Consider the following 72089-nt stretch of genomic DNA (forward strand, 5'->3'; position numbering starts at 1 on the left):
CTCATAGTTGTGCCTTAAGCCCGTTGAGCGAAGCGGAGCTGGAAGTTTTCATAACAACCTGGCTATATTAGGCAACATTTTTAAATTTATTTATAACACATAAAGTAATGCGATCTGTTGTTTCGGAAATATTGTACATCGTAAGTAAATTTTATGATTCAACATAGAAGTTTTAATAAAACTGGCATCGATTTATTTATACTGTTTCTTAAGGCTAGTTTATAAGTGGTTGGATAAGTGTTGTTTATCGGTTCTATAAAGGCTTGTTGTATAATTTAGTCAAATTGAGAATGCAACGTACCAGCATACTGTAAGTGTTGCGGTTTTGACATATGTAACTAGACTAATTCCTTAATTTTTGTCAAGAGGTTTCTAGCTGCTACCATATACGAAGATATTTCATGATCCGAGTACTTGCTCTCATGCTTGAGGAAGTAATATTGTAAACTCTCAAATGTCTCTTCTGCGGTTACCTCGATTGCTCTTCATGTGGGTTTTCTATGCCTTTTCCTGTAATCTTTTATCCTAGCTAAGACTATTTGTAATTTTTTAATTGCATCCGCTGGTTTAATATTGTTTGTGATCGTTCATCATGCAAACAATTTGCTGGCTAAATTGTAAGCTTTGTAATAGAGATTTTCAATATAACGCATACTACCCACAATCGTTGTTACTTATGCATTCAGAGATGAATTATATCATGTTTTTTTCTTCTTTGTTTTATAACTTTGATATTTTCTTCACTTCTTTACGTTCTTCTTTTGTTTCATTCTCATATTATATTCTTTTATCCATGGAGCATCTTTCTTAATTTTAATTATTATTCCTACTCTAATGTATTTATGATAAGAATGTAATGAACTTAACTTCCATTCTTCTCACTACCATCGTGTATCGTTGGCCTGAAGGGGTTGCAGGGATATTCGTCATCATCATCGCCATCCTTCCTTCCTTCCTTCCATTTTTCAGTAGAGACGTTTTCACTGGTGTAGTCGCTGGGTGTGCACCTTTTACCTCAATGCGAGTGCCGTTGCGGTTACGGTTATAACGTTAGGTGTTGTACACTTGACACTGTGTTGTCTACTGCGTTGTCCAAACACTGCTTTTTCGCGCACCATCATTTGAATTGTTTTTATCTTGGCACTTTGTGTCTGTTACACTATTTTTTTATCAATAGCGGATCAGGTAGCGTTATCACCCACACAACACGAAGTCGTATTAAGTTGAATAAATTGAATCACATATTAGTATTTTTCGAATCGGAATCGCAGTAAGCATAGACAATGTACGAGCAATGTATATTCTTTGTTCCATATGATGCCGATTAAGAATGTAATACGATTTTCTTTATGCATACGTATAGATAAACGAGCAATGTCTGGCTGATGTATATCGTAAATCGTATATGATGCCGACTTAGAAAATATACGACTAAACATATACATTTTGAACAATGTACGGTTAGCGCCTCCACTTTTGTACGTATAGGTATTATTTTTGCATCATCTACGATTCAATCATATTGCATAGAAGTACGATTATTTCAAGTTGATATTCGATTTACATGCATACGTGTTGTGTGGGCAATCGCACTGCGTTTTGCTTGGGCGACCAAGAGCTTATAAATGCATTTCACTACCCTTTCTAAAAGCAAGATTGACGTCCACCGTATGCACCTCCTGGTTTTGGATGATGGTGAGGTCGTGATCACCGTTCACCTTGGCGTCAGGTTTAGATCCCGATGAACCCATTCTGTCCAACAATAATTTGATTTAATGTTTGTCTCCAAAATTTTTGTTTTGTTTTCACTCCACTATGTATTCCGTACATTTTGCATTGTTCCTCATGTGTTTTTCACTTCCTATTCGTACTAGTTCACTTTTAACATTGTTCACTTCACTCCGAAAATTGCTGATTTAAACTGTCGCCATGGGTCATGCTTACTTGGCTCGAATGCCCAAGCTCGCTGGTTCCCTGTTTTTCATACGGCGCCATATGGAATGGGTCATATTACGAGGCGTAATGCTCGCGCTTTAATGTCTCGTACTTAGGCGCAATGCTCGCGCTTGTTTACGGGTTGCGCTGCATCGCTCGATGCGTCGGTCTATCAATTTGCCTAGATTGCAATTTTTGGTGTTTTGCGGTTGATTATGAGGTGAGGTTTTTTCTAAATGGTTTTTATTTGTTTTTGTGACAGTTTCACCTGACCTTGATGTTTTTGAGACTTGGTGCATAACATGCGATTATGAAACGGAGAGTTCATTGTGCTTCCCAGACTGAGCAAAAACACGGTAACTCTGTGGTGGTGAATTTTGAGCTGTTTCGCATAGGCATGCTACAACTGTGAGGCAAATTAAGACTGAAACCGAGAAATTAATTCACAAACTTATTTTTCGCAATTATTCCATTCGTTATTCACCAAACTTAATCATGATACATTTTCGACATCTTATGTGACGAAACGTCATGTGGTGCTTGCTATGTCGTGTTTTATCTTTTTTTTCTACTCTCTAGGCTCTAACTTATTCTTTACAAAAATGTACAAAAATGTAAATGTACATTATATAACGTTAAAGTAGACAAGTAATTCGTAAACGTAAACAAACTTCGAAGCTTTACTCATACTGAAAATTTTTAATAGTGATGAGAAAATCTATATGCGCGCAACTTTACTTCAAAACGAATCAATAATAGGCCCGATTGGGAAGCAAAGGTTGTCTGGAATCACTTTAGATGACAAGTGGGATAAACAAATTAAAAAGAAACGGTTATGAGTAGCACCAGTAGGAAGAAGATTTCAACCACAGAAAAATCACCCTCCTCGTAGCTTCTTTTCGGGTCCGGACCGGACGCGGCAAAAGACAAATCACCCTCGGACCGGATGCGCAAGCAGCGATCGTGTTAAGCAGCTCATTTTTCATCCACGGAAGCGCTGAAAACACGAGAGCAGATGGTGAAGGATGGGAAAAGATGGAGCGGGATCGATTTTAAAATAAAATCAGAGGCCGGACCGGGAGGCCCCGACGGGCGTTTCGTGCGCCGGCACTCTGTGTGGCAGATAGGTTTAAACGTGAATATATAAATAATTTAATGTTTCCGAGCATGCGGAGGTCGGGAGGAGGTCGGCGGAGTGTGCCGAGTTTGCCCCAGGGTCGGAGTGAAGATGAACCCGCTGGCAACCAGCGAACCTGCTTCGCAGCGGATGACAGATGGTTTGCTGAAAAGCGACGAACGCCCGCCGAATGGAGAAAGTGTTTGGAAGGGTCGGTGGAAAGGTCGCATCACAACAGGATAGAGGTTGGGCAAATGTCAGAAGCAGTCAAAGTTTTTGCCGTACGCTTCGGTATCTCTTACTTGTATGCATAATACAAACCTCGCAGGTCCGAGGCTGGGCGTGCTGTTGTCGTGCTCTGTATTGTGAGCTCATCGTCACCAACATTCGATGTGTCGGTTATCGCTGGAGGAGGAGAACAGCAGTTTGAGGACCGATTTGCCCGACTTCCCGGGGCAATGGAACGTTATCGAAGCTCACTAGCTCTAAATCTCTGCCCTCTGTCCTACCAGGTTCTTCGGTTTCGAACACCGATGCCCTTCGTTGGTGGGTTGGCCGTTTTTGTTTGTGCAAAACTTTTGCTGGAGTGTACGTTTTGCGGGGGAAAAGAAAACACCTAAACCAGAGATTAATCCAGCGTAAAATAATCTGGCGATATGTAACCATACACGCTTGTCAACTGTTGTCAAACCATCAATCATTTTAAGCAACTTGTCATTTTTCTGTATTCATTTTCTTCTAGTTGTAATTTGCTATCTTACTTTTGACATTTATTTATCATACATTTATTCTATTTTTAAACTTTCTATCTTTCCTATAACTTTTCATTTTTTAGAAATCATCAAACATGTGTAGACTTATTTCAAGTCACTTGTCGTTATTATGTATTATTTTTTTGTAGTTTAAATTGTACTTGTTTAACCTTTAGCTTTCATCTCGCCATTACTCCTTACTAAACTAAACTAAAAAATGTTATGACTCATTTTAAGCCACTTATCGTATTTCTGTAATCATTTTCTTGTTTTAAAAGCTTCTATCTTACCTTAACCTTTTATCTTACCTATCTTACTTTTAAATTTTATATTTTACCTTTCTTCTTTATTGAACTTTCTGAAAAAGCAACAAACATGTGAAGGGTTTCAGCACGCCCTTTATGATGTAAAAATGCTTTACAAATTTGATTGGACTCGTTTCCTGTCAAAGACGTGTCTGTAGTAGTAATAGTACATAAAATACACAAATGGAGCGCCTCATTTTCGGCAAACTTTCAACGAAACTTCTCCGTGAATCAAAACCGCCGTCTTGAGAGTTCTTTGCGATGCGCTCGAGATCCTTTTTCGATTGGGTTTTTTTTTCCTTTGCTATTTCATTCTCATCATGACAGCCGGTGATGGCTGCCAGTTCGGGCTCCCATCCATGAGGCGTCACAGTTGTCGAGGTTGCGCTTTTTGACAGCTCGAAGCCGGCTCGAAGTTGGCACGGTGGAAGGTCGAACATCGAGCCATCTCATGCATTTCACAGGAAACTTCAGACGCGAAGAACAGACGCAAAGTGTGATGTACTTACCAACGGGACAAACAGAAACAAGACGAGCCGAAAAGTAAAAAGATCTTTTTTGCGAATCGTCGAAACTTTGCCATGTAGTTCCTACTCACCCGGTGGCAGTATTGATTTTTTATATAATTTTTTCATCTTTCTTTCGGCCACTACTTTAACCAATGTGCATGTGACTGCAATCAAAACGAAGAAAAACGAACGTTTTGGGTTGTATTTTGTATCATCTCATTTTATTTCCACTTTTGTATGACTTTTTTCTCATATTTTTTCCTTTTGAAGAGTAGATGCTTTCCCATGTATTTCGTGTGTGTGTGTGTTTGGTTTCGTTTGTTTGTTTGTTTGTTTGTTTGTTTGTTTGCTTGTTTGCATTTATGCTTTTTTAAATTATTGTTATGCTATCCGGAGCCCGCCTCCAAACATTCGTCAAACGTGGTTCAACTGATAAACGTCAGACGTCTTATTTGGGGTTCGGTTCAACTCCTTGGTTTTCTCCGATACCAAGATACTGTTTTTGTGTTGTTTGTTTCTTCCTTCCACATTTCAGGCTAGCGTATTAGGATGCGTTTGTTTGCTTTGTGCCGTCTTCTTTTTTTTAAGTGTTTTTCTTTCCCTCGTTTAAATTGTTTTGTTTACACATACGGTTTCATCATCATCTCTGTGCTAGAGACCGCCTCGGTTGCTGTTCCGTAAATGTTATGTTTGCAATTCATTTTTACAGTGCTGAGAACTTAGTCGCCTTATTTAGTCACACAATTAAAAACAGCCGCTCGGGTTTATGATCCTTTTCTACACATTTCTTCCTTCATTTCTGTTTCACTTTGCCTTACCCCCTTCCTCATCTTACAATAAGCTGCCCCTACGTGACGTGATATATGTCCGTGCTTCAGTTTTCCCTTCGCATTGCTGGACTTGAGTCCATTTTTCCCCATTTTGGAGGAGAAAACTCTCAGTACGAACCTATGTTTCTTAAACGGTTTGAGATGAGAAAAAATGGAAAGGAAGGAAAAACAAACCTGGTTCGTCTTGTTCCAGCTTTCGAGACCACGCGATAACTTGATATAATTTATGATCAACATGCACGTTCCTTATGCATTTTCATTGACTAATATATGTATGTGTAGATCAACAGAATCGATCGATTGCCAGTGCCGGTGATTTTAGTGTGTTTTTTAATGAATTTCACTAGCTTACCATAAAGTGGATTGGGTTTTTTTGTGGGAATGTTCATGTGTCTTTCTGTGTGTGTGTGTGATTTTGATTTGCATTTGTTTCGGTAGACGAATGATAACGACAACGATGGGGATGGTTATGACGGTTGGTGATGATAGTGAAGATGATGATGATAAGGATGCCAAACGTATCGCCATCATATAGCTATCCCCGTTTATTCATACCATTATCAATTTTATATCCTTTACTTTTATCTTGATTATTATAGTCACTATTATTTGATATCATAATAAGATTATTGTAATCATCAGCGTTACTGCCATTATTATTCATGTCGATTATTGTTATCGAGACACAATGTTGTTGATTACCCTTTTGCGTTTGTCTCGTTCAATGCTTGCACGTTGCTTTGACTCTGTTTCGTTTTTCTTGTGCTTTGTTTCGGTTTTTGTATGCTGCCCACGACTTGTTATGCAGCATTTCCCTAACGCTGCAAATGATGTGCTTTGTGTCCTTTCATTTGCCAATGATTTTGCAACCCACTTTTACCAGGCGACGCCGGCACAAACTTGTCCGTTTGTCAGCTCAGCGACATTGGTGTGGTGTTGCAGTTTGTTGCTCGCTTTGTTTTACTGTTTGTTTCACTCGCACCACTTTTCCTGCCGGCTTCGGTGTGCGAGTGTCGGATTTGTTTTGTTATTGTGTTTTGCTATGTTTGCTTAGTAACTCTTTTACGCATTGCCTTTGTGTTTTTGTTTTGTGTCTTTTGTTTTTTTTTTTGCTGAAGTATTCGCTGATTTGCATTCTGCTGAAAGGCGATGCAAACGGCAATTCGTTTCGCGGGCGAGATGAGATTTGTATCGTATAGGAGTATATGCGTCTGTGCGACTAGTTTGTTAAATGTTTTAGTTTTCTTTTTCTTTTTATGGTGAGCATTTTGGCACTTTCACTCCACGTATGCTTGTGTGCTTCTCCGCTTCCGGTTTCCTTTTTCGGAGGAATATTATCGAGCTGTATAATTTTTGTTACATTAACATTAGCAACAAAATAAAAAAAAAAACAAACTAACCGAGCAGGGTAGCTGCGCTCCAACGGTTAAATTAAATGATAGATACGTGGGAGTGCTTCTGGAAAATGGGTGCTCTGGAGAAGGGAAGGGGTGGGAATCTCCCGATGCATATCGCGAATAGCCGCGGTGCTTTCCATTAGGCTAATGGATGAGTACGCGCGTGCAAAGTAAAACTGCAGCCTTCTCTCTAATCGACGGGATTGGTTCGGGAGTTCTGTTTCCAAAGCTCAAGCAACTCATTAGGCTGGCTCGTACCAAACCCCTTCCCTCCCCCACCCACATTCGCTTTCATCTCCACTCCAGAGGAAGGGGTTGTGGAGCAAAAACAATGCAGTGCAATGCTGGATGGAAATTCCACATCCGGAGCTCAGCTGCCGCCTGTTGCGGACCCGGATGCGGACGTTTAAAACCGAAACCGAACAAGATGAATGATGGCGCGCAATGTGAATGGCGGGGCAAACAGTGTGTCATATGCGCACCACGGCATGCAAAAAAACCGCAGATGCGCTCATCTTCGTAATTGGTTTCAGTGCTACCGCAAAACAGAGAGAGAAGGAGAGGGGTAGAAAAAAAAACCCAGGACAATCACTAATGTTCGAGTTTCCCCCCCCCCCCCCCCCCCCCCCCCAACAGGACGAGTTCGGGGTGGGTTGGTTTTTAATTGTAGACAACAATTTTACTAATTTGTCTCTGCGAGTTTTCACGCTTGTTAGGCTTGCGTCCGGCTCATCAGGATAATGTTTGCGTTAGTTTGTGTTTTCCCCCTTGTTTGCTATTATAGCAAAACAAAAACAAAAAAAGGATCAGGAATTACGATTTGCGGAAAAACCAAACGCGAGCACGCGAGAATGCACACAAACCCAAAACCGATCTTCCGATGAAAGATCCCGGGGAAAAGCCGTAACATAAACAATGACAGATGGAACGACGGAAAAACGAGGAACGCAATTCGTTTTCCTCGTTTGAGTTTTTCACCCGTTTAGGACCAAGCCCGTCTTGAAGTTTTTCCTGCAGATGTTTGCTTAAACAGACGTACACAAACACAACGCTACCAATGATATAACAGCCTATACACTATGCGGAAATAAAACCAAAAAAAGACATACACACACACACACCGCTTGCTTCCGTCCCCTTGCCCATTCACACTGAAACAGACCATACATTCGCGCATACATACCAAGAAAGGGAGCTCCAGCAAAAAAACGAATCCTCTTAGCGAATCCATTTCCCAAACCAACCTGCAGCTGCAGTGCAATTTAACTGTCCGGCAGGAAGCCGGAAGTAACCACCGGGTCGGGTGTTTTCGAAGACGAATGGAAAGTGTGAATTTTCTTTGCCCGATTCCTAGAAATTAAGCCGCTTCGGTAAGTGAATGACAGCAACCTGGCTGTCGTTCTTTGGTTTTTGTTGTTGTTGGGAAGCGATCGAGGAAACTTTTTCCTACCCTCGGGCTCGGACTCTTCACCTCCTATCGGTAAGCCCCCCCTCCCTAGCGGGTTAAGCTCAGGTAGCCTAAAGGTCCTGTGTTTTCCTGTGCTGGTGTTGACCACCGGTTCCACTTCAGCTGTTCCTCGGGTTGGTGCTGCCGATGGCGACCCGGAGCTAGGAACGCGCCCGCCATCGGAGACCCGGGACGGCGACCAGGGTGAGCAGCGCCAGGAGCAGGTTCCCCGTCCGCAGGACGCTACTGGCGACGCCGCCGCTGCTCGAGCTAATTAGGTCGTGCTCGCCGGCCTGCAGGCCCTTGTACAGCCGGCCGTTTTTGTGGATCTTGTTGTTCTCCTCCGACTGGTCAATGTTGGGCGTCGAGTTGATTTCCTACCGGGTTTTATTTTGGAGGGTGAAAAAAAAAGTTAGAACAAACCATGAAAACTTGAGCATAGCCTCGAACCTCGATCGATCTGCAAAAAAAAAAAACGTAGGCGTAGGCGTTTTTCCTTCGGTTTTTCACTTGGTTTCGCTTTGTTTCGTTCCGTTTCTGGTTCATTAGTATGGGGATCGTGGCGTGCCACTCGTCGAAAGGATAACCAACGGGAAGGGGGCCTCTTAATATGGGGGGATGGGGGGTAAGGCGTGGTATTAATTAAACTTTTCCGTGCAACACTACCCAACCCCCCGCTTCGAAAGGCCTACACCGTCTCGCGAAAGGGTCGCAAGAAGTCAATCGACTAATTACCCCCTCTAGCGGGAGGGGTGTAGGACGGGGGTTGGTGGTTGTTGATGTTTAGGGGAGCTATGTAGACGACTCCCATGGTCGCTGAAAAATGAGTCTAAATAAAACTAAATAAAGCAACATTATGCTTCCCTTCCGAGAAGCGTTCGGAAAAGTAATCAAAGGAAGCCACGACCCGTTCGCTTCCACACGACAACTTGGTTTCGAAGGACTTTTTGCCACGACCCTGCCCGGTATCTCCGCTCCAAACAACTCCTCTGCGTTGTGTACGCAGGGTGGGGGATGGAATAAATATTTAGATTGGCGTTGCGATCCTCACAAGTGTAAACGAAACGATCCTTCGATGCTCTCCAATGTTTCTACTTTTTTGCTGCTTGGTAAACAAATGAACTAAACTATTGATGGGCAATGATCTTTGATGACTACCATGAGGATCTTATTGGTAGACGAAATCGAAGTAGAGTTGTGTGAAACAAGAACAGGAATTGGTTATCTAAATGATTTAATGAAAGATTCATGAATTTTTGAGATACGTAACGATTCATGAATCATCAATAATACACTAGTGATGTGCGTAACGAGTATGAATCTGAGAGTGAGTAGAATCCTGAATCCTTTACAAGGATCGAAACCCGAATCGCAAGAGTTAGTAAATGAGTTACTAGTAGCCACAAATATTTGAATCCGTACAACGATGCTTCTCCCAACCAGGGATTTGAATACCAATCAGAGAGTTGAATCTCAAACAGGGATATGGATCCCATAGGAGTAATCTGGTCAGGATTCTGAACCCTGTTTAGGATTCGATCTCTTCTTACGGATTCAAATCTCGGTGGCAATTAGTAACTCTTTGGCTAACTAATGGGATTTGAATCTCTACTTGGGCTTAGAGTCCTTGATTATCTGCTTGAGATTTAACCGTCAATGGTGATTTGCAACTCTTTTACTCAATCATTCAAAGATTTACTCATTTTAACAGAATGTCTGTTAAAGATTCAAATATCCATGAGGACTACCAACAAATTCGCGGTTTAAAGTGGAAAATAGTAGCTCGACGATTAGAATCATCATCCTGATGATTGTTCAATCTGGTTCAAATCTTTAAAAAGAGTCGTTGATCTCTTCGCGAATCATGAATAATCGAAGATTCATATACCTCAAATATTCTCAGTACACTCAGAGCTTACATTTGTTGCATTGTTTGTTGTGTAGCTCGTAATTCCAGTGTTTGTCAATGTGTTACGTTAATAAATGTACTTCAAACGATGAGATGAATCAATCTTGAATCATAAAAGTATCGTTGGTTTCTCTTAAATCGATTGAGATTCACAAATGCTTGATGGTACATGAACCTTGGAAGACACTTGTCTGGCAGAAGATTCTTCAATCTTGAAAGATTGGTTACATCTTCCATATCTGATTCACATGAATCACTCGCGACGAACGATTCACAAGACACCGCTCTAATCTGAAGCCTACTTACGTCATTGTTAGAGGTATCCTCTACGCTGTTGAGGCGATGGGCCGATTTGGTTTTCTTCTGGAGTTCCATTTCTGTAAAAAAAATCAACAAGTTGAAGTTACTCTAAAGATTTTTTACATTGTTACTTTTAGTGTTATGTGAATTTCCTCATCGGGCTTTCGTAAATAACCTCAAAATGGCTACAAGTCATATACAAACAAAACTGATTCCCATTATTTGGGATCCCTCGATGTTCAAGGAATTGAGGTTATGTTTAATTTATCTTTATTCAACGGATTATGGAGCATCCTCGGAGAGCGTTGGTCAGACCGGCCCTGTCGCCATGGTGGTTGTGCGAATTGTTTTACCCTCGACGCGACAGTTGTTGAGGTCGTGCGTGCATGTTGGTATGCATAAGTCCGCCAAATATGTTCGGTTTCAGTTCAAAACATTCTTTGCTGTTTTGAAAGTCGACAAAACGAATACCGACTACGTGGAATGCCCGTAATCCTTCCACTCCGAAAGCTTTCCGGGGCGGCAATTCGTGGAAGAATTAGTCCAGGATTGTTTTCGGACTAGCAAGCACACAGAAACGTACACACAAACGCACGGTCATTGATCGCATGGTGGTGGAAAAGGAGAAAAAGCGTGATCCTGTGCCGACGGTTGATCCTACTCGACGATCCACGCCGTGTTACGGGCTCAACCTTCCATTTCGCAAGAGACGATGGCGAAGTGCAAGTGGAAGTAAAAAAAGGCGAAATCTATGTGATTATGTTTCCATGACGGTTTGCCACCATTTTGATGGTATGTTTTTTTTTTCGTTCATTTCAAAAACACATTCTCCTGTTTGCTCCGTTTCCGGCCACCATTGTGTGCCATTGTGGAAAACTCACCTCAACAAGTGTGGAGCGCGCGCCCAAAGACGACTCCCTTCAGCGCTAAACAATAGGCTTAAGGTAACAATAGTGAGGAGGCGGAGGGGGTTAATGGAGGAAAGGGGAAATAAACGCACGTTCACGACGTGCACATCACCCCGCGCGCTCTCGTATGCATTATCGCGATGAAAGCAGGGTGATTTTTAATATTTTAAGCGTTTACCATAAGCTCAACCATTTCCTACTGTCCTTCTCGGGTGTCCCAAGGATGATGACGGTGATGATGATGATGGTGATGATGGAAATGTTGTGCTGGCAGGCGAGCGCTTTGCCGTGAGTGGTTTTTTTTTTTGTTGTCGTTCGTCGTTTGGTTCTCTTCGAACCGGATCGGTCGGTCTTAAGCGTGGCGATTGTCGCAATCGGATGTTAACCCTTAACCCTTCGAGTTGGTTTAGATTTACGTATTGGAGGACTTACGAGCAGCAGTACAACATGTTACGATCTTTCAAACCCGTTTTTCATTCGATGTTTTCAGTAAAATGAAAATAAAAAAAGTAAACTTCACATTGCAAACATGTTAACAACACTTGGATAATGAAGAGCGCACAACCAATTGATCTTGAAGAACATTTAACAAAAAGATTTAAATTTACATGAAAAGAACTGAAAGACTATTTTAACATATGTACTAAAAGACTGGAAGAAATGAATTTCAATGTGAGGAAGTACGTGCAAATCCTTCAACATCTTTTATCAGCAAACGGCAATAATTTTCGTCTTCAACTCAATACTGATTGAAGAAACGGAATCAATTTTCGTTCCGAGGCAATTTGTTTTGACATAACGCATCCATTTTTGTCGCTTAGGCAGACACGTTTGTCTTTATCTGCATGCGTGCTGTTGCGTTGTGCAGATTTCGAAATATGTAAAAACAAAATGCACGATGAATATCTGTCAATAGCCCAAGTTAGTTTTTACACGATGACTTGATGATTTTGTGGGTGACAGTAGTGGACTGATGCAGTAATAGGATACAATAATTTTGACGATCCCTAAACATAAACATAAACATAAACAAATTTATTAAAATTGATTGTACTAAAAAAGTGTGCTAAAAACGCTTGGTCAACGTGAGAAAGTCAACGTGTTACAACTTTCATGCATACACAACTGTAAAAAAACAGCATGACAGTCGACATGTTGACTCAAAACACGTTGACTACCAAGCACACTTTTTTTTACAATTTTTTAAAAAGGAAATTTGTTTATTCACCCATTTGTAATCGTGTTAGAGTGAACTATTGCGGTTATAAAATCTTGATGTGTTAGTAAGTTTTCATCGTTTGTTTATATTTTCTTATAAAACTTTTGATAAATCTTGAATATAGTTTTTACTAATCTACAATGTTTGGTTCCAGAAAAAATACTTGTGTTCTCCTTCAAGGGTTAGACCTCCGTCAGGCAAGAGTAGAACTAAGATTCTTTTACTCGGTTTTCATGATGGTACTACTACTCTCTGTTTCTCTCTCTCTCTCCTTCTCTCTGCCTTTGTCCCTTTTCACCTATGAGGTTTGGGGTTTTTTTGTTCGTTCGCACCGTACCGTAAAGTGGCGAACGTATTGTTAGCACAAATTCCTCCCCCGTGGGTTAACGCGTGGAAGGAGGAAAAGCGTTTCTTTTTTTTTGTTTTTGTTCGCCACTCGTAAGAGATCCTCGTAAGGGACGGTGGAAAAGGGATTGGTTTTTATTTATTCCTCGATTTTCCGCCACAAAAGCAGTGCCAGCGCGCTGTCTCGGGATGGCTTGTGGGAGTTCGCTCGCAGACACAGCGCTGTTGTGTGGTTTTTATTCTCCCCCTCCTCCCTCAGTGTGTGTTTTTTTTTTATTTATGCACTTTGTGTGGAGCCGAGGAACCCCTCCTCCTCGTTCCACTTGCCGCAAACACATCCCAAGCGATAGGGTTTACATTTTGTGATTTGTTAAGGGATGAACGATCCCTACCGTGGTTCGACTACTCCGGTTTTTTCCCTCACACACTCACACAAACACGTATGCTAGTCGCAAACTTCGGCGAATCATTTCTGAAATTCCCCTGGATAATAAACGGTACGTTTTCCATTTTTCATCGTACCACATGTGGACACAGACCGGGTCGCACGAAGCAGAAGCCGTCTGCACTTTCGCTGCACGGGGTTTTGGGTATGGCTTTCGGTTTCTTCGCTCTTCCACTCGCTTTCGCCAAGGGACCAGTTTTCTAGCCTTGCCTTCGCTCCCACGCTTTACGACCTTTCCGACGGGTTGGAACAGGCCATCATCGCACCGGCGTATCGTCATCCGATCGTCATTATTATTACCATCCGGCTCTCGGTGTCGGATCGCTTCCTTCAGCTCCGGCAGGAGGTTTTGAAGGAGGATTCGGATTTTACACCCAGGATTTTCGGCTGGTTTCAATCTCTTGTTGACGCTTCTTAGGGAAGCTGTATGGATTGTGACCCTTTTTTTACGACGATTGCCAATTAATCGAAGGAGGAGGAAAATATTGGGTACATAATACTCACAGACCACTGTTGAAATCGCTTTAACACGTTGACTGCCAAGCGTTTTTAGCACACTTTTTTAGTACCATCTTTTTTAATAAAATTTGTTTATAACATTCAATAAACCGAAAGTTTTTGATGGCTAAACAAAACCTTAGCTTCACAAAGAATTGATATTAAATATTCCTATAATTTTTAAGTTACATTTTCATTTATTAGTGGGACAAAAACTTTTTAGAACTAATGACAGCTGGCTATCAAAAATGATAGCCATGGCAGTCAACGTGTTAACACGTTGACTGCCAAGCGTTTTTAGCACACTTTTTTAGTACAATATTTTTTAATTAAATTTGCTTAAAACATTTATTAAACCAACGATTTTTGAAGGCTGAGCAAAAACTTAGATTCCCAAAGAATTGATATTAAATATTACAAGAATTTTTATGTTGCATTATCATTTATTTCTAGGGCAAAAACTTTTTAGAACAAATGACAGCTGGCTATCAAAAATGATAGTCATGCCAGTCAACGAGTTAAAGACTGCTGCTCGACACCCGATTAGAGTAGATTCTCAGAAATAAACTCTTACCGTACAGCCGTATCGTGCCCTCCGCGTCGCCGATGCTGTTCTTCGAGATGCACTTGTAGCCGCCCATGTCCGCCTTGTGCAGCTTCCGGATGACCAGCGTCATTTGGACCGCGTACATGGAGCTTTCGTTTTCGTTCATCAAATACCGCTCGTTCGAGATGATCATTTCACCTGTTGTGAGAAAGAGAACGTGAGAGGGGGTGAAAGTGGGAGGGCAAACGAAAACCAGATGATTAGTTATGATGGCGTTCCACTGACACCCGCTGACTTCGGCGAAGTTATCCATTGCGGGACCATTTCGCCATTGATTAGGGGCTGCCAATAGCTAGAGAGGATGGTGGGAAGTTGGGGAGGAGTATGGGGAAGCTGTAGTGCGTTACGTTCACTTTAGCTGCGACCGGATGCGGTTCAAATATGTTGCGCCTTTTGCACGGTGCGCTACACTGCACACTGGGCTTCTCGAGAAGAAGATCGTGGTCGAAAATAAAATACCTTCATTTTTAACATTCACGTTAAATAAATGGCTTAAAATTTCAGTTTTACCCTGAATTTTTCCTGGTTGTTTTGCTAAACTGTATGTTATGTACTTAATTTGTTCATGCTAAAGTGTGTTGTGACCTTAATTAAGCAATCTGCATTTAAAATTCAAACATAGAAACTGTTAAAAACGCCCTCTTGACGATAAAGAATAAAATCAATCCTTTAGGAATGCTTCGGGAGCAAAACAAACTCTTCGCTGCTTATATTCGTTGTCAGGTTCAAAAGGCAATATTTTCACCGAACGCGCCATCTTCAATATAGTAATGAATGCCTTTGAATAAACGTTCCTCTGGTTTATCTTTCTCTTTTGCTAATCACTTGCCGAAGGGATCCGATTGCCATTTTCCGAATTGACAGCTTGCTAGCTAAAAACGAGAAACATTTCTAAACCCAAAAAATAAATGATAGACATTGTTGTTTCTTGATAGGAAATGAGCGATAGTCATCTTAGTTGCACTGGACTAAAAGTTCCTTAAACATTTTTGCTTCATGCTTTCTGAAGCAAGATAACAGCTTACATTGCGTATTTTACCTCAAATGAGCTTAAAATCTTTAGAAAAGAGTAAAACTTATTGGGATGTGTTACTATTTATTGGGATGTGTAGACTTTTGACAAAACTAACGCAAAACAATATCAAATCTACTGATTCTTATGACAATCAGACATGATTTTGAAGCGCTTTTTTAGGCATTAAGGCAAGGTGCGCTCATGAAATAATTCACGTTGCCATGGAAATATCGTTTACAAGTGCTGACTGTGACGGTGACTAAATTGACTGTATCATATACGATGCGAACTGTCGAAATCTCATGGAAAAGGAAACCAACATACTCAAAAAGAGTGGGAAAAAACGAACGATATCAGAATAACCTTGTTTAAAAGAACCAAAACAATCGGTATAATATTGTCAAGTATTTTAAAACGGTTATTCTATTGGCTCGTTGATGTAAGCTTTAGGCTCTCCGGTGCTGTTTGACCAATCGAATCGGCTGATGATCCCACTGGCTCGTTCATCCCGGCCGGCGCCCATTGTGCAGCTGGTGCGTTGCGTCTCGTAGCGATCGGCGACGATAAACACTTCATCGCCGACAGTCGCAAATCAAATGTGCAGCCAGAAAATTGGCAAACGGAAGGCCAATGGCGGGCGAAGGCTTTGCAGGCGCGCTGTTCCACCTCATATGCAGCCTGTCGCAAGGTCTGAAGGGGGTAGAAGATTTTGGGTAAATATGTTTTGAGGGCGCGTGCCTTCCGTGCGCCGGGTTTCGCTCGGGACGGAAGGGGGATTTTGCGGATGGACAAACCACTGTATTTGCCGGATTTCTGTGGACGTGCGTTGTGTGCTCCCCTCCCTGGGAGTGGGTGGAGGAGGAGAGGGAACATGTACACATAATGAGGCTCGACGCATAATCGCGCCGCCAGATACTTGAATCTCAAGCATGCATGGGAAAAGCACGAAGCGCGCGTGTGGCTGGTAAATGGTCGTGCGGTTTTGCTGGCACTATTCACCACACACAAAGAGGGATGAAAGGAAGGGGGGGGGGGGGGGATGGTGGAAAGTGGTTGTAAAATGGGGAAGGAATGGAAGGCCCACCGTGCGCCGGCTGGAAGGTGGAATATTTATTTCATCAAACAAAATAAATAATCATCCCACCCAGCAGGGCACAACCGTCCGTCGGCACCGGGTGGTAACGAAAGGGGGAACTTCCGCCACAAACGCGAGCGGCATCTGGCGGGTCGTACGACAACCGACACAAAGTGCGCGTTTATCACCGCTTGGCGTAGAACGTTTTCCACGTTTCGAGGACATTTCGGGAGGTGGAAGGGCCGCTGCGGCGTGCTGGCATTAAAACCTGGCAACAAATTTGCACACAACACCCCCTCCCTCCATTCACTCCCTTCCAGCGGCCAGGGTCCGTTTGGTAAACACGGGCCACAACTTACCCCAAGCCGGATTGGCAACCAACAGCTGGAGTTGCAGCAACGCATCATCTGGCTAACGAGGAAGGCAGGGGGTAGGAGAGAGATAGAGAGGGGACAGGACAGGAAGGATCGTGTGGCGCAGGCACGTGCGTGTATTTTATGATTAACAAGTAATTTAACTTATTTACATTCATAACATTGAATAAATAATTACAATTTGAACAGATAATGCAAAATACATGCACCATCCGACCACCTACACACACCAACACACACACAGACTCACTAGAAGGAAGGATGGGACGCTCTGCTTTCAAAATAGCAATAAACATGTGCGTGTGTGTGTGTGTGTGTGTGTGTGGGTGCAGTGCGTCGTGGCGTGGAGTGCGTGTACCATTTTCCGTGCCAAACTTTGCGGCAAAAGCGCGAGAAAAGTGGGCCGCTCCATCATCACGTTCGCTATTATCCTGCCCAGTTCTGCGCACACACGCTCACACACACGCACGCACACATAGTGGAAAAAGGCTGGGAAACGATCGTAAAAAAGTAAAACGAGCAACCATTTGATATAGCGGCGAAAATTCGCTAGCGAACGCCAGCGCCAACGGCTGTAATTTGTGCGCCATTTTTTTTTTCTTCTTCTGTATTGAAAGTTCGTGAGGGAAACTAGCTGTGGGAAGAAGGGAGGGGAGGGAGGATAAACGGGACCGTTTATATGCAATCGCAACACAATGTCGCTGTGCGCGACGCGTGCAAAATTCCGCCAGCTTTCTCTGAAGGCGTTTGAGGGCGGGATGGGGTGGGGGGATGGTTCCCGATGGTCAAAATTGCGTTTTAAATGACCATCAGCCGAGGAGGAAACCCGGGGCCGGTGCCCACCCCGTCAAAAAAAGTGCCGGAAAATGCAACGTGGCGCATCCTGTTTTTCCATCTGCGCGTTGCATTGCGATGCTCGGGAAAACCGGGAAAAGTCGGCGTGTCAAATAGGGGGAAGCCAACGGTTGTTGGCCACAGGCCGGGGTCAGCGAGTGTAGCTTCCAACTGGACGTTGGATCGACGCGTCAGTGGTCGTCAACTTGCAGCGTCAATGACAGTTTGTGCCACTCATTTTTTAGAAATACTTTCGTCTAAACAAGTAGAAAACATGTTCTTCTTTTTTGTTCTTACAATTTTTCTTACAAACGAGTGTCTTCTTTTTAATTTCTGTTGATGTTTCAACACGGTGACTGCCAAGCACATTTGGCACACTTTTTAGTACAATCGTTTTTGACAAAATTGCTTTATAACATTCACTAAACCGACGGTTTTCGAAGACTTCGCAAAGAATTCGTTTTTAATGTGACTATAGTTTTTACTTTACATTTTCTTTTATTTATAGGGCAAACCGTTTTTAGAACTAAACTAACTAATCATACTCGAATGAAACAGAGTGTTCAATTTTACCACTTTTCTTTTTGTGCATTCATTTGTTTATTTCAACTTTTACATTTCTTAACTTATTTCTTTTTTTACTTCTAAAAACTTGTTATCCTATAAGCAAATGAAATTGCAACATAAAGATTATAGTAATATTAAAAACTAATTCTTTGGGGAGCTAAGTATTTGCTTAGCCTTAGAATACCGTTGGTTTTGTACATTATGTATGCAAATTTAATAAAAAACGAGAGTACTAAAACATTGTGCTAAAAACGTTCATGATATGTTTGCGATAACATTGTTTTACACAAACTTTACTAATCACCCATACTTCTATGCTCTTTGGAGTTTGGCCAATTCGAGAACAACATGTTATTTTTTCTGTAACGTTGAGAAACCCTGGCCAATTCGTCCAGTTGACAGGAGGACTGGAATGACTCGAGTCTACGAATCATGAATGCGGTGCTCTCCTTTTCCAGTAGCGCACGAGCTCAGCCTCCATCTTGAGTGCGGATGGCTTTCCGTCCTAAGTAATCAACAAGTTTGCCACAAAAAGGCGATGCTCCCGATTTTCCGACCGGTGGGTGTTCGACGCGGAAACGTGGAAAATTAATTTTCAATAAATTAAACGCCACCCATTGCGCTGAACGCAACAGCACTCCCTCCTTACCCCTCGCTTTTCACGCAAAGGAAAAGTATCTGGAGGGTAAAAAACGTAACTCACAGCATCCACGTTTTCCGCGACACATTTTCCCGATATCTCGAAGGTGAAAAAAAAGCCCGAAAATAGTGCAGCACAGTATTCACCATCGGCCCGACGTTTTATGCACCACAGTAGCAGCAAAGGTTTTTTACACTCGTCGTTGTTGATGTGTATGTGTGTTTTTGCATTTTCATCCCACTGGTTGATGCGAATTTTTTACTTCGATTTTCTTTCACCAAATGCTTCACGATTCACTACCGGTGCGACATGCCGGGCAGCACGACGGTGGACGGTGCTTAATTTTCCGAACGGTGGATGGAGGGGACTGGGGTTGTCGCCGGTGGCTTCGGCATTAGTGAAGATTAATTACGCACCGGGCCCCCGGACGGTTATGGATCATTGGGTGAGCAATGGGGAGGTGGGAACACTTACCCCGGGTGGTGCAGGTGGGGGGGATTGGCTTACCATTTTCACGCTGCCAGTAGTTGATGGCCTTCGGCGAGGCTTCGACGTTGCAGATGAGCGTCACGTCCGTACCGAGCGGAGCGCCGACGAGCTGATTTGGCACCTGGATCAGTGGATGAACTGCGATTGGGTGCGCGACGAGCCATGGTGGAGAAGAGGGGGGAAAAGGAAACGATTAGCTGGTGAAAGACTCGCTTGATCCTTCAACCCAATTTGCGGAGCGACTACGAAGTTTCCAACACCGTTCCAGGTTCGCGCGAGATAAACAGGAACGTTTATTGTTGCAAAACAGAGAAGCGAACACGCTACAAAGTTTTCCACATTTGCCAAGCATCATGCAGCTTCCGCAAATCAAACCCAACCAAGTGGCGCTACTTCTATTGCAAATCCCTTGGATGATTGCGGTTTCTAACTTTTGCATTCTTCCTTTGCGAGCGCAAACTTCTTTCCTACTTCTTTGTGCTCGTTTGTTAGTTTAGTTATAAGTTGCTTACAAAGTTACCTAGTGTTTGCAGGGGAAAGTGGGGAATAATGAAATATAAGGATAAAATTTAACGAGTTTTTCTTTTTATTTCTAGTTTTACGGTACGTGTCGTATTGTATAATATCTAACGAGTTTTGAGCGGAATTTTTACTTTTACTAGTTTGCACAGTATTTCTTAACTTGTTTCTTACATTCTGTTGGGATTTCTCTGCTTCATGTCAAAATGTTACCTTTAAAACGAGCTTTAAAAATGGAGAGTAGTTTTCTTCCTAAACTTTTGTAAACTCTTTTTATTCTCTTTTAAGAAGCACTACAGCATTTTTATTCGGGGATAATATGCACCAACTAATTTGATTCTCCATACGTTACTCTCAAATCATTTGTTGTCCTGTTGTTTCGTAAGCATGTTTTGAAGGAAACGATACATTACAACAAACGAAATGATCGGAATTTGGAAACGCATTTTCATTATTGAAATTTCCTAGTGTAACTGTCTTATGGAATCAAAGTCACTCGTCAACTCTCTCAACATTAATTGAATATTTTTATTTTTATTAACCCTTTTAATTTACGCTTTTTATGTTTTTTTAGCCATGGGTAATTTTGTTCTAGAGTGAACCGCAATAGTAATCCAGAATAAAGTTTATTTATGTTGTTTCTCCCTTTATATAAGTTTTAAATGTATAAAACATGTTAAACAACTTGTTTTCATAACTGTTTGATTGATTTAAATTTTAATTGTGGTAAGCAGTGCCATTTATTTAAAACAACAATACGAAACTTTATTCAAAATATGTATAAAAAGATCCTTGTAGGGCTAGACATTATCTTTACAATCTGTTCTTCCTTCACTTCCTTGTGTTGTTGTCGTTTATCATATTTTGTTTTCCGCTAACCTTTATTGATGTCGCCAGGACCGCAAGCTTTTCCGAGCGTGATTGTCGATTTTTCCCGGCAGCAAACCTCTGCTAATGGCAGCAAATCATAAACACGGTGTGCGGGAACGGGCTTAATTTACACCTGTTTAGGGTTGTTTTATTGGCGTGCTGCTAACCTTTTCCGCTTTCCTCTTCTCGTTCCCCGAACGGGGGCCCCCGAGGGGGTTTACAAATCAGCCTTTTCCCAACCCCATTTCCTGGCAAAGGGGGCGTTTCCCACCCGACACGGATGGCGTGACCGATTAACCAGCGACACTTTCCATATCATTACAACGGCGGAAGGACCTAAACCCTTCTCCAACCCTCCTTCCTCGGGCTCGGGTGGTGAGAGAATATTAAAATTAATAATAATTATCAAACAATATTCCATGGCACATCCCGTCCCCCCCTTTCCACTGGGACGGGAAAAGGCCACCTGCCTAAGGCGAACCGGCCCGACATTTTCCCGGCCCCCTTTTTCATGGGAAAAGTTTCACCGGCCGGTCGAGCCGAACCTACGTTCGGGGAGGGTGAGGAACATCTAGGGGTAGGTTTCACCATCCCAAGAATCACCTCCAACACCCGATGAGCGTGTGGGAATGTTTTGAGCGATTAGCTTAAACGTCGCCCTCTTCCTTTTCATCCCTTCACTCCTTCCCTTTTTCTTCCTAAGCTTCGTGCTAATTTAGGTTTTGCTAGTAGTCGGCTTTCAGAACGCTCCCCCGGGGGGTAAGGGTTCGGAGTGGTTCCTGGGGTGGGACTGCATCGGCTTTTATAGAGGAGCTAGTTCGGGGTGGGTTCGCTTCCGTGTGTTGGTACCGTGACCCTTGTTCCTGCTTGAGTGAAAGTGTTGACAGCTCGAGTGGTATTTAAGCTGGCAAAAAACAGTGAACAAAAGACGAGTTAAAGAAAAGGTGTGCACAAAATGATGGTTTTAACACTTATTCATGGTCGTGATGTTAATGCGCATCTAGCGTAAATAAAATAACAAAAACGTACTAAGGGTCCGTTTTGTTTGACAGATGAGCGTCAACGTTTGATGAATCAATGCACAAAGTAAGAGATCCTAAATTTATTAAAAAAGGGTAAAAGGTAGTGATGGCACAAGTATTCCGATTTTACCTCTTTAAGACCATTTCCGAGTCAGAGTAAATACTGTATTAAATTCCGAATGCTCCGTCAAATATGGATTGTTTCGATGAAAACAAATTACTGGGATTGAGTCCGGATTGCTCCGGTTGAATCCGGATTGATGATTTCCGGTTGCTTTGGCTTTGCTTCTTTCTATAAAGCCAAGGCGATGTGGATTTGTGTCATGTGAGCTAATTCGATTCAAAAGTTGCGAAATGGAAAGAGCATGTGGGTGAATGGAGAGTCTATACCAAAATTCACTCAGCACGGTTTAACACACTGAGTGTGATTTGGCTCACAGGGGTTGAATTGGCTCAAGCCCAGAGATTTAGATGGAATGCGAAGGGAAGGACTCATTCTGATTGTGCCAAAATTTTGCGAAGCGAGTAAAATCTCAAATGAGACGAAATAGATCTCAGAGAGTTGAGTTCACTCATTACGTACATTTAACTCACTCACGCGCTCTGATTCAGTTTGCACTTCACTTGTTCAATTTAATGTTGCTAATGTAAAACATGAATCGGATAACAAGCCATAAGTTACAAATCAAGCTCCTTCTGCGCGCCGCGAGTTGATTCGGATTCGGATTCACATACGCAAAGAGTTCGGAAGTGATAAGTTCATGTAGGCAAAGTTTGCAAGTCCTTGGTGTCCGATTGCACCTCCGCTAGAAGGCGGAAAGAAACGGTTGCGTATGAAATAAACCTGCAAATATGTAACGGTTACGGCATGGTAAAGGTTATGGCCATAAGCGTACGCCGATGGCTGCAACAATTCGTAGCGGTCCGGGTGCACCGAGTTTAAATTGTTTCCCTTCATTTTACTACCGCTTGAAGCACTTGGATGTTTTTGTTACGAGTGCGTTTATTCTCGGTGCTTTTCGAACCCAAAACACCAATCGATCTTTGCCGAGTCTCGGGAAACAGGAGACATAGTGTACCGATGGCGATGGCAGTGGGTGTGACCTTTCGGACAGAAGGGATTGCGTTAGGTCCTCGCCAGATATATCTCTCCCCCGGGTGTGGCGCTTGGGTTTGCCTTAATGAACCATAAAGCTCTACGGTTACCGTCCGGAAGTCGAGGCAAAACGACGGCTGCAGATGGTGCCCCAGAGCTCGCTCCCTTCCTTGGTAGAAGGTTTCGAAATCGGAGAGTGCACTGCCGGCAGCGCTGATGTGAGTTGTCGCACCTTCCACCATAACCCCCCCACGCCGATGTGGTGAAAGGTTACGGTATTTTTAATAACAGTGACTAACATTCGTATGGTAATTGTCGGGGCCAGGATCCTCGGTGCGGCTTGGAACAATCAGGCATCGGTCGGGGGTTGGGGGATCCTTTAATTCCTCTTGCTAACAGCAGGATCTTACCGTCCCTAGGAGCGGCGATGGAACTTAGCTTGGCCCCCTTTTCGGGTTTTGGGTAACTGAGTAAGGGGCAAAGGTGACATAATGGCCTTGGAAATGAGGGGCAAATACACTCTGTCGATATTCGTCGGCGTGGAGCTGGAACTCGCATGGTTCGGTAGACTATGCCCCCATCCACCTTTTAACCTCACCAAAGGGACCGAGAGGTCGGGGATCAAATGTAAGAATTGAATTAAATTGAAATTTTGTCCATGCTCCACGACAAGGAAGTGGGACATCCACACTGCAGTGCGACTATCCGTTTGTGTGTGTGTGTGCTGTGACAGACCGACATCAGTATGCGCCATGGGGCGCATCCACCGCTTCTCCGGCGGCGTGTTCGTGGTCTCTGGCATCCGGTATCATGCCAGGGTACACGTTCGTCGACATCGTTCCACCGGACGGTGAGCAGGGTACACTTTCAACACTTGACGCCGTCATCGTCGCGTCATCGTCACCGTGCGGTTCCACCCCACTCCAGCGAGGTGCTCCGGTGAAACGCTGATGTTCTCGGGAGATTTTAATGGTCGCTGAACGAAACTGATAGCCCGGACGAGACCGGAATGTGTGATTCGAAACCGGAAAACTCGACTCGTCCGTAGACTCCACCGGAATCTTCCAACCTTTTTGGCCTCAGACCACAGGCGCAAGGTACCCTTTGATTACCTTGCAAGTTTCGGTGGCAACTACGGAACTCCTAAAAGCGGACAGACCGTTCGTACCCAACATTTGGAAAAAGTAGAGTTGTTTGATAGAGAGAGGGAGAGTAGAAAGAGTGATAAAGGGATAGAAACCGAAATGATAGTAGAAAAAGGTAGACATCTCATGGTGGAAAGTTAACCGTCACACACCGGCAGTTCAATGCATGCTTTAGGCAATTCAGAAACGTTGAGCAAATGTATCTTAAATACTGTACTGTACCCTCTGTCTATCTTTGTTAGTCCAATAGAGTGTTGTATCAAGAACTTGTTAAACTGTCAAACATTTGGATTTATACTATATTTTAAAGGAAGTTCTCAGAAATTGGAGTAGAATATTTGAAATATACAGGTTCTGTTTATCTCTTGCAAAATAGGAAAACTAAACGTCGCTCGAATATGCTAATGGGTTTGCTGTCTTTCGCCTTCAGCTAGCCTTGTAACTTACAGTGTACTTGCAGCTTGAGCCGCTTGCTCACCGACGGCGGGACGCCATTCGAGGCGATGCACATGTAGGCACCCATCTCTGAGCGCGTCACCTTCGTCAGGGAAAGCATCTCACCTTCCACTATCGTTGCTGCATGGAAACCATTGTAAACATTATACGATTGAACGAAAAACAAACTCGAATTCGACGATGGGAGAACCTTCCCGTATGGCGGCTTACCTTTCATCTTGCCATGAGTGCCGTTGCGGGCGATTATTTCGCGTCCATCTTCGCGCCGCCACACAATCTTCGGCTTCGGGTAGCCCCGGGCCTTGCAGATGAGCTTGGCGGAGCCACCCTCCGGCACCATCATGTCGCCGGACGTCTCCTCGTAGATGATATCCGGCGGTATCACCACCTCGAGGAAGGCGGTCTGCGGAGAGGTGGTTTAGGTTCAGTCTCCTTTAGAACACGCAGATTTCCTCACGTCGCTCCGACAATTACCTGCATCTTCATCGGGTCCGTGTTGACCTGACACATGTAGACGCCCCGGTCCTCCATCTTCACGTTCCGGATGACCAGCGTCCAGGTGTTGTAGTCGTTGTGCGTCACCGACAGCCGCCCGTTGTTGGTGATGACGTGCTCGTGTATCGCCAGTATTGCCTTCGCGTCTGCCTTGATCCAGGCAACCTGCATGCATTCCCGCGTGCCGACGGCAGCAACACAATTGAAAACGGATACTTTAGATCATTTCTTTCGCAGAAACACAGGATGATAACACATTCACGCACGCAACGTTCCCGTGAGACATTCCACAGGACAGCGCGTTGGGTGACATTGGACAAACAGAAATGGAAACTAAAGTTAAAAGTTCAGGACCTAAGCAAAACAATTCGCAACCGTACAGTGTGCATTGCGCCTGTCAAGATGTCGCCATCCCTGTACCTGCGAATGGGGTTCTTCTACATACTTTCAAACGTGACAGAAAGTATCGAAGTGTTCAACAGTTCACGGTTGACGACATCTATGCTTAGAAGCTACGAGAATCGAGTTCTCCACTGGTGCAAAAGGTAAACAATCTTACTAAGCATGCAAGGGTTTCTAATGACTATACATATCATGCGTGCAGTCGTAAAAGGAGATCTTCGGTACGTTTGAGTCTTTGAAGTTAAAACAAATGTCGAAAAGGACTGACATCATAAAGCAACTTAAAACAGCCTTGCGGAAAGTTGACGTATAATTAGGTTATAGCCATTATCGTATGTTTAGTACATTCCTGTACTGTTTTCCTGTCCTGTAAAACCTGAGTGTCACAAATATTCGGAAGCAATTGTTACTTATTTGATTGGTGTGAATTGTTTTAGCTGTCAATGACTTTTAACACTATGACGTCTGACCGATTCACGATATTTACATCGCTCTAGTGCCGCAAAACGCTATACAATAGAATCGCGTTACTACCGAAACAGACTTTTGTTTGTTTACATTACCGATAGAGCTGTCATCACTACAACACAGTGCGATCAGTGGGACGCCAGAGTGTTAAGGGGAAAGTTGATGGCACTATAAGAACTTAAAGCTGAAAGTTCCTTCTCGCAAGGTGCTTAATGCTTGTCGAAAAATTATTGGAATAGGAATCGATGCATGCTCGCATGCCGGTGGGAGTGAAAGCGTTAACAAAGTTCTAATTCTACAGTGAGTGCTTTACTACTGACTAGAGCCGCTGCCACCCGGAGTATCCGTTTGGCTGGATCCAGCGGGGCGAGGCAGCGGCGTTGCATGCTACGGAACCATGAAATATAGCATTTATCCTTCGGATTTGTGGAACAAATAGATTTAACTTTCTTTTACGTGTGCGCACTGTTTACGTGGTGCTGGTGCTAGTACTTTAACGAGAGGCCGGTGCGGGGCTTATTTTGTGTGGGTGCAGGCGTTTTTGTTACATCGCGTTTGGAGTGCGCAGGTTGGAGGTGCGAGTGAGTAGTGTCGGTGCAAATGCTAGCAAATACTGGTGCAGAGATGCAGAAAGAGGGTGCTGGTATTGCTGGAGGAAGGTTGAAGGCGAGGATGTGCGAAGATAGTGTACCGGTACGGCTACCAGGTACTCGTTCGGACAGCTGTAAGAAACGTACGTTTGCGTTTTGGGAAGTGTGGAGTGGCGAGGTTTTGGGCTGTGTAGGTGTTGGCCGATCTGCTGCTAAGCGGCACGATTGGTCCTCACGGACTGGTGAGGAGCTGGTTCCATTTGTGACTGAACCCATCCAGTAAACATCGCCAAGCAGCAACAGATCTTGACAAGGAGGTACTAGTATTTAGTGGTGGTGGTGATGGTGCATAACTGGTAGTTACACTACGGTGCAATTGCAGTGGGGGAGAAGAACAAAACTGGTCTGGTGGTGGTGGTGGTGCTGGTGCTGGTGGTGGTGCGCTGCTACGCCACTAAGATGCGGTGCACTGGGAGGTGTATGATATATACGGTTGCTGTGCGGATAATCGCTCGCGAACAACTTGCATCATATGAAGTGCACTTGTGATGGAATGGATAGGGGCTCGACTTAGGACTGCTGGGAGCGAACAGGGATGGAACGTTCTGATTGGGTTCTTTTCAGCTGGAGTTCGAATTCTGCGGTATGAGCTTGTTTCCGCCAAATACATTAAGCAACGCCCTTGTTTTTTGGTTTTCGTTCCGTTCAGAATAACTCCGGAATCGGAAGGAAAAGGCAATACACCCATCAAATCGATATATGAAGTCTTGGGCGGGCTGAAAACGAACCGGGGAAGGGTAGTCAGGTAGTCTGGGACTGGGTGGTGCGTTTTTATTTCTCGATTAGCGGTGAGCGAAAGTAAAACCACAAATTCTGGGAAGAATCGATACCATATTTCACGCCGGAATTGGATACATACCCTGGCCGGAGTTGCCTCCCCACTCACCCGATAACCACCGAGATTGTTCACCACGCAGGTGAAGGTGGCGTCGCGCCCTACGGTAAGGAGAGGAAGCGATGAAAGGCGTTCAAAATGGGGAAGGAAGGAGTATTTGGAGCACTGTATAGCGCTTACCTTTCGCCACGGTTACGTTCTCCAGAGGGTACACAAAGTCTGGCTCAAACGCTGACACTGCAGGTTTGGTTCGTGGGGAGGTTTGTTTTTGTGAGGTGGTTAAGCGGGCAGTGGCGTTGGCGGACATTTTGGGAGTTGACAGCGAGTACACGCAGAGTGTGCCAGATGATCGATAGAAAATAAGAAACAGTTTAGTACAAGACATCTTCGCTCCCCTTTAGTTTGGTATGTACGTCAGTGAGTATGTGATCTTCAGTCGCCTAAGCTAGTCTATTCTCGGAAAGAGGAGTCTATATGATAGAGGAGTGACCGTTAAGATGGCGGATAGAGGCTGAGCTGATGCCTGCCCGTAAGTCTGAGGTGGACAGTGGGGATTTGATGGTAGTTCAGAATGGCCTATAGCGGGAATTTGGAAGAATTTTGGAAGACTAAGAGAGCCTAGGACGACAGGAGTCCCTAGCTTCTGCTGAAGCCGGGGAACGTGTTGGGCCTATGGATGCACACAGTGGGTTGTTCTCGTGGTCTTGTGGTTGTGGTTCGTGGTCCTACGGAAAAGAAGGCTAAGAAATGGCTAAGGGCACCTACATTGATTGGGGCGCCTGTCTCGCACCATGGATCCCGCCGCCCGGTTCTTACCGTGTGCTAGAATTATCGCTAGCGCTATGTACAGAATAGCTACAGGTCGAAGGTATTGGTAACGGTAAAATTTATAATTAAAACTACTACGGCTACAGGTGTAGCCGGGCCGGGTCGGGGTGTGCGTCCGTCGCCCCGGTTCGCCGCGCCCCGTGCGTTGCGGGCTTTGGTCGGTCGAGCTGGTGGTGGTGGTGGCGCATGGCGAGCGGAAGTTGGGACACGGTGCACCACCGGTGAGCCGCCCTAGGCTCGCGGCCTCGCTGTCGTTTTGATTGCTTCGTGTTGAGGCAGTAGCTGGATGATCGCGCGGAACAGCGCTGGATGAGGTGGTGACGCTAGTGGCTGTTGTCATCTTGCAGTCATCGGGCTCAACGTGTGCATCCTCTTCCCGCTTCACCCACCGCCGTCTTGCGTAATCCAGCGTACCTGTGAGGTCTGCCTCTGTGTTAGCTTTGGAGTTGCGCGTCTGCACGTATGTTTCCCGGGTTTGATTCAGCGTCACTACTCGTACGATGTCCTGCCGGGTGACTGAAGAGTTTCTGTACTATCGAAGACCATCCTAGAGCGTTAGTCTTCAGCTGAGTGGTATCTAACAACGGGCAGGAAGAAACCAATAAGACATAACAGATTATTACAAGAATTAAGGCGTCCCACTTTGCCCGTCTTCATCAGGTTCGACAAACCGACCCACATCCCGGCAAAAACTTTCCAGTGTGAACTTCTTAACGCCTTATGTGCTTGCTTATCTGCACACTTGCCAACTCACGCACGATGACGAGGGGCGAACGAGTGCAAAAGAAAAAAAACCATATCGTTTGTGGGAAGCGGCAGCATATGTCTCTGTTTCTTCACATCGTTGATCGCTGGTGCCTCGACCAAACTATCGATGCGATGGTGGCGCTAGTTGCCTTTTACATCGTGCACTACTCCCCGCGCCCCTTTCCCCTCCCGAAGGAAAGGAAATGTGTAAATAAATAAAAGTCATCGTACCGCACTCCGTGACCCTGGGTGAGTGGGTGAGTGGGTGATGGGTGGAGGAAAATTTATCAAAAAAGTTTCTCCATTCGGAGCGCAACCCGATTTTCCCATCCAGCCCCGGGCACAGCTGTTGGAAATTGGCCGAGCGCTTCGGGTTGCCGCTCGGACTGACAGCGACCTCCCCGCACTTTGGAAGGAGGAGGAGCGAGAGGATCGCAAAAGGTGGCAGCGGTGGGTCAACGAGCGAAAAAGTGGAATGTAATATGCAACATGTTGTCCGGGAAAATTTTATTTTCCGTTTTCTTGAGACACCAGTTTGGTGCGCCAGTGATGTGTGTGTGTGTGTGAGTTGGGTTTTTCCATTCCCCGTTTTGTTTTGTGTTGGAACTTCTTTTCCGATCCGATGGGTGAAGCTTTTGCCCAGCTGTTGTTCCATCCCGGCAGATGACCGCGGGGCATGGGAACAGCGATCCGGGGGACGATCCCGACAACGACGATGTCGTCGGCGTGAACGACGTCGATGATTACGGTGGTAGTTTTGCGACAGTTGAAACTGTCATGATTTTGTTGTTTGCTGATGCGTCTCCTCCCTCCAACACTACCAAAACTCAGTCACTTCTTCTGAGAAGTTTGCTTCAGCCGTTGCGACTTTTAAACATTCGGCTTCATGTTTTGCTTTTTTACTTCTAAGCCCCTTTTGTTCTAAACTGTTTGATTTTATTTATTCATTTATTTAAGATTTAATTTTTATTTAAACGTTGACTACCACGTCACCTATTTCGCAGGTGACGATAGCAATCCTCACTAGCCTTTAACAATTCATATATCAGTACGGTATATTCACCACAAAAATGTTTCTTTTCGGAAGATTTTTCTTTGCTTGGTTTAATTTGTTTTCTGATCAAATTTTATAACAAAATACTGTACTAAAAAACAAAAACGCTTGGCAATCAACGTGTTAACACCGCGTAGTGGGTGACAATTAACAATTCGGAACATGCCACGAAATACATATAGTATTGCACCGATGTTGTAGTTGGATGTAGCAAAAACAGTACAAGTACAAGTATGCTCAGGGAAGCATCGTATATTTGTTATTAGTTTAAAAATAAGCCCAAGCATTTGATTAAAATCAAATTTAATAAAAAAAGCTTGTACTAAAATATGTACAAAAAACGCTTGGTAGTCAACGTGTTAAAGACACTCATTAAGCTTTTTAAGATGTTTCACAATGTTTTGGAACGCTATCGAAACATAGAACATAGATATTAATATTGAGATCAAAACAGAATAAACATAAAAATTCAACTAAAACATAAAAATGAAACTAAAAGATGTAATAGAAATCATTTTAAAGATGTCTACAAAGAATTTTTGGAAGGTGTCTCAAAATGCTAAAGTGAAATGGAAAAATAAAACAAAACACGAAATATCAGCATCAAGGTCAAAGTATCAAAATGGAGGCGATGCAGCTGTCGGACGAATTATAACTGCATTGCACGTAACAATTGGTGTTGTTGCGTTCGGCCACAGCCGTGAGGGGAAGGAAAAAGAACGTAAACCTCTACACCTCGCCCTCTTCCACCCCGTATCACCTTCCCCTTTCCTTTCTTCCACTTTCCCGCTCTTGTGCATTGGACGGGTTTGATTGGGCAATTAATTACTCCTTTTTGGAATGCGGCGGCATCCAAGCTGTTGTGTGTGTATGTGTGTGTGAGTGGTGTGCTATTGACAGTTTACTGTAGCCCGTATCGGTGTCGGGTGGTTTCGGAGGTGGGTGGTGATAATTGCCTACCACCCTGGCACGCCGGGCCAACGGTGTTTGGCGTGAAAATGAGTTGTCGTTTCCGCACCCCAAACACGAAATCACCAAAACTGGAAAAGGCAGTGGGGGTGGGTTGTAATAAAACTGCAAACTTAAAAAAAAAAAACGACACACATACAAACACACATACGCTAATGGAAGCACGTGCGCAACGAACAAATTCGAGCCGCGGTGAAAAACTAAAGGCTAGAAAACAGGCGAACATCCGGCCAGTTTTCGGGGTTTGCCCTTTATCGGTACGGTTGTTTGTGGCAAACCTGCCCTCATGCCTCGCACGCACACGGAGAGACACAAAGGTTTCCGGCAGGAAAAAATAAAACCAAACCGAACGAACGAACGATAATGCTCATAATTATGTTGTTTTAATAAAGTGGGAATGCACTGTTTTTATGTCATCAATTATCATCATTGCAGTCACGGATTCCTAGCACGGCACCGCATCAGCCATCGAGGCATGTTTTCCGCCAACCCATTTTCCCCATTCCCATTTCCTGGCTTTCAATTTTCCCATTTCCTATTCGCCCCGAAGCCGGAAGGCGACAAGTGTGAGATAGTGTTCAGTAAAACCAAACAAAAACGATAGTGTCACTGACAGTACACAAAAAAAACACACACATACACACACACACACACACGAACACATATCCGGTTTCACCGTCACACGCTGCTGCTAGCACTTCAGCCACTTTTTTCCCGACTCCCCAAAAATGGGGAAAAACTCCCTAACGGTGCACTTGTCGTGTGTTGACCCATCTCTCGATATTCCTCCCATTTTCGTTGGTTTCTTTTTCGTATTGTCTTTGGGGGGGCTTTTTTTTCTCGTCCATTCTTATCGTCACATCCCCGTTCCAAAATTTTTTTCATATGCATCCACAAACCGACAGATACGAAAACGTCACCCTCGAGGGGTTGCTTTCTGCGGGCTGGAAGCAATTTGGCGACCAAAAGCCAGGTGACGCGAAAATAAACCGATCTACTGAATTAAGGGAAAACCGGTGCGGATTTTCCTCGTGTTTTTTTTTGTGTGTGTGAAGTGGTGTAGTGAAGTCCGGTCTGTCTTGCACGTTGTATAGATCCTTTGGGATCGTTCGAGGACGGTCGTTTGCTGGATTGTTTGTTAAATGAAAGTCTTCCAACGATTGCTGTTTCGTTATTGTTAAAGGTGTTTTGATTCGATGAAATCGGTTTGAAAAATTGAATAGATTTAACAAACGGCAGATTGTTCTCTTTGGAAGAATTAATGTAAATAATATTGAAATGGAATAACTTTTCCCTATATTGAGTTTCTTTTTAAGCTTGAATTTATAATTCCAATATAAATCTTAATTTTCTTAATCAAATTTATTCGAAAACTAACAAAGCTAAGGCTGTGAAAGAGCAGTTTTTGAAGTTGGATAGAGTATTACGTAACTGCAAATTATAGAAGAATATGTGTTAGCGCTGAGTTATTTGCTTGATTACAAATGCTTGCTGTAACGAACTGACGTAAACTAATAAATTTATTCTTTTATCGGTTCATCATCGCATTTTGAAGTTGAATTCACATGCTTCGCTTACAATAACTAAAATAAGATTGATATTGGTTATCTCGCTGTTGGAACATTAACAAAATATTTCAGGAGTTGCTTGTAATGTGACATTCAATTTTGAATGGCGGAAATATAGCCTTCCGGCGAAAAAAAACTTTAAAACCCTGGTACTTTTCGTTTGTATTTAAATAGGAAAGGACAATAGATAATAAAAGGAAAAAAAATGCGATCTGAAAAAGAAAGTAATAAAACAAATATATCAACCAACACAAAAACCAAAATCTCACACATCCGTACTGTATAGTTCAGCGATTTTCAGCGAACATTTTATACGGTATTTTTCATCTGTAATTCTTATGTATTCCGCGATGCTTGATAACTTTGTTATTCTATGAGTGGCTGCGGTGTTATGCCAAGGGGGAAGGTTCAGTATTCAGACTTGTTCTGTAAAATTTGCAGTTGTTTATGTATACGTAAAGTAAGATTGGTCTAATTATGGGTTTATACAATAATAATTGATTTTTTATGCTCAGCTTTGAGTTTCTGTTCATGAAGAAAATGTGGAGCTCTTATTTCTTTTCCTCCTCTTATATATGTCTGCTCAATATGGGCTCTAAACGTCAGTCTTTTATCTGATTTCACTCCCAAATAAGCAACTTTTTCACTACATGTAATTTTCGATGCGTTAATTTTTAAGTTACAACTTGGCTTCCTGTTCTTAGTAGTCTTATTGGTCTGTAATCCATTATGAGTTTTGTTTGGTTTTACAATAGGAATTAGTTTGACCTTTTCATTGTGTGACATCAACCCACTTTTGCATTGTTTTACAGAAATTTAAAAATAAATCACACATTTTTCACAAACGGTGAAAGATCATTGGATATAAGGGTTTGTCAGGATAGTTTCTTGTGGTAAATTAAAACTTATACACATGTGACAGTACGTTGATGGTCTGTAAGCAAACCCTTCCTGTACGAAGATACTCATTTATAAATGTTTAATGTCATTGACGGGCATTTGAGAGGGGAATGAAACTTTACAGGGGTTTGGAATCAACGCTATTAGCTGCAAATTACGGTTTACTGTGTATTTTGCATGGCGCATACGCTAGTTGAGTGTGTGTTTACGGCTTAACCAAAAATATTTCTACGAGATAGCTGCAACGGAAAATTGACAGGGAAAGTTTGGTTTCTCGTTCAATTGGCACGAGGCGTCAGATGGTGGGTGCAACCCGCCAACCAACCGTTTTGTGTTTGCCAACGTCTCCACAGCATCCGACTTTATCCACCTCCTCTCCCCTCGCTCCCATTTCCTCTCGATCATACCGGTAGACAAAACCGACACTCGCCCTACAATTTGTCCGCATTATTCCGAGCGGAGGCTAGCCGCAAACACGACAGATTTCCGGTAATTCGATAGTGTTCGCTAACCCCGGGTTTCGGGCTGGAAGAGAAAGTTGCTGCTCACCCCTCTCCATCCCTCTGTTAGCTCTTTGCCACGGGGTTCGTTGAGGTCATGCCGGCAGGCCACAGAATTCGTGTCAAGTATTCATGGGGTCAGCTGCTTCAGGGGGTTTACGGATTGTTTTTCACAAAACGTCACGCCGTTGAAGTTACCGATTTTGAGACATAGAGAGAAAGAGAGAGAGAAAGAGAGAGCCTAGCACAGATGTTTGGCGGTTTGCTTCGCTTCTCCCACTTCCCTTAGGTGTTGCCTTTGCCGACATTTGCCTGGAAGGATTTGTCCTCATCGAGCGGAGGTTCCGACTCGCAAAACTTCGCAACAACCACTCGCTAGGAGTTGCGGTGGCGGGTGAGGTGAGGTGAGATTTGGTGGGAAATATTTTCGGATAATTTTCTTTTCCCTCCCCGTTTATTTCGCAAATCGCAAAACGACAGCTTGACGACGTTTTTTGGTAAAAGTTGCAATGGCGGGATACTCGCACTCGTAGCTGGTGCATATTTTATCAAGCGAACGCTCTGTCCTCTCCACCCGGCAGAACGGAAGTGCAGCAGATGATGACAGCTGGATAGTCCAGACGTCGTCTCTGGCAGCACACAAACACACCGGGATCGGTGTCAGACAGCGATGTCCTGGCAGAGGCTACTCTCGATATCCGGGTATGTCCTATCCGGACGACAGGGCTGCCACTCCGGATCGCTTGCAGCAAACCCGGCCCCTCTCTTTCCGCTGCAAAGAACCCTTCTATTATTTCACCTCACTTAACATTACGCCCATCTTCCCACCCGTTTCCGTCTCTCCTTCTCCGCGGTGTGTGAACGAAAATCCGGATGAAGGTAGAACTACACTTCGCTTGTCAGACACTTCGCTCACTGGCTTACGCCGGACTAATGGTGAAGGCGCACCACGCGGGGGGGAAAAGCCGGAAAATAAAAGTATCATTTCGATGTTTATCTCGTGATTATTATTGCTCCATTCGTGGTGGAGCTACTGTTTGAAAACTCTTCAAGAGTTCTTTCCCGAAAGGGGTTGGAACGGTAGAACGGAAAGCGGAGCGAGGTAAACTTCTGACCGTGTCCAAGGCGAACAGTTTGGGGCGTTTGCGAAGAAAGGGTCACAAGCGTTTCCACCGCCACGGAAAACACGCGACGGCGGGTGGAAAACTCTCTTGCGCGAAAAGAAGAAAAGAATTCCATTCCCCGTTTCTGGTTGTGGCGTTCACGAACACCCTTACGCCGTACTTGTCTGCTTAGTTCAATCCTTTTGGCACAAACACACAGACACACAAGCGCATACATTCATTGGCGAGTGATTGAGGAAACATCCTATTAAGTCCATGATTTGGAGCTGATAATGTGCGCCAGTAATCGATCGTTTCCGGTCGTGTTTCAACTCGATTTGTGCTCGGAAACTATTTACCAGCAATGAACAGTGATTTGTTTTTCCGTTTACTCGTGAACGAATCGGGTAAACTTGTACCCGCAACGGAAACTTGTGAATATTCTTTTCTTCTTGTGAGAGGGTTTTCTTTCGATTTAATTTTTACTTTGTCTCTGTCAAGCGTTTTTAGTACATTGTTTTAGTAGTGCTAGTATCATTTTTAATAAAATCTACTAATTGAACAAGTAGTAAGTAAGACATGTTCATGAACAATTGAAAATTCTATTGCACTAACGCCATGCTATATTACTTTTGTGGAAAGATCATAATTTTCTGTCACCCAGTTGTGACTGGCAGTCAAAGCGTTAGCATGTTGATTGTCAAGCGTTTTTAGCACAATTTTTTAGTACATTTTTTTAAACACGTTGATTGCCAAGCGTTTTTAGCACACTTTTTTAGTACAACCGTTTTTAATGAAATGTGTTTATAATATTTATTAAACCTACAATTTTTTAAGGCTAAGCAAAAACTTAGTTTCCCGAAGAATTGATATAAAATATTACTGTAATTTTTATGTTGCATTTTCATTTATTTATGGGCCAAAAACTTTTTAGAACTAATTTCTGCTGTCACCCACTGATGGGTAACTGGCAGTCAAAGTGTTAAACAGCTTAAAGTTGGAATGCACCTCGTTGGGAAAGATTTTTTTTTCGATAGAAAGGGGCTTTTCTGGTGTCGGAGGGTACGCAAACACACTGCCTGCGACTGCCTTGTACGAGGGTCGGTAACGTAACTGGGCTAATAGTCGAACGCTGTGTTATGACACCGAATTATCAGCCACGTACCATCTTTTCTTAAACAGCTTCCTGAAAAATGGTTCTTTGCTTGAGGGTAGCCGCCTGCTAGAGGGACGTTCTATGCCGAGTCGGTTGGGTGGGGGTGTATGTTGAAAGCTTTAAAATTTAATAAGCTTCCAACGGACACCCTCGAACCCTGATACTAAAGACTTTTTTATTTTTTTATTTTTGGGTCGAGGGAATTTCATTTCGTACTACTATGAGGGAGGATTTTTCCGGTGGAGGCACGGGGGTTTCTAAAAGGAAGTTTTTCCTTCACAAGGCTGTTTTGCATGCACTCGTGAGGCGCCAGGAAGCCACCCGAACAACGGGAAGGTAGGCATTGTTGGTTTTTTTCCCCTTCCGATCGTCGTCGGCGTCACTTAAAACGTGTGAATGTCGCTTGAGATCGGAGAAAATGTTTTATTTTTATCACCTTTCCCGTAGGCTCAACAAACCACGGGGACGGACGAGGAAAAAACAGGGAAATTTTAACACCAGCCACCAGGCGCCTCCATCGAGCGCGTAGCAAGTGGCAAAGGAGGGTGTTGTTGGGGGAGAAAATGCTTGCGAAAGGAAAAACATTCCCATGGGGATCACCCGAAAGCCACCCCGCTATCCCAAGGGTGTTTTGGGATGTTTTCCTCCACCCTCTGTAGTAGTATTCCTTCTCCCTTTTTCGTTCCCTTCTTCCACAGCCCGATGCCAGCTTTTTCCCACGGAATGATTTTATTGGACAGGGTTGGCTGACCTTTTCAATTTTGGTTATGTTATAGGCCTGTCGTTTGGCCCACCGTCCTTAAGGCGGCTCGTTATGCGCATCGTTCCCCCTACATCCTTTCCCCACACCCGCCCTACACCACAAACAGTGACATCATCAACACCGCGGGGAGGCAGTTGACCGGATCACGCAAAACCGTGTCTTCCGGTGTTTTTTGGTTCGTTTAAGGTTTCGCTATGCTTCCTCCCAGGTGTGGAAGTGGAAAAAACAACATACCAAGCAGCAGCAGCAAAAAAAAAGGGAAAGCTTATGCTTCGGAGCGTGGGAAAATAAAAACGCTGGGGGGATGAAAAGAACAAATCTGATTTACATGATAGCATGATAGCAGTCTCTTACATTGCCATTTGAATAATTAATTCATTTGTAATGGCATTCTACTACTGGACTTTTGCTAAGTTACGCACTGGAACTCAAGTTTGTAATTTATGCTTTAATTTTACTCCGGTTTGAATTGAATTTACCTTATTTTTGGCTTTGTGCCGTTCTTTATTCAATTTATTTTATTCATTTCCTTTTTGTTTTGTAACAAAACACTTCGAGCTATAGTCAGGCGTATAATGTTATTCTAGTTTGACCTGAGTTTTCTTACTTTTCCGTTCGACTTGGTTCTCCTAGTGTAATTAAATCTTCTTCTTGTGTTTTCCGGTCTTGCAACATCCTTTAGTGGCATTGAGATGTGCAGCTTTACTCCAGTTTTAATTTTCTTAATTTTCAGGCATTTGTTTTGCTCTTCTTTCTTCATTCAAATATTTAATTCAACTTCTTGTTGTGTAAGAAAGAACGGCATGGTTTTCTGTTTCCTAATCGTCTCCTTATTTGTTTAATACCATATAGTCAGGGATATAATTTTACTGTAGTTTGAGTTGGGTTTTCTTTATTTTTAAAATTTTGTTGTTTTGTTCATTTATTCTTTTATTTAATACACTATTTTGTTGTTGTTTAGCTGTAATTTGTTTTACTCAAACATATATGCATCCTTGTGCAACAGCGACGTTTAATGAAATCGCCTGCTTAGTGCACAGTGTGTTGCACCAAATTGCAATTTTCTCCCCGAGCCATGAATTATTGCATCCGATTAAGTGCATTGACCAAGTTTACAGAGTCTTTGTTGGTCAAAATGGCAAGAAGATTAAAGGTTATAGCATCGTGTAAAATTAACCCCTAAGTACGCTATAACTTTTAGCCATATGTAATGTCACGATGGACTCTTCTGAGTGAACGCGCGTCCGATACTTCCTTAATCCATCGAAAGGGCACACACGCCACCGGAACCGTATGGCTTGGCAAATTTGGGCAGCTACCGCCTTTTTGTTTTTCATTTGTTTACATTTGGTCCCGGTCCGTCTGACGGAGCATTTTTGTTTTTCTTTTCTCGGAAATAGGAAGCGTCGTAAATAATCCTTTTTTAATGGGAATCGTTTCGCAAAACCCCATGAACTCTTACCCTGGTCAGTAGGAGCGTCATCCAATGAACAGGATTTATGGAAGGATTCCCATGATTGCCCCGAGCAATGGAACCTTACACTTACACTCGGTTTTGGAGGGACGATGATGCTTTGTGTTAGCAACTTCCGGGTTTAATTAAAAACCATAACCGTGTGTATCCCTGCAGCGCTTTCGTTCACAATTTCTGACCAACATTGCTTTTACCCTTTTTCCCCATTTTCTTCAATCCCAAATGCAAATGGCGAATATGGTAGCCTTTTTTTGCCCAGTTAATACGTTGACTGTTTACTTTTTTTTAGAACATTTGTTTAGTACAATTTCTTTTGTAAAACATACTAAATCAACGGCTTTAGAGAATCCACCAATGACTAAGCTACGCAAAACACACAGGTTTGTAAAACTATAGCCTTTTAATATATTAATGAATTCCTTTGGTGCTTTGGTGCTGTCACCTGCAAAATGGGTGACGTGGCAGTCAACGTGCCTAGTCAAAAAAAGAAACCGTTTTTCTTTCTGTTTTTTGTGTTTCTCAAAAGATTCGGTTTTACTTCCAGTTGTTGCCGTTTTTCGATACCTAGTTCGAGTTGCTTTCAATTATTCCCTCATAGTTGAAAGTAGTTAATCGCGATGGAAATGTATTTTAAATAGACGAAAATCCCTCCATTTCACACGGTTGGAAAGATCAAGAGTAGGCCTCTAGAGTCTTTCTATTTTTGGCGGATGAATAAAATGTGTAAACAAGCAGGAACAAGTGATGGACAGCAGGGAAAAGGCACCCAACGTACAAATGAACATCGCACGAAAGGAAGAAGTGATGAATGGAAAATAGAAACACACCTTGAAATGCTAGCAGGATGCGGCTAAATGGCTCGACCGCGGTGGCCAAGCTGATAAAGCAAGTCAACAAACGGAACAAAAGCGGCCAAACAAAACAGCAATAACAGCAACAACAACAGTGGGTCGGGATGTTGAAGAAAAGGATGCCGACGGAGGGTCGGTTTGAGCTCACTGAGTGTCTGTTTATTGTTATCATAAGTTCCACCACTTGCCACTGGCGGACTCCGGTGGATGCTCTCTCTCCCAGTAGCTATCGTCGTGTGGCCATCTCAATGCCCTATTACCATCGCCCACTTCCCCACCTCCACGACTACTCCACCCTCGACACTACACTTCCTTATTATCCCGCAGCAGCAAAGCCACTTAAAGTGCAATATCTTCCTTGGCGAGGGGACGCCCGGGTGAGGCAGTGGTGTTAAGAGGCAAAAATACTCTTCAGCAAATCTCCCCCCCGAGTGGTCGGAAGCGGGGTAACGAAGGAAAAAAAAGAAGAAAACGGTAAAACAAGGAAGGGTGCAATGATGCTACAACTCCGGCGAAGTGCTTCCGGCTTAATGGCTTCACATTTTCACGGCAGTCCTTGCCCGGGGCGGACGTCCTTCGTCGCCGCGATTCGATCATTCCGCACCTTGTTTTTTTTCTTCTTCTCCCTTTTACTTTCTTGCCTGTTTTGTTTGACTCTCTCCCGACGTCTTTCTGACGTTTTCGGTTATTTTTTGGCCCGCTCTTGCTCGTCATTTGCTTTTTTTTCCGCGGCCGGTGGTTGTAACCATCGCTAAGCCGTCCGGCGCAAGATGCAACGTGTCCGACTGGTTCTTGAATGCTGTCTCTAGTTTTTGCTCATTCAAACAATGGGTAACATCGTGGTCAAAATGGCGTATTTAAAACTTAATATAAAAATACACTGAATGTTTGCTTTGTAATATTTGAGTATGTAATGTTCGTCCTGAGACTGCTGACTTTCGTCTCTACGGTTGAGTATTTACTTTGATGAACGACAAAATATACTAATTTTACCCTCTATGTTTAGGGAAGTTAAACCATTGTCAAGCCGTTTGGTTGAGTGTGTTTTGCAACAGCTTCAACCGCCACCGGGGAAAGGCAAATTGCAGCACTACTTGAGGAAGAGTAAAACCAAACAGAGGGAGAGTGAGAGCTGGATAACGGGAAAGGACATGACTGCACGGCTCCTAGAAACGATGGAACTGCAGTACAGCACGGGCACATATAAGCCATTATAAGCGGTTCCGTGCCGGCATGCCACGGGTTTGGAATGAATAACAACTGAAATACCGCTCGTTCGGTAGCGACTCGGCGGGAGAATGCTACGCGCCGGTAGCGCCTTTCGGTATGCAGCGCGCATACAACACTGGCTACTGTATTGCATCGTTTTCGCACTTCTGCAGCTTTTAACTAGGCAGAAGGTAGTCGAAGCGTACAGCCGTTGCCAATCCATCCTGTCTCGGAAGCTTGTGGTTTTGTGTTTAAGGCAACAATCTTTGAAACAGTGCATCAACTTCTGTCTCTAAGGATTCTATTTTTGGCATAGTGCATCCATTTTTGCCTCGAACGCATCTACTTATGTCTCTTTGACAATTACCCTAGAACAACAATAAAATAAAAAATTCCATTCCGGTTGCCGTTTTAGTTTTTTTTCGGTTTTCGGTACACCTGTTGTGAGACGATACGCCTAAAAGTATGCAATGGGCGATATATTAATTTTCTTCGACCAATGAGTACATGGACCGTTATGTGCAAATTAGCGACGGTTGAACTAATTGTTTACTTAAAATGTTTTGTTCTTCTGACCGTGCCGTTTGCATACCTTTTGGCGCAAACGTGGAACAGTAGGAAGACGACGGTTTGCATCCAGGGCTTCGTTTATCGATTTATTTAAACTATACTTTGTTGTGTCTATTAGTAGGTCATGTTTTACGACTTTCCGAGTACAATAAACTTTGTTTAAATGTTTTAAAAGGGTCAACAATGAAATCTAAAATGAATACCGATGACCACAAGCCAAAAATTACTGCATTAGCGACAACAAATAACACGTTTTGTCAAAAACATACATCTTGAAAACAAATGTTGATGCACTTTTCCCATCACGGGTAGGTTAGAAGGAAAACTAAGCGGTAAAGGCTGTAGCTCAAGAGAAAAAAATTTGTGCTTTTTCCACGAGCGAAAAGAAAGATCAGCACCGCGCGGAGGTTAGCTGTTATTATTCCATTCTTTCTCGATTGGGCGCTGACGTGCCCCAGGAGTGCCATAACGTTCCATTCCACTTGCGTCGACAGTCCTCTCCCCTCTGGGATGACGTTCCGGCGGTGAGCGTCCTTTTACTTTATATTATATTTTCCCACCCGCCCGGTGCACGGTTTTATTCCTGTTTATTCGAATGCAAGAGTTCATGAAGCACTCTTGTAGCGTCAGAGCTGCCGTGAATGAGGTGGGGCGAGGGTAAAGAACAACCTACTGTCTCGGGATTACATCGAGCAGGGGGGAAGCAGCTGTGCAGTATTTTACATTTGTTTCGAAGATTTCCACTCACCCTCGCGGTTCGCGGGTTCAGCAAAGGGTGCGGGGGAAATCGTTCGATGGTTAAACCTTTCTGTTTCCTTTTTTTTCACTTCCTTCAGAAACGGAAGGCAGTATCTGGGTGTATTGAGAATTAAACTGGCGAAGCGGAGTCGTCTGGTGGCAAATTGGTTTGCTTGAATAGATTAGTTGGGTAGCTTTATGCATCTTGTTAAACAAGTATTATTGGATTAGAACTGCGTAAATTTGGAAAACTGTTGGAGAACCTTTGTAGTATGTGATTTTTACGCAGACAAGTGGAACCCAAAGCATTGTGTTTGATTGTTGATCGGTAGTTTTCAACCATTAACATGTTTACTGCCATGGCTATCATTTTTATAGCCAGCTGTAGTTAATTCTAACAAGTTTTAGACCCATAAGTAAATGAAAATACAACCTAAAAACTATGGCAATATCAAAACCTAATTTTTTGGAAACTTTTGCTTAGGCTAGGCTTTGAAAATCGTCGTTTTGATTAATGTTTTAAACACATTTTATCAAAAAATATTGTACTAAAAAGTGTATTAAAAACGCTTGGTGGTCAACCTGTGGAAGAGTTCCGGCGGTGCGGAGCTGCATCGCTCCAGGAGCACCGTTGGTTTACCTGCCATGTTAAATCAATTAGCCCAAAACTTGCTGACTACAGTGCGGCCCGGGTGCATAATGCACACAGCGCTCCACACATAGTTTAATTAAAAACAATTTAACAAAACGGACGCCCCCGCCCTTCTCGCTGCAATCCCGGAACAACCCACACCATCCCCGTATCAGCGGGTAGGTTGAAAATTGCTTCCAAAACCACGCGGTGCTTGTCGAGTTGGGTAGACGAGAGGGCGTGCTGTAACGGTTTGTACCGGAAAGCGTTTTATGGCCAAACCAAGGCAGGTACGGTGGGAGGTGGAACGGGGAAGATAAATTATGCTCTCCAAATGAGGTGATTGTGGTGAGCTGGCTGAACTAGCGAAGAGAAGAAAAAAATACGAATAAATGAGTCGGGGTGGGAGTAGGGGGTGGATGGTTTTGTTACATTGAAAGAATCGATCGGTTGCAAGCCGAACAATTTAACACATGTAATGTTTAATAAATTCTTCCGTTTCGTGTAACTTCCAGTAAAACTCGAGCTTGTGTGGAAAACGTGTCTGATAAACATCAGTAAATCCAGTCACGAAGTTTTCCTTCTGCCTTTGCCTTTACATCGTTTTGCGAAAAGTATTTAGTAGCTTTAAAATAAGTTTAAACCATTGTTTTGTTCAGATTGATGACATTTTCCACCTAAGGATTCTGTGAAATTAATCTCTATTACAACGATTGTAGGTTAATGTTCGTCTCGTTAGCTGCTTTTTTATCTGTAAGTTACCAGCTTTTCAAATGGCGCATCTATTTTTGCCTGTAAACTTTTTAGTTTTGCTTTGCAGTTTTTTTTAGTTTTGTCTCCTGCAGAACACAAGAAAGTAAATAAGATTATCCTGTATCATTAATCTCTAACAGTATTTAAAGTTTCGTTTGCGTAACTTTCTATTGATTTTCTGGTGTCATGTTTGTTTGCGTATACCCAAATTCGTACAGTTATTTATTTTAACTAAAACATTCTACGTAACTTTCAATTTCAAGACTAAACATAAGATTTATCTGAATACAATCAATAATCTTCATATTTAAATTCATTCAAAATAACAAACAAAAAGTGAAAAGGGATAACATTTAAAGATGACGACAAAATAGATGAGAACGAGGTAAAAATTGGTGCAATAGAGACAAAACTGTGGGGTTTTAAGGTAAAACATGTATGAACTATATTATAAATAGATGCTTTATCGACGAAAGTTGATGCTTTTTTTTATTCATCGTTGGGTTAAAGCAAAAATTAGAGGCAAACACTTTAATTTAAATGGAATCATTTTTTAAAGCGATTAAAATGTGAAATGTTTCATATTTATGTGTCGAGAAGTCACCACCTGGTTTCCCACAGTGCTCCTATGAACTGTTGAGTGAGTCCTACACCAACTTTAGTGGTTGCGCCCCTCCGACACCGAAAATTCGAAAGTAGAATATTTTTATTTTCTACACCGACATGAATGCGGTCACCGGAAGAAACAATGAATAAATACATAAAACCTTCCAGCGGGACCTCTTGCCCAACCAGTAGTCGCGATTGGGAACCCACCCTTCCGTGCCCTTCGCACCCCCCTAGCCCACGGCGTGAGTGCCAGCAAAGCCGGCAGTTTGATCGATTCAACCAAACCAACCACCAACATATGGTTGCGCAGAAGAAGAAAAGACACATATGCTATCGGGAAAAGTCGTGGTCGGTGGGAGTGCTGCTGCTACTGCTCTTAACCACCACGCCACCCTCATTCGCTTCACTTCATTCCTCCCCCCCCCTGTACGACAAACGATTTTACACGAGACTGTTCATCAAACCAATGCTTGCGTGGTTGAAACCACTCGCGTGCGGTGTATTAGTTGGAAAAACGCTCCCAACGACGAAAGGGACGACTGTCACACGCCATTGCCGCGGGCGGACAACCCGGGTTTCGGGGTTTGTATTTATCGGATAATCTTCTTCAATTTTTCACCTTTGTTTTGCCTGCTGCTGGGGTTTGTTTTGGTCCCGTTTCGGTTTGATTTGATTTGGTTATTGTATCGTTTTTTCAATTGTTTTTTTTTTCGTTATGTTTGTCATTTCGATTGGAACTCTCCCCCACCCTTCTTTTCGTTCCTTTTTTTTTGTTTTTGCTTCATTCGCCAACTGTTTACCGCATTTGTCGCTAATGATGAGTTTGGTTTTATGGTCACGTTCGGAAAAAAAGATTCCACTTATTTTTATATTTGATTTATTTTCCCATTGGCAAATGAAATTGGTTTTAGAAACATTTACTACTATCAACTCCCGCTTCCCTGCTGTCGGTTACCATTTGATCACGCAGCAGATCGTGTGTCATGTGTTTCACGTGGCGTTATTTTTTTTTCAACCCAGATGGACTTTTTTCGTTCACACAAATTAAAAAGTCCAGCAGCGAAACTTCACGCATTTCGTCATTGAAGCGATGACTTTCGCAAAAGAACCAAACCCACGGGGCACGGGAAGTCAGTCGCCGTGAAAGGGCTTCCCGCTTCCGGGTTGTGTCGGTGGCCAACTGGTTTCTTTCGTGCGCCATTTTTTTTTTGTTTTGCCTTCCTCCTGGCATTCGCGTCTGCAGCGCGCTTGCAGTTGCATACTGTCAGGCGCGAACGCACCGGAATGCACACTGTTGTCACATTGTGGCCCGTGGGGCAGAGAGAGGAGAGGCCGAAAACTACTGTTTCCCCCCTCACCCGCATCCTTACTACCCGGGAATGCTGCCCCAGGCTGGCTGTTTGTGTCGATTTTGTGCTCGAGCCCGTGAATGTGAAACACAGATAAACACCGAAAGTGCGGGGGAAAAAAAAGGGACAAACAAACAAAGTCCGGACCGTCATTGCGAAAAGAAAAACCCGTCTAATACAGACAAACACCCGTACACACACACTGAGATGTGTGCAGCTATCCCGGAGATAGACCATCGGAACGTGTTATTCGGCAAATTTTGCGGATCCTAGCGCAAAAGGTCATTGTTTTTCCCGCTCCCGGGTCGGTGGTTTTTCAATTTCGGGTGCGAAAACCCGCGCGGCTGTATGCAGTGCTGCTGTGTCCTTGCCTTTTGCGATTCACCCCCTCGACCCTCTGCCCCGTTTTAGGCCTCCCGTTTAATTTCACTTTGCATACATTGATAATTTATAGGATCGTTTTATTTTGATTAAAAATATTTTAAGTGCTGTCAGCAATAAAATGCCCTCAACCCCGGGGCAGCCCCTCACCCCGCTACCGGTCACAACGTTGATATATTTCGTTCGTGTTTTTTTCTTTGCTTTTCCATGAGATTTGATCCCCCTCCCCCCTCCTCCACCCCGTGGCAAGTGCCCCCCCGACAAGTCGTCGGATGTAGATCTGTAATCGAAACCGGCAAGCGTACGCGTACGGCAAAACGGTTAGAGTCTTTCGGCAAAGTGTCGGTAGGGACGAGGAGTGGGGGAGGGGGGGGGGGGATTATGTGACAGTTGGTTTCACTATTGCTCGTGTACGGTGTGTGCCCGCGCTCGGCATTGCGCATTTTGGTCGCATTCCATCGGTCAAAAACCGCAACCGGCCTCGGTCGCGTTGGAACAAACGAGTGAAATGGAGGGGGAAACGGAGGGGGGAGGGGGAGGGGAAATAACACGACAAGGACGACGAAGCCGACGAGTGGCCGATGAGTGGCGAGAGAGCGGTCAGGAGTGTCGAGTTTCATGAAGATTTATGATCGCATTTTATGCACTCACCCTGGGGAGTGCTTTAGCATGGCCGGGAGAGGTCGGTACGCCGGGGTGCTCCAGCAGCAGCCAACTGCCAGCTCGTAGTTGAGGCGGAGATATACAAAAAACAACCAGGGATCTCGATTACACGACTCCTACCGTAGAGAGCGGGCATTGCGAATGATTTCGACAGATTGTCGCTATCTGGGAAGGTTTTCTTCTATTTGTTTGTCACCCTAGACCCTCTGGGCGTGCAGCGTTTGTTTTTGGATGACAATTTGTCTTCCCAGGGTGCGTGATTACTTCCGGTGTTATCACGGCGTGCGTTTGCGATTTACTAACTTTTGTTATATAAGGTTCTAAGCCTTACGCTGCACTTTTATAGTAGGTTCATCCCATGTTGAGCTAGAAATACAAGTTCTTGGATGGTGCTTGGTTTGGAGTGATCCCCAAATATTTTTAATTGCTTCAGTTTTGAGTTCTTGAACTCATAACGTGATCAGAATTTAATTCTTGACCTCAGAATTTAGTACAGGTCATGTTCAATAAACATGATTTCTCTGTTTAATGTCTCACCAGATTTCACAGAACTCCTCCTTACTAGTACCCTGGATCCAGCACGGTCAGACATTTAGTCTTCGTCGCAATGATTCCTTTCGGTTGTACGATCAGGAGTTGAACTCCCTGCTCCGAGTGGTTGAAAACAGCTGCATTAGATCAATTCCTAGGCTGATAATATATCTGATATCTTAGACCACCTTCAGAAACTCATTCTCTTTGGATTATAGTTTTGTAAAAAGCATTTGCAACTGTGAATGTAATCCTCAGGAGAGCTAGGAATTCGTTGCTGAGTTCGAATTCGCGTCTTCATTTTCAAAATTGATCGATCGAATCGATCTTCAGGTGTAGTTCAATCAAGGTTGACTACACCAGCTGGTGCTTCCTAATAAAAAGAAGGAATAGTTTCTCATGAAATGATCTGCACTTTAGTTTATATAATCAGAATTGTAAATGTGAGAGGTCTATGGTCTGTAAGGTCTTGGAGTATTATGGTTTTGTAGTCTGATCGAATCTCTGACCGAGAGTAAACGATCTAATCGATCTCTCAGATATCTGTTGACACATCACTCCATTTCCATGGAAATTGGTTCTCTATTCTACTTTGATCTATAGTGCCCCTGGTAATGGTTTTACCCGTATAAAGCCAAGACCTTGGACTATTATGGTTTTGTAGTCTGATCTCTGACCGAGAGCAAATGATCTGATCTGCTCTTGGTTTTTTGTTGAGGAACTAGAATATAACTAGGGCATATCTCATCAGTGTTGGTAAAGAACCAATTCGTGTTTCTGTGCATCGAAAGTTTAATAACATTTGGTGACGGATGCGATCCGACGTGGAAAAGGAACACATTTAACCAGAATGAACCTATCCACAACAATGGTCTGCCATCATAATAACAGCAACAGTAGAAAACGTAACCACAAATTCGCTTAACATCGCTCTATACGCTATGGGACTACAGTATCCCAACTCCCCGAAGAGAAAAAGGCCGCTTTCGATCGTGTCTTAATCAACCGGAAAAGTGGTTAGATTTTCTCCGTTGAAACGAGCACAACACCCGGTATTGTCAGTTGCATAGGAAGCAATCGGTGGAAAACCGGCGAACACACAACGGAAGCGACCAATAGTGAAGCCGGGGAAGAGAGTACCGAACCGTCTCCCAACAGCGATCCTGGTGTAAGGTTGCTGCATTCGGTTGCTTGTCGTTCCGCCTTCGGCTTTTCCCTCGAGTGCCAGTGGAAAGGTATTGCCAGACGCCAGCAAAGCGGTGTAGGAATAGATTTCAATTATTTCCGCCATGTCGCCACCCCTTCCACTCTCTCCCCCTTCCACACTTTGCCATTTGCCATCAAGCGAAGGGGTTGGACATGAAGCATCAACATGGTTGCTGGCTGTGTGCGTGTTTTGTTTTACTTTCGCTGCACTGGTGGCCGCCCTCCCACCTCCTCCTCTCTTGAAGCTCCCTCGGTGTGGTAATTGAACCGGATCTCCAAGAGGCGTGCCGCACCGGGCACATCCTGTTTGTCGTTATTTTTGGTGTCCTCTATTTTTTTCGCTGGTGTTCTCTCTGTTTTCCTTTTTTTTTACTTTACTTTAGTATTCCGCCAGCAAGTTGGAAGTTTTCTGCACGTTGTCCACTCCGGCTGCGACTGCAGTGTCACCTACACGCCATGAATCACGGTTCACAGCTTGCTCTACAGCGGATGTCGGTATCGATTGAAAAGTGGTACAATTTGCATTGATTCCTGTTTGCTGTGCCTCTGTTTCTTTTTGTTTTGCTCCCTGGGTGTGATTGTGTATGTGTTGTGTGTGTGTGTGCTTTCCGTTTCAAATCCCGGGGGCGAATGGGAGATGCAGATCCTGTAGTTGTCCGTAGCGTACCGTGCTCTGATGTTTTTTTCCTTTGTTTTTCGGTGCCCACGCCTATGCAATTTTCCGCTCACACACCAGAATAAAACACCAGTGTCTTCACGTCGTGTGCCGGTGTGCTCGGTTGGCTTTTCGAAAGGCTAAAGCCAAGGGATCGACATCCGGACTTTCGGTTGTTTGACATCCAACGACCTCCGGCGGGGGTTTGGCGATTTTCGGATTTCCTCGTTTTTCACTCGACTCCCTGTGGGTGGGAAAGGGGGGTGGGAAACGCTTTTCCGAAACCGATCTCACGAACGACCCCAGATGCTTAGCACCTTTCGCCCGCAAAACCTCTAAACCGTCACTAACCGTATCGGTGTTGTGGAAACGGTTCATCGATGCACGATGTTGGGATGCTGTTTCGGATGCTTTCCAAGGTGAGTGTTGATTAGTACATTCGTGGCGGATACGAGCCTTCATTAGAATGACCTGCACTTTTTCTAGTACATCAAAGAGAGGCTCGTTAGCGTATTTTTAATAAGCGTAAGAACCAATTCAACTTACTTGTCGTTTCATTTCTTTTTGAGTAATTAGTAACTCTACCCAACTTTAGTTTAAAATATTGATTTTGGGATACCATTAATTAGGTCATGAGTTGTGGAATTTTCAATATTTTCAAAGGAATCAGTAATTCTATTTATTCATTTACGTTGAAGCATTACATTTATTTGGTATGAAATCGAATCCTCCATGCTTTAATTAAAGTTATTACTTTCATATGGCTTGTATGTCAGCTCCAACTTCCCACACTTCCTTGATTCGGATGAAGTTTTGACTGACGTTTACTTATGCGATCACAAGTGAGTGTAGGAGCTTATACCTTTTCAGCTCTCTTTATTTGTGCAGTTTTTATCGAAACTCGGTGGATAGTCGCCTTACGCATGTCTTAGTTCATGTGTCACCTTACATATTTTAGAGATTGTCCGCTAATGTCAGTTAGTTTCCCTTGCTTTTTGTTTACATTTATCAAAAATCTTCAATTTGCTTGTTGGTTCATTTCATTTTACCTTGCCACATTAGGGTTTATCAACAAATTTTGGATTCAACGATCGTCGCATGCCCGTATTCCATAATTTACTTAATAGCGAATTTGACTTTTTTCACTTTCTGTGAGAATTTTACAATTTCATGAGCAAATGTTGTGCACAAACGCGGTTACTTGCAATTATATTAAATCCGGCTGATTTTATACTACCGTATATGTAATCATACTTCATACTTACCGTATATGTACAAAATCATACTTTAATGGACAGGAATCTTATTTGGGGGTTTTAATACATTTTTTAACTTTACTTAGTGCCTCTATAGAAACTGGATATACTCAAGAGAGGATGCAAATACCTTGAACAAAGATGTATAACTCGATGCAGCAAAGATGCTCGTGAGAAATGAGGAAAAGAAGGAAGGAATCAAGGCAAATTTTAACACACATACACACACACACACACACATACACAACCAATCACATGGCAGGAAATGAAAGGACGGCAGTGGTGATTGGCGTTTCCATACTTTCGCCGCAAGACGACGAACAACGCAATCGAACACGACGTCGTGCATGTGGTTTGGAGGAAAAATAAAAGTGGAACCTCGAACGAACCAACCTTTCCAACCACCTCGCGCAGTCCGGCTTGCATTCCATACCCGCCAGGCCCTTCGCGCCCTCGTGCGGCACCAACATTTCCTATTCCTATTTTTATTTTCCAATTTAAATTATTCTCACTTCACTTGAGATGTCACGGCAAGCGAAAAGTGGCGCACGGTCGCAACGGTTCTGTCACCACCGAAACCCCTTCTCGCCCGTCCCTTTCGCCCGTTCCCCACAAGGGGAGAGGGGATGCAAAACTGGCAGCGTGACAATGACAGGAGGCCCCTAGGAAGCATTCCGATTTTCCTCAACCTTACGTTCTTTGCCGTGCCGAAAAACCGGCGGCACAATGGTGGTTCTCTGGCTGGTCTGTCTCTCTGCCGGTCTTGACTTTGTATAGCGTGTGTGTGTGTGTGGGGGGGGGTATTTGCATACCCGCGGACGGGCCCCTGGAACGTTATCATTCATCAAACCTCACACCGCACGCGGCGGCATTTCTCTCCCGAGTCCGGGGCCGAAACCGGAAGACGACTTTTCCCGGTCGCTTTCCGCACTAGTAGTGTTGGTGGTTTTTTCTTCTTTCCGCTGCTCGCTTTCCTTCGAAGGGACATTTAATTTCAGCGTCAAACGGTCGGCCCGAAGATAGTGCTCGCAGCCACCCATCATCGATCAATTGGAACCTGTCAGCGGCATCGGAACCTATCGGATATGGCCAGGGCGAACAGCGTTTTTTTTTGGCTCCTCGAAGAGGCCTAATTACAGGCCGGAAAAGTGGGAGATTTTTGTCGGGCGAAAAGTGTGCAACTTCTCGCGCGGAACTTCCTCCCTTTTTGGCACCTTTTGGCGCAATGAAACCGCCTGAGCGGGAGGGGAGACAGGTGGGGGGGGGGGGGGGGAGAGAGTCAATTCGAAATCAATCCTTATCGGGAGGCGGACGAATGGGAAAGCAGGTTTAATTAAGTGTTTTCACCAGCGTGGAGGCTTCACCCACTCAATAACGGATCCCGTTTCCCGGTTTCGATCGGGTTTTCAGCCTCCGAGCGCGATTTAGCGTATGCTTGCGGGTGTTTGTGTGTGTGTGTGTGTGTGACGTATGCTCACCATTTAACCTTCCCTCCCCCCCTCTTTTGCCCGCCCATCATGGGAGACACTGCTGGTGGAAATGAATTTTCGACAGCTCTGCACCATCCGGGCTTTTAATGGCGAGTTTTCCTTTTGCCTTCCCCCGGACCGAACCTGGTGTGACCGGAAAATTATTAATTATCGCTCAAGTGTGCCACCAGTGTGGCACCAGGTGCATCCTTCGATGGACATCGGACACACACCACACACACAGATACACAAGCCGGGCATTCGATCTCTTGATTGCGTTCGGGTAGGTTTTCTCTTTTATTAATTTTTCGCCTACCACCTACCAAAAATAGGTTCGATGGGCCCTTTGCCTTCATCCCGTTCCACTTCCACGTTCCTCCCCTTTCATCGTGTTCCTTTGTCGGGTAAATTGGGTTCCCTTTCTTATCGCTGGTCTTTCATGTTTTTTTATGTTGTTTGTTTCGGGTTTTTTGTTTGGTCCGTTTTCGGAAACCCCTGTGAATGCAATTTCATCACTCACGCTCGCGTCGACTGCATCTGACGGCCCGGTTGGAGAGCGGGGCGTTCCCCCGTTAAAACCATTGGCATTCTTTTGCAACCGGTTTTCCCACTTCCCACTGCACAGCAAAACCCGGAAAAGTGTGTTCCACGCACGGCGAGCGCAGCAATTCACAAGCAAAGGAACAACAAATTGATTCGCGCACACCGCGGGAAGGATGTGTGACAACAATAGGCAAACCCGCGGGCACAAAGCAAAGGGCAAAATGGGAGCGCGGCATTTTTTGTTCGGCACACGTTAAATAGGAAATCTTTTCTGAGTAAACGCACGCACAGCATCCCGTATTTGCTTGTTTGGGCCGCTTGTTTGACAGGGTGAGTTTGGTTTTATTTCTTTTTTGCAGTTTTTATTCAAGTTTTACATCGTCGTTCCACCTGATCCATCGATCGCCACTAGGCGCCTCCATTCGGATCGTCAACAACCGGGCGCCTCCGTTTCGATCGTAAACAACCGTGCGCCTCCATCGATTCCGATAACTGCGGACAAACTCCATTACATGAAGCAGTTTTAATTGCAGCACTCGTTTTGCATGCAGTAAAATGCTTTGCGACTATTGATTTAGTAGAATTCATAAGCACTATTTAATTAGTAATCAATTTAAACGTAGCAATAATTGAAAAATTTCGTTATGCATAATTATTTTGCGTGTATAATATCGTGCGATTATTTTTTCTGTATAACACAGAGTTTTTAAACTAAAAGAAAGTTTTTTATGAACATGTTTTCATTCAATCCTTGTAGTACTACCTTGTTTGTTGGTTTACTAAATCTCTTTAATTTAACAGCATTATTATTAACATGCTGACCCAACGAACTTCGCCTCGTCCAATAATAATAATACACTAATATTGAAAAAAACAAAGAGATCCATCTTTAAGTCGCGGCAAATCGAATTTAAAAAAAAATTTAAAAAAAAGTTTTAAAATTCGCGCAATGGTCCAGTTGGAGTCATTAGCAGCCAAAATTGTACGTGCACTCAACCAATCTTAGTTTCGATTCTATGGGGCATTCACATAAACATTTGTGATAAATCATTTTTAGTTGAAGCGAATTGGCAAATACCGGGTTGAAAGCTTTGAAGCCTAGAGTTGAAGCCTATTCACGAAGCAGAACGTTTTTAATTCGACGATTGGTGCTGGCTTTTGAATTTCAGTCAATAGAATGCTACTCATAAACAAACTCACATTTTCAATCAACACCAATGCTTCATTGTAAATCATTCATTTCATTATTCAACCCCTTACTCTTGCTTTTGCATAATCCCCTTGCTGGGCACCCTTGCTTTTGCATAATCATTTTTCCGGTGCATTTAATTCATATGCGAAGTAACTGCGAATCAAGCAATAATCTCGGAATAGAATCGCTGCTGCAAGATGGAATCTTGTTTCTTATGTTTTTTTTGCTTGCTGTACTCCTGACTCAAGAGTTCTTGGTGAATTCCTTAACCATTCTTCAAATCGACTGAACATTGAAATAAAAAACAAAACCTGCGGTATGCAAAACAATCTATCGGCTCGTTTAATACTTATCTCATCTCCTTCAATGCCAAAAACCGGCATATCTCTTCCGGCGACGTACTTACAAAATTGTTTGATAGATTTCCGTGAACTTAAATACTCAACATTCACATGTGTTTAGCAACAAAGCACGGTCGCTTGTTGATTAACCGAGCTGAAATTATTCCATTATCTGTGAATTCATGCGCATGATTTGTCACAATTTTAATCGGTATAGGTAAGGAAAAGCTCATCCCAGAACTTCGTTAAGATTGACCAAGTGGTTTCTTTGAATGTATGGAAAATGCAATTTTTAAAGAGCAAAATGCAAAATTAAAGAGATTTAGTAAACCAACAAACAAGGTAGTACTACAAGGATTGAATGAAAACATGTTCATCATTTAATTTTCCTGTTTTTTATTAGCGACTGTTAAAGTTGTCTTTTCTTTAAACCTTCCATGAATAATAATGAACAAATTATCCGATTACATCATCAATATTGGCTCAGCTGATTTTCTTTTTTTTAAGAAAAAAGCATTTTTCGAGTTATCTAGTTTTCTGGCTTTTCCTAAGGATTTTTTTAACTTGCATTATTCTTATTGGACCAAAAGAAATAAATCATCGGAAGACTTCGTTGGAATGAGTCCAACCGGTTTTATAATTTATTAAAATTAAATAGTAAATTTTATTTTATTTTTTCATGGAAAAATGGCGCTTTAACAGAATTTTCCCATTTTCCGCCTTTTCCTTGGAAATTTTCAAATTCTCTTTTTTCCTAAACCTTCCATGAGTAAAAAGGAACAAATCATACGAAGACGTCATCAAGATTGGTCCAGCCGATTTTGAGAGAGAAGAAGAAGAGATGTCATTTTTTTGTTGCAAAATCTTTAATTTTACTTCTGCCAGCACAACTTTTATCGCAATATAAGTCCTCTCAGTTAATTTAATACTTTCAATAGCTTTGAAATCCACTGTTTTGTCAGCTGTGCTCATCAAAGTGGTTATAATAAGATGCATTTCAACTAATGTAGACTCATAAATTGATTTTAAGAATAACAATCGAATGAACGCTTGTTAGACATGCGAAGATGCTTCTTTTTTCAAGAAATAATTCTGGACGAAAAGTGCGCCGTTGGTGAACATAATGCAATAAAGTGTTTCTTTCTTCTCATTAAAAAGCTTTTCTTGCTCTATTCTTCCTGTTTTATTTATCTTCTCGTTTCTGTTACATTTCAATTGAACGCTTACTTCATTCGATCCGATTAAAATAAACTCCTTTTCCTTTGCTTTTTGATCGTTCAATGGAACATCCAAGGACAACACGGTGCATATCTATCACATTGTTCAACATAAAACGGCATGTAATGCTCGGGCAAACCGAAGGCAGGGACTATTTAAAGCGGCCAGTAAGCTGTTAACAAATTGCTGCACGCTCAGTTAAACTACTTACGCTCTACATGCACCTAATGCTGCGGCCTCGTTTGTAATGCTTACGGAGAACGGTTCCGCTGTCGTGCAGTGTTTCGGAACCGATTCGGAGCGGCCGGTGCGGCGGGTATTAGTATTGTAGTGATAATGAAAATGACCGTTTAATGTAAAGCAACCTGGACGCACGCACGCCTGCCGCCTGTTGGGCAGACGCTGTCGGGAGCTTCAATGCGGCCTCCACGGTATATGACGGCAGCCATTTTTGCTGCACTGGTTGTGGCATTTCGTGGTGCAACGTGTAACACACCTGCCTCGCTGCACGTTGCATTCGTGTTTCGACCGCACGGTAATGGAAAACGCGCTCGAGACGATGAAGTGTTGTTGTGTAAACGCTCGGCTTCCTAGTCGCACAATGGAAAACACCGAGGAGCCTCTTTGCTGTAGTAAACGTATTAAGTTGCATTTTGTTGTAACGATAATTACATGAAGTGCCTACCAGAATTCCTCGAATGATATGTGTTTGTGATGTATATAGTACATTCGCTCAAAGGTTTAGTTCTGTTCATATATCCTTTTTCATGACCACGTGGCATGAAACAATGTTTTAATCTTATTAAAATTATTTTAAAGCCTTTTTTAATAGTGTATCGATGTATCGATATCCGGGAAGCAGTTTAAAAATAAGTTAAAATAATTTAAAGTGTTTCATTTAACCATTATTGTTGGCAGTTATTTTCGTTTGTTTGTACTTTTACGAACATGTCTTTTGGTTTCAAATAAAGTTTTTTTATTATATTTGAAATTAATCACCAGTTAAAATTATGTTACCATAGTACGGTTTTACTGGCGCACTTTTTATAATCGAGTAAAACTAGCTTCGGTACTCTTTAATAATTGTTAAAGCATATTTTGTTATTATCAGGAGTAGTTATCGTAGATGCAAGGTAAACATATGATTTCACCGCCGGCTTTTGGACGAGTTTTACCAAACCGGATAATTTTAGTACTATTAACAGTAAAACTACGATTAAAAAGCCATATAAAAGTATCCTAAGGATTTATTCGTGGTTTCAACGTACATTTAGAGGAAAACATAAGTTTTATGTCGTAAACAAATACGCATGTGGAAACTGCTGCCTCATACTATCTACATGTTTCAATAGCGATGTGGACCAATGCGTTACAAAGATCAACTTCAAAAGTGAATCATTTGCTTTGAATTCGGTTTGTAAATATATCATTCGAGGGATTAAGTTTGTTTATGTTTGTTGTTTCTTTCTTTTTTTAGTGCAGACAACCCGATTTCACCGTTCCACTTTTTCGCCAAAGCGGCTCAAGTTGGCACTACATTGGTTCTGTTGTTTCACCTCCCTGGCCAGGTCCAGTTCGACATTTTGCAAGCGTACTGTGGACAGCTGGTAGCGTCCTCATTAACTTCACGCTTGACGGATGGATTCCTTGGGCGTGCCGAAGCAAAAGCGCTCCAGGTTCGCCGGAAGAGTTAATACATTTCCGATTTAAGTGTTGCACGGCCGAATGGGAAATGGAAGGGCAATCAATTTGCGTGCATGAAATAATTTGTGCTTGTAATTTATGGCCCGGTCGATTGGTTTTATTTTCTTCTGCCAGCCATCCATATCGACCCAGCCCGCGGGCCTCCTCCACTCGGGGTCTTATAGCATCTAGCAAGGTAGTTTTATTGTCGTGCTGCCTTACAGAAGCCTCAGCCAGCTCCGTCAGCAGCTCGACGGAAGGTCGCGAATCCAGGTTACGGCGTACATGGTGACGGGGGACACTGAACACCAAGGCAGACGCTGCCAGTAAACAACGGGCCACAACAGCCAGAAATCAGGCGTACCGCAAATAGGGTTGTTTCTCGGTTTGATGCCCCTCGGAGCCAAAGGCAGCCAAGCCTTGGGAAGGATACGGATCGATGAGATTTGTTACTTGGCATTGGGAAATCCCGCACGGGGTCTCGAAATGTTTATCGATTCCCGACCTCGACCGATGCTCAGGTGCGCTTGTCAGGGTGCCATCTGATCCGATCGCTTTCGCGCGATGCCAATTGAGACGTCTGCTAGTTTCGAATGCGAATCACAAGATCTTCGATAGCTTCGGGTTGAATTTACATTACTTGCTACTCCTCAGTGCCTCCGATGTGTATTTAAACAAAACGAACAAGCCATCATAAGCCTTTAAAGAACCATCGATGGTTGAGTTTTTATCAATTCAACATTATTTATTTCGAACAGGATTTAAATAATTCTTACTCAATATTGTTGCATACACGATTAAATTGGCTTGTGTTTAACACGTTTTGTCTGAACGTTTTTAATTATATTTTATATTCAAAGCAATATGGAAGTAAGAGAAAGTTTGTGTTTTTAACACGTTGACTTCAATACTGTTTTAAAACTTTGTTTTAGCTCAATTATTTCTGTCAAAATGTTGTTATCAATTTTATAATATCGACGGTTTTGGAAAACGAAGTTTTGTTGAACCCGCGGACTAGGAGACGTAGCATTCAACATGTACATTTTTAGCACACTTTTTAGTACAATCGGTTTGAATAAAATTCTTTTATAACTTTTATTGAACTGATGGTTTTTCAGGGCTAAGCAAAAACTTAGCTTTCCAAAGAATTGGTATTGAAAAATACTAAAATTTGTATGCTGCATATTCAATCACTAGAGGGACAAAAACTTTTTAGAACTAATGACAGATTTCTATAAAAATGATGCTCTTGGCCTGATGGCTTAGTACATTTAAGTAATGCCCGTCGAAAACGGTTTTGTTATTACTATAACAACTTGTGTAACGTCACTATAATCACTTTCATTTATGATAGTTAGTTAACAATAGTCTTAAATATTTTTGCCCCATACATGAATAAAAATGGAACATAGATACTATAGTAATTTGAAAAACTAACGCTTTGGAAAGCTTACCCTTTGTTTGGTTTTCAAAGATCGTCGTTTTGATAAATTTTATAAGCAAATTTTATCAAACACGATTGTACTAAAACCGGGTGCTATAAACGTTTGGTGGTAAACGTGTTAAATAAACATGCAATTTTGGTTGCCAGTTTAATTTGGCTTGTTTGTGAGTTTGCCTATTTGTGTTAGTTTTTATACCAGTCTAATGTAGATATATCTTAAGTTTTCCTTGTACCTGTGTATAATTTATTTTGTACTATTTTCATAGTTAGTAGTAAACTTATTTCAATAAATTTGAAATATGCCTACTCCGACTGGTAAGACAACAAATTGTGCTTATCTTGAACAAGCTGCGATCGTTGTCAGAAGAGCTGAGGAAAGTGCCTTCGACCTTCGCAAGCGTGCAGTTCGTTGGATGTCCCTCTCCAACGACATTCCGCGCCCCGACTCGGGCAGTACACTCTGTTTCCGTTGCGGAAACCACTTCCACTGGCGAACGTAGTCAACTTTCCCCGGCCACGCGGCAACAGATGGCGAAGCAGCACGCGCACCTCGGAACGAATTTTCCGCCTGCCCGCCGGGGGGCGCGAATGGGTGGGTCCGAATCGCTCCCTGCGAGCGGGAAATTATTCATAAGTGACAACACCGGCCACACAACCGCACGCACTTTGCACAGCTTGCCACTTGCCCTGCCGCCTTTCCTCCCCCATCCCCCTCCCCTCGTGAACCGACTTGTGATAAACTAATTATGAAGCATTTAACGAGCATTTTCCGCGTTCCCAGGCCACGCGCCAACGGTTTGGTGCTTTCCACCCCGGGAGGTGGATGCCGGCGAAAAGTCAGCAGACGAAAGAGAAAGAGAGAGAGAGAGCGACACCCTCTTTCCCTCGGTTTCGGTGGGGATTGGGGGTGGGGGAAAGGGCAAGAAACACGTTCGCCGGTGCGTGCGGCCACTCAATTAAAAGGAACGAGAGAGGGTGTGGGAGGAATATCCTTCCACTCCGCGGGGGTGGGGGTAGGTGAAAATTGATGGAATAGAACCTATCAACAAATTCGCGGCGCGTCGTGCACCTTCAACTAATCTTGGCGAGGGAAAGGGTGGGAGGGGGCAAGCTAAAGTGATTTCCGGCCTTCCGACAGGGTGAGGAAATAGGCTGGACAATGCGCCGCGGGAAAGCGTGTGGGGTGGGGGGTTGGTTTGAGGTGGTTGACCGTTTTCAATTATCACAAAATCAAATACGCCACGACTAGACGAACGGACGCCCCGATAAAAGGTGGTGGTGAGGGGGGTGAAAGCGTTCAACTTTCCCTTCCACCTCGCCCCATTCGCTACCACCATCCTTTTTCCTCTTGCTAAAGAGTCCCGCTGGAGCGATTTCCCTCGGCAAGTGTTGGCTGCAGGTGCGTTGACGGTCGCGTCGATTTTCCACCCTCCCCACCTCGCTTTTGTGTGTGTGAGCTTTAGTGTCTCTTACCCCCGTTTCATCCCTTCCCCTCCTCTTCCAAAAAGTGACGTGCTGTGAAACACACGTGAGAATTCTAAAACCAAAATGCCGACCTTTCCGGATTTTCCAGCCCGCACCCGGTATGTTTGTTTTTCCTGCTCCCTCCACGGGCACAACGAGGGGAGGGGAAGGGTAGAGGGGGTGGGAGCATCGGTGAGGAGGGAGGTATTTTGATGTTTGATTTGCACTGATTTATAGCGCTTTGATTATCGCCGTGTCTAGCGGTTTTCCGGGCTGCACTCTCTCCAAAACGCTCCGCTTTTCCACCGCGTTGTGCCGTGGAAAATATCGTTTTCCGTACCAGGTAGCAGGTGCCCTCGCTCACGTCATCCCGTTTCCTCGACTGAGACAGTGTTTGTGTCCTTTTTTAACCTCCATCGAACCTCGAGCTAGGTTGTGCACTTACGACAAGTGTGTGTGTGTGTGTGTGTGTGCGTGCTTTTGTTCCCGCCCGAACGTGTATCGGCGTGTTTCGGATACGGTAGATTTAACCGGACCGCTACACTCACCTTCATATCCCCCCCCCCCCCCCCCCCCCCACTGGTGGGCCGTGAAAGCATTTGGTATCAAATAATGTTGTGGTCGACAGGCGCAGTCAAAATCGTTTGATCCCTCGCCGGGTTTTGAAGGCGAAAGCCTGCGCGCATCGAAAACGCCGATCGAACACGGGAACCCCTTCTCTGCCTCATTTCGCGGGCCACCTCCGCCGACCTGTTCGAATTCAATTAGTTTCATACATTCGTATCGAATGACTCGGGCGCTTAGGAGGCGCACTCGTTTCCGAAGGGTTTACTCCTGCCGGAGTAGTATGAGTATGTTGGTGTGTTTGCTCATTAGCCTTGGGGGGGTTCTTGAACCGCTCGTGCGGGACTTGCTTGCTTCCCGGCCGAAGACGGCACTGGCAAATGCACACCCCCACCACACGGACCGGAAGTGTTGATAAAGTGTCGAGAAGTATAGTTTCTATTTTGCTACTCCTCTTCCGAGAGGACGACCACATGAACATCCCGTTGAGGTGGTCATGGGTAGAAAGTTTCGTTTTCACGACTTCAACCAATCCATTGCTCGACATTTCCTTTCGGTTTAGTTGTTGTTATAATAAGATAAGATGTGTTGAATGTAATCCAATTGCAGTTGGTTCGATTACAACTGAATGGTTTCATAATAAAAATATTAGTTTTTGATCAAAATAGAGTTTTTCTGCTGTAAGAAACTACTCAATAATCTTCAGTAAAAAAAGTTCATGTAAGGATATGTTTTACAATTTAAAACGCCTTGTTGTTTTGCGCTCAGCTTGAAAGACCATTAAAATTGAAACATGAAGAGTTTTAAACGCAATAGAAAGAGGTTTATCGTAATAACAACTCTTTTCATAATGAAACACAGTAATAACAATCACTAAAGCAGGTGTTTTACTAGTTTTAAGTAGTTGAAACGTATAGGTAGTCTGTTCCCATTGAAATATGAGAAACTTCAATCAAGGATAAGCAAAGCACTCAACACTAGTGAAAGTGCAACGTTGATAAATAATCGCCCAAGTTCGATGCTCTTTGTTACGATTTTTGTGGGGGTCAAATTTTTTTTTGTAAAGAAAGATTTCTAATAGAAAACACGAAAACTTACAAATGCAAACTAAGAAGAATAATAAAAGGTATATAACTAGCTCACAAAAAAACAAAACATACTAAGCAAGGGCATAGTTGGGGTACAAAAACCACAGTGCAAAGATAATTATTTATCCATGTTTAAAAAATATTTTAACGATTTTTTTTTTCAAATATCAAACAGATAATCACTTATCACTTTACTTCACTCTAGTTGTGCAGCATCTTTTGAAGTATCAATAAGTATTTTTTTCAACAATACTTTTTGCAAACTTTTCCTCTGTTTTCCTATATTTAGTAAGTCGAAAGACAAAAAGAAAGGCAACCTTTTTGTAAAATTTCCAATACTTTTTAGGGTTTGAAATATGTAGCATAGCAATAAATATACGAAGCTGCGATGCTGCTTTAGCAAAGTTACGTTTGTTTCCTCGAAAAGCAACTTCTTCGAAGCGATATCAACCATAAGAAATATTGAGTAGATCTTGAAAGGATTAAAACACAGTATGAAGACCACGTTAGATTCGATTGTTCTATCTTTTAAGTATGTTTGAATAGATTTACTTTTAAACGTGGACACTTTATTTACACATTGCGTGACTCTACTATTGAAATGTAGAGAAGAATCTTTGTGAATAAGATTAATTAAATAATTTAGTTGTAAGACCCTTAAAAAGACACCTCGATACGAACAACTTACACAGACGGTCATCGTGACCTCGGGTGACACATGGTTACCACCTTTCGCGCCAACAGCGGGTTGATTGTAGCGGAGCAATGGTTGATCGTGTCGGAGCTTCCTACTTATTTGGGTTTTTCTTCTCGATTTCCTCAATTTCGCCACACCAAGCGTATTCGAGGCGGCTCAAGGCAACACTTACAGTTTGTCCTGGTGTATTTCACCAGCGCCATAATGGACGACCGCGGGGGACTCTTAGACGGGCTCTGGTTGCCCTTGCAGCTGTTTGCAAAATAGTGTAAGCTTCATCACAGCTATGTTTGCAAAACGTGGGAATACGGAAAAGAGTGGTAAAATAGTGCTAGGCTTAGATTAATCGAAAAAGATTCGGATTGAATTTCACCAATCAACTGTAAATCTTATCGCAATGCCAAATGTTGGGGTACTACAAGTGTTTGAGGTGCTAGAGACCTCTAGCGAGGGTAAAAAATTAACGCAACCTTCGTTTCAGTAGTGCACCGTAATCAACAGTGGTGTGTGAAACTCTAGCGTTGGCCTTTTTATACTTTACAATTTAGAAAGCTTCCACATGCACTCGTATTTTTTACTTTACTTGCCCCACCGTTTGCTTTAAATTGCATCCCTCTATACAACGTTACGCAACGAATCTTAACGTGTTTGCCGCTTGAGCGCAAGATGAATTATAACGAGCGCGCGCGTTCAAGAGACTTCAATCGAAGAACGAAAAGAAACCACCAACCAACTCGAATTCGGCTGCGTTGGTTTTCAGATATTGTGCGTGTTTGTTTTGTTTGTTTTCGCCTTTCTTTTCAGTTGGCAGCTTGACTGACAGACTTTACCTATGGAGATGGGATGTGCTGTAAGTTTTCGACGGTTTGTGTGTGTTTTCGCTTTCCCGTGTGCTGCCTTTATTTATTCTCGGTTCAACGGAACACCTTGTGAACGTGTGTCACCACTTTTTACAAGCATTCATTCACTGGATGTACACAAAACTATCACTCCGGTTCATCGATTCTTAGGAGTAAACATCGTGAATCTATCGAACGGGCCAATTTCTATCTCTGCCCTACATTAGAACACGGAAACGAACACGGGACCAAGGAGTTCCTGAACTCCGGGAGCTTGATGCGCGCGGGACGAGTTCCAAAAGGATCGAGCTTCACGGGGGCCTGATCGCCATTTTGATAGTTGGAGTTGGGTGATTTTTAAATACACGATGATCGGTGCTTTTCTCTGTTTTGTGTTTCGTTTTCAACTCTCACTCACTCAATTTTTACGTTTGTCGAAGGCGAAAGGAACCTTAGTTTGACAGCTCCGGATTCACTGCTCGGTGTTCACAGGGTGATCGATCGAACCGGATCGATCTTCGCACTCTCGCCACGGTTGGGGATAGTTGTTGATCGCACACCCGATCGCACAAGATCTTCACAAAGCACACACACACAGCCACTCACACACACACACGACACATATACACGCACACGCGCGCACCTACGCTCGGTCGAAGAACGGAATGGTGGACCACGGCAGTGTCTAACAGATAATGCGTCCGAGTGCAATCCGCACAACCGTTCAGCAGTACAGCTGTTGCAATACTGACGGCATCAGCAAACCGTCCACCAGGACCAGCAGCATTCGTGCGTAGCGTTCCATTCCACGCCTGCCTGGGTTTCGCGATCCTTCGACGGAGGGCGGTCGCGAAACCCGTTCCGTTTCGACCTGCTCGGGTGTTCAGCTTTCCCCGCCTGTTCGATGAACGTCGGGTGAATCACAGTGAACGCAACAAACAGTAGCTTCGTGTTCGTTCGAGGACTATGGGCCAGGATACGAGATTGGGTAAATGTTTTGTCACAAACGTCACTTGAGATGATGCTTTCTCGACGCGGCTTGTCAAAATCCCATGCAAAAACAAACAAACAAATAACATCTCGAAATAATGAAAAACTTTGCAATAATGAATAGCTGCCCTAGATCAGGACGAGGTTCTGTGTTTTTGTTTACTTTTTGTATAGACTTTGACTCGGTGCGTCGAGAAAACCGTCGTTTTCCCAATCACCTTGCATGTTGTGCTTTTTTAATACACCAGAGTTTCTACTAACTACTACGAGCTACTAACTTAAAAGTTGCTTAATGTATGCTTTCGACAATCTTTTATATTGTCAACGTAATCAAATACGCTGTTAAACTTCCTGGTATGGACGAGTAATTAAACATTCAGTTCAAAGTAGAGTTTTGCCTTATAGTTTTTCAATTCCAACATTGATGAATCTCCAAACATTAGTAAATCTTTATAACTGCCCAAAGATTGGGTGACATTCTTAACTGTCAAATGTTTTAGCTTATTTTTTAGTTTAGGCTAAGTAAAGACTTAGCTTCCCAAAGCGTTGATAATAAATATGAATATAATTTTTATGTTTCATTTTCGTTTATTTATGGGACAAAAACTTGTTCAACTAATGACAGCTGGCTGCCAAAAATGATAGCCATGGCAGTTAACGTGTTTATTGCGTTTCTATAACGTATAAAACCGACGGTATTCTAAGGCTAAGCAAAGACTTAGTTTCCCAAAGAATTAGTTTTTAATATTATTATAATCTTCATGTTGCATTATCATTTCCTTATGGTCCAAAAACTTTTTTGAACTAACAACAGCTGGCTATCAAAATTATAGCCATGGCATTTAACGTGTTAAACATTCCTGTCCTCCGTGGGATGAAATCTTCATCTTGTTATTTATATTGTTTTTAAATTGAAAATGCCTCTTTTCCGTTTCTGTGAACAGTTCAAAGCTCGTTTGTTTATTGCTTCTTGAAGTTGGAAGAAAAGAATTGCGCTTGTGGAAGGCTTAATAAAGAGTCGTAGAACGTTCAGACTCGTGAAGAGCAACGTACTGATGAGCGATAAAGATGCGTAGCTTTCCATTTTAGGGATGTCCATTTATAAACGAGAAAGAAAAAAGTCAATGTACATATAAAATCATCACAATAACCATAGTGAAACACTGCGAGTAAAAACCGACGATACGGACAATGAGTTCATCCGACTCATTCACTGCCCCGAAGTAATCGTAAACGGGCGTTCGAGATATCCTTCTCGAGGGTTCATGCGCATTGAACGAACTCGTTTTCCATCGGGCGTTGGAATGAACTGTATGAACCACATCGATGCCGACCCGATATCCTTGGAGGGCTGGCATGAAATGTGTGTGGAAATGATCGTCATCCCTCCCCCGAACGACTCCGTGCTCCTTATGTTCGTCTTGACCGGTTGGAGTGGCGTAGAGGGAAAAACCACCCGGAAGCTGCTGGTCACCACTCGAAACTCGGACCGTAACCCAACCTCTTTCACGAGCCTCAGCACTCCACGGACCGTCAACTTTCGGTTGGCGCTTCGTGAGGAAGACGGCCACAACCAGCGCAAATTTGAGGTGAGGCTTCTTATGGTCAAAAGTGGCAGGTCAGGTCCCGATCGTTGTTCCATTTCTGGGTTTGTGACCAGAGACTCCTTGAGTCTCTTCTCGGCGATTACCGGGTGTTATATAGGTTCGGAGGCATTTCTTACACACTTTAAGCAGATAAAGTATGTTATACTTTCATACGATCTATTTTGCAATAATTTCTTCAAACTTATCTTATAACTCATCAAAGCCAACGGTTTTAAAACATCAAACAAAGACAAAGCTTTCTAAATGATACATTCGTGTAGTAAGTATAGCCTACTAATATAGTATTTCATTACCAGGCCAGTGTTAAAGGCTGATGAGGATTGTCAACGTGTTAAAAACTTCTGTTTTGATAGAAGTTAATTTACCAAATTTATCCGTTTTAGTTCGATTTGATCATGTAACGTTTTAGAACATTAAATATTGTTGTTTTAGATAGAAATAAACTACTTAAATATTCTTATTAAGGGTCAAACAGACGAGAACGAATGTTCTATACCGAAAACAGGCAATCATCTTTAATATTTTTGAGAAAAAAATCAACCGTTAAAATTTAACATTACTCTGCTTGGTTTAAACATTGAAGCAAAGTTAAAAATTTCATCAAAACAAAGAAAAAACAATCACAAAGAGTTGTTGCGATGGTTCGATTAAAAAACAGCAAAAAGAAAACTCTGATCAGCGTCACTCAGTCCGTGTACGTGTTCTTCCCGAAGCTTCGCAAACAGCCAGAAGGACACCACGAGGACACTCTAGACGCTGGCGTTTGTTGGCGCACGTATGTGTGTGTGTGACTTTTTTTTATTACCTCGCGTACCTTCAAACAAACCACAGGCTTGGTGCAAAGTTTTCCACCCGCCGCAGTTTATAGTAGTCACGTAATTTGGGTTATTTTAAATTGTTTTAAAGTGATCCCCTTCTTTTCTGATTTTCCACCACGTTTGGTGTGGCTGTGTGTGTGTGTGTGTGTGTGTGTGGGTTCACCTACTTTACACTTGCGTTCAGTTTTAGGCAGACCGAAATACACCCCCCGCCTTCCTTTCAACCCGGCGGAAAACAACGGAAAACTGCATCAATGGAAGAAAAGAAACGATTCGCAACGGGGTGAAAAACAAAGGGGGAAAACGTGGAAGCTGATGACGGGAGATAAAGCTAAAAACAGCAGTGGGCTACGTAGGAGGTACGTGAGGGAGGTACAAAAAATTAATTTTCACCACCACCACCACCACCATGAACAACAACAACAACAAATCGTGCCCTGTGTGGTTCTGCTGTTTTTCCGTCCGATGGGAAGCTGTGTGCTCGATGGATTTTCCCGGGGCTGGGCGGAGAACAACAATTTGCGTTTCGTCTCCGGCCCCTCACTTGAGCATTCTCTTCATCCAACACCTCCTGCCACCTATCAAGCCGGCTATCTTTCGTCACCGAGAGGCCGTTTTCGGGGAGGGAACTTTAAGGGTTGCCTGCGCCAAATTGATGTTCACACGAATGTGCCTCTGTCCTTGCCCGTGTGTCTGTGAGTGTGTGTGTTTCCTGCCGGGGCGTATCATTTGCTACCGCCAAAACCCCACCCCTGTCAGCCTTTTTCCATCCGGCATTCCTGGAGAGTGTGGCAAGTTCAAGTTTGTTTATTTAAATCTATACGTGGTGGAATCGGCGATCTTGAGCCTTCGGAAAACTGTGCCTTGGTGGGTTGGGTGACAAGCAACCGTGCACACGACAGGACGATGTGGCGCAAGGTCTGAAACCCCACCTCCCCCCGTGACATTTCAGACACGTGCCAGCCTCTTTTTTCACTCACGTCTCGCTCTTACCCTTTCCCTCGTCAATCGTGAAAGCAATCGGGCTTGGGTTTTGTTTGTCTTTCACCTTCAATTGGACACCGAATTCGCTTGCTCCAGGTGGAAGAAAAGAAAACAAAACGGCTTGTGCCGCCCTAAAATCCTTCCAAGCCTCTGTCACTGTGTCACAGCATTTATTCGGTGGGCCGGATTGGAAACAAAACAAGGAAACCTTCGGCACGAGTTAGTTGCTTATTTTTCCACTCCGGAAAATTGTCGAATGAAGTTTTATCCACCGAAATCACACATTTCCGGGTCGCTTTTCGGGGTGATTGGTAGCATCGACAGCGTTTGCAAATTAGAACGCAATCATGTCATCGATTGTGCCGGTTTTCATTTTTGTCAATAGATTTTTCATATTTATGACAAAGTAGTGTTTGATTTTACTTATTTGGACATGTATGCGAGGAGGAAAATTGTATATGTTTGTTAGTATGTCGTATATGATCCTTAGTGAATTTGTCTACCTTAAGGTGGGACAGTATATAGACTGAAAGTACATAGCTATCTTTGATGTCGTTTTAATATTTTTAATAGTAAAATGGCATTTAGGTAATCCTTCTGCTACAATTTGGGGTATTTTACTGCCACACTGTTTTACTCCACTCTTTTCCGAAACGCTTTAGCATCTCTATTTTTTATTTCTCTCTATAAGATTTTTCTAATCTGTAAACGCCTTATTTTTAGTTTATTTGTTGGTTATCTAATTTCATGTTTTGGGATGACAAATGACGCCACAAATTGAATTTGAAGCTGTGGATTTTTTTAAATTTTCTGTAAGTTGTTTCCGTACTGTTATGTTGGATGCTTTTTCAATTTTTTATGTCAGTTTATGGCATCCTTTTTAATCTTAAAAATATAACTTTATTTCTTAAATGTTGCCTTATGTTTTTTTAATTATAGTGCATACCTGTTTTTATTTATGTTAAACATTTTGCAAAGATTAATGTTGAAAAGAACTCAAATTTTCTCCTTTTTAGCTTACACCGAGCTAGCGGAATAAGGGAGAGGTTTCTGAAAAAATATTAATCCGTTGTTGAGATATTTAATACTAAAATTGCGTTGTGATCAATATTACCCTTATTTATATTTGATTGTTTATCTAAGCAAATACTATGCTTCCCAAACAGTAAAGCTTTAAGCCATTGCAGAAGACAATGTTGCTAGACAATAAACTCTCATTTTGAGGATTATTCCCGCGCATACATTCAAGGAAACCCTCTACAATCCGGTTTTATGATCCGTTCGTAATCGGCCGGTATTTATCGTGATCTCTTCCCTTAAGCCGAAGTGGAATCAATTTCACAAAAATTGTCCCTCCCCCACCTCGTCCCACCCTCCCGCCCGAGCGCCCCGTTTCCCGATTGAGCGATTGGTGGAACCGCGAATGCAGTGAATCGGCTAAACAGAAAAAAAAACAACAACGAAAAAGTCAAAACGATTCGACATTCCAAGCGCCGCCAAAATCCCTTATAATCTGCGAATCGGATTACAGGTTGCGGAACACAGGTTCGGCATGCACCGGACGGTGTGCACGGTACCAAGCCGCAGGCGATCCATCTTCAAATTAATATTATTCAATTCGTTTTGTGGGTGAGGAGGGGGAGGGGGAGGGGGGGGGAGAGAGAGGGTGGATTTTAGAGCTCCTTATGAGTGGACTTTCTCGCTTTTGCGTTATCTTGCCACAAAACTCGCCGTTCCGCACATAATCCAAACAAAACCCCACCCCCCCTCCTTCTCGCCGTTCGACAATTTGACTATTCGAGCCATGTCGCTCAAAGTGGACTTCCCCCTCTCCTCGTTGCTTCCCGCTGTGGCGAAAGTTTTCGCCGAAGCAAATCCCCTTTTAAGGTGGGTATTAAAATCACGTTTTTCTAGGCGTCTAGGGCTGTCTTGAAACTCCTCCACCCGGCAACCTTTCGTTCGCCACCATCTTTTGCTCTCCCACTCTCACGATCGGTAAGTCACATTTGCCCACGGTGGGATAAGGTAAAACAAACAAGGGGACAATTGTACATTTTTTATGTATTTCAAAATATATATTGGCATATATTTTGAATATATATCAAAATATATATTGGCATATATATATTTTGCATTCAATCAAAAACAAAAGAAATGCTTGGTAGAAGAAATGTGATACATTCAAGTGACGTAAGAATTTTATCTGATATTCGAAAAAGCTATGTATTTTGGCGGCTTCTTTGTATCTGATTTTTACGCACTACTTTATATCCTCCTTTACTTAAAACGTTGTACCTCAAAAAGGACAAAACCGACCAGCTGCATTTGTCGTGCATTTTTGTAAACATTTTTATTTTGTTTTTTTTTTACTTTTTGCTTACATTTTGTTCAAATTTCCCAGATAAGTTTTGAGACCTCTTTTTTTATTCATTGCCAATGTTTGACGAATTTATTTTTCAATTTCCATCGACAACTTTTTTTTGTTGTTGTAGATGTTCAAATGAAACGATTGTTTTTTTTTTTTTAATATATCTTTTCGACACTTCTTCTTCTTCTTCTTCTTCTTCTTGGCGTAAACGACCTTGTTGGTCATGCCTGCCCGTTAAGGGCTTACGAGACTTGTTTCCCTGTTGTACGTGGATAGTCAGTCCTCTCGTACAGGGGAGGGTCCGGTCTCGGTTGGGATTCGAACCCACGCCGTCGAGGTGGTAAGCCCCGGCGCTCATGTGCCGATTTTCAACACTCTTCCTTGTAAAATAGTTGGATTCCGTGTTAGCTTGTCTAGTTATTCCAAATTGAGATAAAGTTTTCAAAAAATGACTATTTCAACGTTAACATAGCACTGTCAGATCATTGTGTTTTGAATTTTGAACACAATTTTGATTGCGTTGAATTATTACTAGGGCCTGACTATAATTTAAACTTATTATCATTTTTAAAAGAACACTTCGACTTTTTTCCCCCGAAATATATACCTCTTGTTCCACCGTGCAGTCGGCTGAGCTACCTGCTTTAGCTCCTTTCCCGTCAACGTAAGGCCTTGGGCTTAGGGTTCCAATCCACGAACAGCGGCGAGCATATCCCGCTCGTGGAGGAAATTTGCCAGCCAGGCAATTGCGAGCGAACGTCGAAGTCGGACGTTCGGCAGAAAGCAACAAAACAGCAAAAGAGGAAAAAAAGCATTCGAACGCAAATGCTGGCTTTTGATTTACTACCCCCTTTCCGCCCTCCGCAATTAGGATGTTTTCTCCTTGCAATAGCAAATAGATGCGCACACGTACACGACCACTTCGAGCACTGCTGGCATGCTGTTGGAAACCAACACCAGCGACTCGGACATCTTCGCCACCGACCAGTCTGGTTTTACCCTTCTTTTTTCGTTGTGCTTTCAATTTGAACCGCCTTACCGGGCACATGTTTTTCTTTTTCTTTTTTTTTTGTGGAAAACGTCGACCAAAGGCATGAATGAGATAAAGCCAGCGAACACAAGGTGCCTCTAGCTCGAACCAGAAGCCCGTGCTGCTCTTTCACATCTTTTTACCTTTTCTTTTTTCGGCCAAACCTGTTAGTGACAAAACCACCGTACACTGCTCTAATCCTGTTTTCATATCCTAACTGCAGCAATCCCCGTCCCGGCTGTGCGCCTCGGGAAAAGCTTCATTTGTGCCGTAGCACGTGCCCAACCTCCCTCTATATACACAGTCAAAGAGGACAGCCGGGAAACCCACGGTCGCTCTCGTAGCGGGACCGTATCGTTTCCACCTTTGTAATAGCGTGTCGTTTGCGTTTTGTAAGCAATATACTTGCGCCTCGCAGCGTGCTGCCGCCTGCAGGTGAAGGACCTGGTACACTGTCGCGAAGGAGAGAGTCAAAAACCGCTCTACCAAGAATATTGTCAACTCCTGTTTTCGCGGTTCTCGTTTGCGTTTGCTATGTGACGCGATGATTTTCGGGGGCAGCAGTCGATGTTACTCTTATGACTTTTGCAATTCCTACACAGTACTGTTTGACAGAAGCTGGAGAATGCGAAGAATTATTTCATTTTGAAAAGTTTAATTTAAATTAATGAAAAGAAAGTGTGATTTATTTACATTCTGTATCAGATGAGTCAAGAAAATCTGACACAATTATTGACGACTAAAAACACGGAATGATTGATCCACAGAAACCACAAACGAGAAATGCAAAACCGTCCGTGCATACAGTAATTTTGTTTGCGCTGTGAAAAGACGAAAACTTTTCGTAAAACAGCTGCGTTACTTAACACGTTTTTGCTTTCCGCATTTGTGCTTTTGCGCTTCACCTTAACATACAGAAAAATGTCCAAATGCAATTTTCTTGCATTTATGTTTATGTTTATCATTTGAGCACACCGAAAAACTAATAAAGTTCCAAAACATCTGTCCTTCCCTTGTACTTAGTTTACATGAAGCGCAAAGCAACTTTTCCAAATGTTAAAATGCTGTCAGTCAACTGTCAAAATTTTGCAAAAACTTGTTTTTCGGCAAACAGGTTTTTTGATTATGTATAATATTTGTTTTGTTGATAAGATTCAACCTCTCTGCTATTTTTTTACCGTAAAAAACGAAAATCAACACTGCATGCAATTGTATTTGGATCGGGTCACGAATACTATCGTCTACATGAAAAAAAAAAACTGGTAGCAAAGCTGATATTTGAGAATGTACATGCAGTCTCTTGCACTTCATGTAAACCTTGTATTACACATGTTTCAAAGCTTTCGATGTTTTCGTTTATGTTTGCAAGTAAGTTTTGATTCTATTTTTATAATTTATTCGGTTCCTCATTTGATTGCTTTTCGATGTTTAGGTCTCTCTCTTAATTATCGGTAGTTTCTTTCGTTTGCGTACCAAACTCTTCCTAGAATGTTGCATCCCAACTGTCTTTAGATCTTCGACGATGTTTGAATCCGTTCTATGCTTAGCAAATCAGCTGCGCTTCGGTTGGCGTGATAAAAAAAAATGCATTTCAAAGGAAAAAAAAGGAAAACTAATACGTTTATCTGTTTTTTTTTGCGACGAATCCCGAGCAATGGGGGGTGGTTGCTGGTTACCAGCCGCAGTTTAATTTTCCGTTTTACACAGGTAATCTCATCAATAATGCAGCATTAGTCGATGCCGAAGCCATCGGATGGGGGGAGTTTTTACGGGAAAGTCGTCGCCGCGTGGGGTTGGTTTGATTTCTTATT

At 43.1% G+C, this 72089-nt stretch overlaps 1 protein-coding gene across 1 annotated transcript; it reads right to left on the minus strand.

Moving 5' to 3' along the window:
* Positions 1-8453: 8453 nt before the first annotated feature.
* Positions 8454-28984, minus strand: LOC131291193 (protein amalgam). Its single transcript, XM_058320385.1, has 11 exons — positions 28946-28984; positions 28292-28835; positions 27656-27712; positions 27500-27576; positions 25100-25285; positions 24836-25028; positions 24617-24745; positions 19536-19655; positions 14491-14661; positions 10508-10578; positions 8454-8669 (listed from the first exon to the last, which is right to left on the minus strand). Exons 1-11 carry the CDS (start codon positions 28982-28984, stop codon positions 8454-8456), a joined length of 1803 nt encoding a protein of 600 aa, XP_058176368.1.
* Between the last annotated feature and the right edge of the window lie 43105 nt (positions 28985-72089).

Source organism: Anopheles ziemanni, chromosome X, assembly GCF_943734765.1.
Source record: "Anopheles ziemanni chromosome X, idAnoZiCoDA_A2_x.2, whole genome shotgun sequence".
Classification (NCBI taxonomy): Eukaryota; Metazoa; Arthropoda; class Insecta; order Diptera; family Culicidae; genus Anopheles; species Anopheles ziemanni.

Bases quoted from the DNA above. Each gene is read 5' to 3' on its own strand.
- LOC131291193 (XM_058320385.1), bottom strand. From the start codon at position 28,984: ATGTGGGTCGGTTTGTCGAACCTGATGAAGACGGGCAAA. The intron at 14,662-19,535 runs GTAAGCCAATCC...TTCTCACAACAG, and splicing joins CTACTGGCAGCGTGAAAATG to GTGAAATGATCATCTCGAAC. The intron at 10,579-14,490 runs GTAAGAGTTTAT...TTTTTTTTACAG, and splicing joins GGGCACGATACGGCTGTACG to AAATGGAACTCCAGAAGAAA.